This window comes from Gossypium raimondii, chromosome 13, assembly GCF_025698545.1.
Source record: "Gossypium raimondii isolate GPD5lz chromosome 13, ASM2569854v1, whole genome shotgun sequence".
NCBI classification, from domain to species: Eukaryota; Viridiplantae; Streptophyta; class Magnoliopsida; order Malvales; family Malvaceae; genus Gossypium; species Gossypium raimondii.
The window spans coordinates 42,641,470-42,705,685 of NC_068577.1; the positions used below are offsets into that span (position 1 = coordinate 42,641,470).

The following is a 64,216-nucleotide window of genomic DNA, read 5'->3' on the forward strand; positions in this document are numbered from 1 at the left end:
ACGGAGCTTAAGGCTCAGATTCAGTAGTTATTGGATCGTGGGTTCATCCGCCCTAGTGTGTCCTCGTGAGGAGCACCAGTACTATTTGTTAAGAAAAAGGATGGATCCATGATGATGTGTATCGACTACCGACAACTAAATAAGTTGACTATTAAGAAAAAGTATCCACTTCCGAGGATTGATGATTTGTTTAACCGGTTCCTAGGGGCGTCTGTGTTCATCGATGACATATTAGTTTATTCGAGGACTAAGGCTGAGCTTGACGAGCACCTTAGGATTATTCTTCAGATTTTGAGGGAAAAGTAGCTCTGTGCTGAGTTCAGCAAATGCGAGTTCTAGTTACGTGAAGTAACATTTCTGGGTCATGTGGTGCTGCTGAGGGGATTCGAGTCGATTCTCAAAAAATTGAGGTTGTATTTGACTGAAAGCAGCCTAAGAATGTGTCTGAGATCCGTAACTTTTTGGGGCTTATAGGTTATTACCGACGGTTTGTGGAAGGATTTTCACTGATCGCAGCACCCTTGACTAAGCTGTTACGTAAAGGTGTACCGTTTGACTGGATTAATATGTAGCAAGAGAGCTTTGAGAAGCTTAAGACTGTATTGACTGAGACCCCTATTTTGCTATAGCTTGAACCTGGAAGTGAGTTCACGATTTATAGTGATGCATCACATGTCGGTTTGGGATGTGTGTTGGTACAGGATGGTAAGGTCGTTGCATATGCGTCTCGTCAGCTTAAGACACACAAGGCAAACTATCCTATGCACGATTTGGAGTTGGCCGCCGTATTCTTTGCATTGAAAATCTGGAGGCATTATCTGTACGGTGAGAAGTGTATTATCTACACTGATCATAAGAGCCTCAAGTATCTCTTCACTCAGAAGGAGTTAAATCTTAGGCAGCGTAGATGGGTTGAGCTGCTTAAGGATTATGATTGTACCATTGAGTACTACCACGGCAAGGCAATATGGTGGCCGATGCGTTGAGCCGTAGGTCTATGACCGATCTGAGAGCAATGTTCGCTCGACTTAGCCTATTCGATGACAGAAGTCTTTTGGCAGAACTTCAGGTTAAACCAACATGGATTGAATAGATTCGAGGTAAACAGTTTGTGGATAAGTCTCTCAGGTTACGTTTTCGTCAGGTTAAGAACAGTGGCACTACAGATTTTGGGATAAATAGTGATGGGGTACTTTGTTTCTGCGGTCGGATTTGTGTACCGAATGATGAGGATTTAAGGCAGTCGATTCTGAGAGAGGCGCATGGTAGTCCCTATACTATGCATCCTGGCAGGAAGAAGGTGTACCGAGATCTTCGAGAATTATACTGGTGGCAAGGGTTGAAGCGTGAGGTTACCGACTTCGTTGCTCGTTGTTTAACTTGTCAGTAGGTTAAGGCTGAGTATCATTTACCTTAGGGTTTGCTTCAGTTGGTTAAGATACCATTATGAAAATGGGAGCGAGTAATGATGGACTTCGTTAGTGGGTTGCATCTAACGCCTACTAAGAAGGATTCTATCTGGGTCGTCGTGGATCGATTGACCAAGTCTGCTCACTTCATCCCGGTAAGGATAGACTTTTCTCTTCATAAATTAGCTAAGCTCGACATATTGAAAATAGTGAGACTACATGGGGTACCTATCTCGATCATTTTTTATTGAGATCCTCATTTCACGTCTCGATTCTGAAAGAAGCTTCATGAGGCTTTGGGTTCAAGATTAGACTTCAGTACTGCTTTCCATCCTCATACAGATGGTCAGTCTGAAAGAGTGATTCAGATATTGGAGGACATGTTGAGGAGCTGTGTTATTAATTTCCGAGGCAATTGGGAGGAGTACTTACCATTAGCGGAGTTTGCCTACAATAATAGCTTCTATTCTAGCATCTAGATGGACCATACGAGGCACTGTACGGTCGTAACTGTCGCACTCTTTTATATTAGATTGAGTTGGGCGAGCGACGTGTTCTGGGTCCTGAGTTGGTCTCTGAGGCAGAGGATAAGGTTAGATTGATTCGGAATCATTTGAAAGCGACTTCTGATATGGAGAAATCATATACGGATTTGAAGAGGTGTAAGATCGAGTATTTTGTGGGGGACATAGTTTTTCTTAGGGTCTAGCCATGGAAAAAGGTTCTGAGGTTAAGTTGCAAGGGCAAGCTAAGCCCTCAGTTTATTGGACCTTACCACATTCTGAAATGTGTGGGACCTGTCGCTTATCAGTTGGGGTTACCTTTGGAGTTAGACCGCATTCAGGATATTTTTCACGTCTCGATGTTGAAGTGATACCAGTCTGATCCCACGCATGTTGTTTCTGTTGAGGAGATTGATGTTAGGCTAGACATGACCTTCAAGGAGGAGCAGGTTCAGATTTTGGAGCGTGATGTAAAGGTCCTTCGAAAAAAGTCTATTCCCTTAGTGAATGTTTTGTAGCATAATCATAGCATTGAGGAGGCCACGTGGGAGCCTGAAGATGCGATGCGTCAGCAATATCCTCATCTGTTCTAGTCAGGTAAAATTTCGAGGATGAAATTTTCTTTCAGGGGGTAAAGTTGTAACGCCCCAAAATTTCTAATTTCGTTATTGTGAAAATATGACAGAAATATCTATAAGCTTTAGTGGTTATGTGTTCTGGGAGTGTTTCGGAAGTTTTAAGTTTAAGCCTTCGCTTTGAAAAATTTTGGTATTTTGAATGAATTAGGCCTTACTCTTGTTTAGTAGACTTTTATTTGATTGTTGGGTAAATTACATCATTATGGGCCTGCTGGTCTGGTGGTTAAATGGTGTGTTATTATTGTGGAGGTCTTGTGTTCGAATCCCTATGTAGGAAAGGGTATTTTTTGCTCAAATTTCAGGATAAAATTGTGTAATAGGACAAAATTTTGACTCTCTTTTCCAAAAACAATTCTGTCGTCTATTCTTCTCGCTCTCTTCTTGCCGAATTTTCTGAGTTTTTCTATCTTTCTCTTCTTTTTCTTCTTCTTGATTTTTCCTAATCCATTTATTTTTCTTCGTTTTCGCACGCAGTTACTGCTCGCTTAGTTTTGGTAAGTGCTTCTCTTTGTTTCTATCATGAATCTCTTAATTACTGAAGTGGTAATGTTTTTTCTCTGCAATTTGGGTGTAGGGGAGTCTCAGACTAGTGAATTCAGTGTTCTCATCTTAACAATAGTTAAACGAAGGTCATCGTTGGTCGTAAGTTGGATTTCTATTCGTTCTTGGTTGTCAATTCACTTCTAATCCGTTAAATTGACGTTGAGTATCTTGATTATAGGCTTTGGAGTACTCGGGGATTGTTTTAGTTTCAAACAAAACCAGCTGTGTACCCGAAACACAAAACAAGGGATTCGGCGAGAAGCAGAAATTGCTTGTTGGTCGAACAGCAGCAGTAGGGTAACTTTAAAAAATCGCCATAAATTGTAAAAATCGAATTAGTGGATTAAAAAAATATTGAATTAAATCTTATTAAGTCTAGTTTCTCATAGAAGAAACGGTGTAAGTAATGGAATTTTAAATCATGAGGTATGATAAACTTTGTGAGACAATGTTAGATTGAATTTGGGTTCCCCTGTTCTGAATTTGGAAAATTATCAAAAATTTTAGAAAAATAATTAGAGGTTAAAATTTACATGTCTAAATTATTAATGAGTCTATTTTCAATAGAAACAAATGGAAACATCATCTAAATTTTTTACTAAGTGATAATTAATTTTTAGAAAAAAAAGGGACGAAGCTGTCAGACAGTAGAACGGGGGTAAGTTGAAGATTTTACTGTACTTATTTCCTAAACTACAAATTCTGAAAATTTTATGATAGAAAGGTATTTGAGTTTAGTTTCAAATACATCAAGCGGATTTTAATTCGAAATTCTGTAGCTCAAGATATAAATAATTTAGTAACAATGACTCATGTAGACAGATTTGAAGGAACATATAAGTATATAGTGAAAACATATGTGAATAATTAAGTAGCACGGGTTACATTAAAAATAGATCACGTGGCCAAGGCCAATTTGGGCCAAGTGGGCCACATGGGCATGTGAGCACAATTTTTTGAAAAGTTCTGTAAGGTTGCACAGGTCGCCCAAGTCGACTGTGGACCTACTATAGGGTTGGTAAGCTGTACTTCGACCCTTATATGTGTGATCTGTCTGTCCGATTTCTATACCGAGCATGAGTTATGATATCTGAATGTATGTGCTATTAATTGCTTAATGGCATGACATATTTTGTACGTTGCATTGCATCAGGGTGGGTTTGATGATATTTGGAGGAAGTGTTTGAAAGGCTATTAAGCCTATTATATGGCAGCTCAGCTATAACCTTCTGATTATGTACCGCATTTTGGTACAGCATGGTGTGTAGGGATAGGTGAGTTGATTTAATCCCCACATGGTGTGTAGGGTTGGACGAAGATGGTGTGTAGAGGCTGGTGGGTAGGATTCTGATTTATTGTATCTGTATTCTATATTTGATATGGGCTAAGGCCCTAATGTATTTCTAAGACTGTTTATGAATGGGCCAAGGCCAAAACTGATTCTGTGATGGGCACGGGCCCTAGACTGTATCTAACTAAATTCTATTGATTATATGTATGCATGTTTTCTGTGGGGATTACACACTGAGTTTACGAAAACTCACCCTTTCTCTGTTTAATCTGTACAGGTAATCCCCAGACTTGACGGGTCGGTGCAGGGGAGGACTCGACGGTGGCCACACGTAAATTTTAGACTGTTTTCCGTTAATGCCTAGAATTTATTACTTATTTGGGGTTTTTGATGTATCTTCTGGACTATGGACTGGTTGGCTTTAAATTTGGGACTTTATACTGTTTTTTTATGATTTTTTTTAAACTGCAACTCCACAAAACGCTATTTTTTTCTAAAAACTAAGGTTTTTCATAAATAGAAACGATTTTCCCTAAATTAATTGGTTACAAAAACTTCCGCTAAAAGACAAGTTTTAAAGCAAATCAACTATTTTTTTCGAATTAAATAAAAGCTAACTTACTGTAACAGTTTTTAAACTCGACAATCTTGTCTTCAAATCCCTTTCCATGTGACATCGCCAAATTCGGCCATAATGTCTAGGCCGGGTTTGGGGTGTTACAATGGGCATGAGATAGATGTTTTAATTAGTTTAAGTAAAGGTTAATTAAGTAATTTGATAAATAAATAAAGTAAAATATGTAAAAAAACAAGGTATCATCTTCTTGAAGTGACTTTTCCACCGAAAATTAAAGGAGAGAAAGGCCATAGCTAGGGTTCTTGGTTCAGCAACTTCTAATGCTTGCATGTAAGCTAGCCCAGGGATTAATTTGCAAAAATATTAAAATTTTAGAGTTTTACCTTGAACATTTGCATGTTTCTTGAAGTTTAATGAATGATTTTGAGTCCTTATTTTTAAATAAACAAGTTTTGTAAAGGGATATTTGATGAAAATGTCATTTAGGGACTTTTTTTGTAAAAGTAATGAAATACCATTGTGAATTTTTGAAATACTGATTTGTATGGATTGCTAAAATCCTTAGTGAATTTGGCTAGTATGAAATATGAATAAAATGCTTAAATCTTATTTTATGAGCTTTAGGACTAAATTGTGAAAAGTTAAAATATTAGGGTAAAATTATAATTATGCATAAATGTGGATTATGGACTGAATTGAATGTTTTATATTGATTGAAACACTTAATTGAATATAATTATTTATTTATATCAAGATAAATCTCAACTGGATCTAAACCGAGGAAATGTAAGTTCATAGTATTTAAATGTGTAATTGAATTTCTACTTGTATTTTTGTATTATAGTTATGTAACTAAATGCTTATAGTTAATTATTCTCCGAATTGCACATACGTGCCCTCTTCATTATGAATAAAGTCATGCAACTTAAACGTTTGAATTAGAAATATTATCCCATATCACGGTTCTTAATAAAATAAAACGAAATAGTAATAATAATAGTGGTACTAATAATATTTTGTTTTAATAGTTATTATTATTATTTATTTATTTAAGAGTTTAATTAGGATTAAATTTTTATTAAATAAATATTTAAGATTTATATTTAAAGCATTCAATTAAGAGTGAAACCCTTTTTGGCATATGACAATTAAGGGAATAGGGCATTTTATTTTTACATTTTGGTTTCTTAGGTTGGAAATTCTCTACCCTTGTTTTTTTTTTAATTTTCAATAAAATTTCTTTTCTTATTTTTATTGCTATTTTTATTATGCATAGCTAAATTTCAATTCTAATTTTAGGCCAAAAATTATTTCAATGTTAGAACTATTAAATTTGAAACCATAATTACACTATTTACTTTGGTTTTCATAAACTCTCCTGTTTATGTGGTAGATTCGACCATCTCATCACGTCATTTTAGCATCAAATTAAGAAGGGTGCCCCTTGATTCAATGTTGGACATCATACTGTTAGTGAATCAATATGATCTATAATTTTTGTATTAATCTCACTCAATAAAAATTGGCGTGACAAATCAAGTGAGTTATTGGATCCGTCAAGGGAATTAATAATCAAGTTTAAACAATCGGCGCAGTTGAGACCATTAATTTGAGTTGGGTTCTTCTAACTCATCAAATTGGTGTGACAAATTGAATAAGTAGATGGGTTTAAGTATGAAGAGTCTTTGTCTATGTCCGGAGTCGTCAAAGGGGTCCGTTGGACTAAAAACACGAATCTTTGAAACAAAAAGTCCATGGCCATGGCGATGGAATTAAAAAGACCGTATTGTATAAAACCGTAATTGGTGGGTTATGACATCAATAGGAAAAACTTAAGGAAGATTATTACCTAATGTGGTTCCTTACGTGTCCCAAGACGATGAGGGGAAAATCTCACTAAGTGTGAGTCTAGGCAAATCCCTATCTCCTAAAAGGGTTGAGACTTGGATCCTTGCCTTTTTAAGTGTGTTATTTATTTTTGCATTTTCTTTTTAGTTTGCCTAATGTATGGTTTGCCTTTTTCTTTTTTACTTACTTTCTTGTAACTTATTTGGGATCCTTGATTTCTACTAGTATTGAATATATGAACATTCAGTCTTCGGAAAATTAAAAAAAATTAACGTAAAAATGGATTCACAGATATAGAGTTTGTATCGGATAGTTGATGTTGTGCTTAATTGATTTTTTTATGATTAATTTTAATTAATTTTGGATATAGATGTTATTAATTTTGGTATTTTTCTATTAATTTGACATAACATTGAACTTCACAACCTCATGTGTTAAGTATTCTCCAAAAAATGTTTTTCGAGAAATAAATTTTGGAAACACTTAATGAATTAAATAATATTAAAATATGTTATACTTAAGTCAAAATATGATCTCTCATGAATAATTATTAAAAAGGCTAAATTCTTGTACTAGTCCCTATACTTTATAAAAGTTTTGAATTTAGTCTCTGTACTTTAATTTAATCATTTTAATCCATGTACATTTCAAATTTTAAAATTTCCATCCTCAAGAAACGATTCAATTCATTAAGTTATGTTATTTCCAAAATTTGATAAGGAAAACATATGATCATATGTGTAATGCTATGTTAGCTTGTTATTTCTACACATTACTCACTAAAAATCCAGTTAATGGATAAATGATCATCAATTGCGTCAAGACTGAAAATTCAAAATTCTAAAAGTATAGAGACTTAAACTAATCCAATTGGAGAATATTGACTAAATAAAAATTGTATGTATAGCATAAATTATTCGGAACACAAATTCTATTGCGATAATGTAACATACCATTATCATCAATGCCATACTCTTAACTCAATATATCTTAAACCATTTATTGTTTCAACACCAATTGCAGATCATCAACTTGCAATTCCTAAATTCATTGAAGAAACAAAGGTTTCGTTCTCAACTCTGTTAATACGAAACTATCTTCATTAAGAGATAAATGAGTGTTCAACATTCGTAGTGTAAATAATGATGACATTCGACTAAGTGCATCCGCAACCACATTAGCCTTTCCCGGATGGTAGTCAATGACTAGATCATAATCTTTTAGTAACACTAGCCACCATCTCTATCTCAAATTCAATTCTTTCTGAGTCATCAAATACTTCAAACATTTGTGATCTGTAAACACGTAACATTTCTTGCCGTATAAATAATGTCTCCAAATCTTCAAAGAAAATACGATTGTAGCCAACTCAAGATCATTTGTAGGATAATTCTTTTTGTGCGGCTTTAATTTTTTAGAAGCATAGGTCACTACCTTTCCTGACTGTATCAGTACACAACCCAAACTATTTAGATATGCATCACTATAAACAACATACGATACACTAGATTTTGGCGGAGTCAAAACTAGAGCTTCCGTTAACATCTTCTTTATCTGATAAAAACTCTACTGACACTCATTTAACCAAACAAAATTAGCATTTTTCTGTAATAATCGAGTCAACAGTGAAGCAATCATCAAAAAGGTTTTGACAAAACGTCAGTAGTAACCTGCTAGACCTAGAAAACTTCGCACTTCTGAAACATTTTTTGGAATTTTACAATTTATCACAGTGGATACTTTGCTCGAGTCAACTCGAATCCTATCAGCTGATACGATATGATCAAAAAATCCAACGTCGTGATGCTAGAATTCACATTTGCTAAACTTTGCGTCTAACTGTTTTTCTCTCAAAGTCTATAGCACAATCCTCAAATGTTGTGCATCCTTAGATTCTGTATTGAAATAATTAGTATATCATCAATAAACACAACCACAAATTTATCCAAATTAGGATGAAAAATCTGATTCATTAGATCCATGAAAGCAGCAGGAGAATTTGTCAAACCAAATGGCACATCACTCTATAACCTTCAACTGATAATACTCGGATCTAAGGTCTATCTTCAAAAATACTACAGCACCTTTCAATTGATCAAATAGATCGTCGATACATGGCAAAGGATATTTATTTTTAATTTTCATCTTGTTCAACTATATGTAGTAGAGGTGCTCATGGTGGTAGGGCGAGTTCGGTAAGCCCATAAAAATTTCAGCCGGGTCCTAGGTCTCGGCCCACCAAATATGGGCCTAAGATTTTGCCCAGGCTGACCCATGAAAAAAATCATAAGCGGGCAGGCCATTTAAATTTACCCATTTTATTTTAAAAATTTTAAAAATTAAAAAGTATTTTAAAAATATTTTAAAATTAAAAAAATTAAAAAAAAGTATTTTAAAAATATTTTAAAATTTTAAAAAAAATTAAAAAAGTATGTAAAAAATATTTTAAAATTAAAAAAAATAAATATATTTATTATATCGGGCCGGGCCCGGGCCGAAAAATTGGTGCCCGAGGCTCGGCCCGTTTTCTAAACGGAATAATATAAATGGAGCTTTCCAAGGTTTTGAGGCGTTTACCTTTCCAAATAGTGTAATCTCACCTTGTAACACCCCATACCCAGCCTGGTCGCCAAGCCCAAATATCAACGTGCCACACCACCGTCTCATGTCAAATACAACAAGTAAAAGCTCATTCTCAACCAAACGTCTTCCATTTTAGCATTTGTACAGGTTTAGAGTCTATCTTATGCTTTAGTTATCGTCGTTACATGCTAACATACATCAAATACCCTTAAAATAATAATTAAGCATGCATATTGTCTGTTTTAGTAAAATCTCAAAACATCAACGTAGGTATCGATACTAAAGATGTGGTATTGATATTTTGCTCAAGAGGTATCAATACTGCATGGAAAATAGGTACCAAAATTGCTTACTGTTTTTCACTTAAAAACCCAAACTTCGAAAATTATCGGTAGCCCTACCAAAGTATCGATACTCGAGATAAGGTATTAGTGCCGAATCTCTATTCTATTTTCCTGCATGTTTGAAAATAAAAAGGTATCATTTTTAAAACACGAATATCGATACCTCTACTCCATACTCAAAAAATACAACATTTTTAAGCATATAAGTCATTCCAACTCGTATCAGATCAACATGCTATCATATCGTCATCAAATAAACACCGAAATGGTCATAATAATAGTTTCCAACATCAAAATAAAATCCAAGTAATAGTCAACATATTACAAAACAAATCCCAAAATCCTAAGAGCAATTAAATTATGGAGACAACTCAAAATATCATATCCAATATTAGCACAAAGACTACCACATTGCCTTATTCCCAAAATATAACCAAATAATAAACACCTACGAATAACAAAAATGGACTTGCTTGGATCACCCCTCAGAAAGCCACATCGCTCACACCGACACACAACTAATCTGCAAAGTTTAATAAGGGAGTAGGTGAGCTTAACAAGCTCAGTGAATGCTCAGAGTAACCACAATGTACACACAATATCAAAGGTCAATCAAGAGCATACTACAGCATATTCACAACAATATTCCATTCGAGTCAGAATTACATGTTTAGGCTTCATTACTTTATTTAACAATAATTCGTCAAGACTAAAACAACATATACATGCTTCAATAACTCACAAGTTTAACTCATATATTCACAGGCATTCACAAGTTATATGAAAACAACCCAATCCACAATTACATACGCAATTTACTATGAGAACATACTAACGTTTTCATGTAACTTAAATAAACTCATTTAGCATATTATTCACAATTAAAATCATCTATCTCTTATTGTATTATCACAGGATATAAGATTATATTTAAACGATAAATTGGCACTTAAGGCTACGAAGCATAAAATGAGCTCTATCATCACTCATCGGATACACGGATCTCCAACACACCAAACATGTCCCGTTGAAAAAAGCTTAGCTCACATTCCCTTATCTCTCCAACTTGTCCCAGGGCCTCAACGCCTAAATCACATAACATATATAGGTGAGTACTCACAATCCTATGGCATGCCAACCATATCCAACAGTCTCATAAGGTCATAAGGCCAAAATATCCACATCATAACTACATATTTTTAATTACTAATTTAATGCACATCATCTCTGTTCATCTTCGTCAATTCACATCACAAACTTGTACACAGTTCATACTTATCAAATTCACATTTAATTGCACTTAAAGTGCCGAAATAATGCTCATTGAGCCATCATATATCCGTCAACATATGAGTGTATTAAAATCAGTTTATCACACACAAAAACCTATTACATTAGCATCATATTTCACAATGCAACACATACATACTTACCAGCTTTTGCACACTTTCACTGCACATCTTTATATCGCTAACACAACATCATTATTGTCATTCGACATATTTAATACACTCACAATACAATACAATTCACAATATTGTATGATAACAATCAATTCATAGTTATTCACATATTCGCATAATTTGCCAAAAATAAAATAAGAAAAATAGAAAGCTTACACTCGGAACTTATGATAAAGGTTTGGGCTATACTTAATTCTTTTACCTAAAACAAATTGCATTCACATAATTATTCACCTACGATAATTCTCAACCTTTAAACTACTCAAAACTATTCAATTCATTGTATCAAAATTTTTACATGTTTATGGCAATTTTCTCGAAAATTCATTAAATCCTTAGAAATCTTTAAGGAAACTTTAAAGTAAGTTTAGAAACCTTCTAATCATGTTAAAACTAATTTAAAAGTTCTTTGAAACTACATTTTATCCACAAACCGAAATTCACAATTAAAGACACGATTTTGACTTTTATTTAAAACATGCATTTCAATGGCTAAGAATTGAGTTTATGAGACTAGATATCATTTAAAACTCACAGAAAGTCAAATGGTTGCCTTTGATGAAGAGAGGTTATTTAACTTGGATTTTAAAATCGGCTAAATAACTTCTTAAAACTCTCAATTTTACTCTTTTACAAATTAGTCCTATTTTCAAAATTAAAGGTATTTAAAACTCATTTTAAGAAATTGAGCGAGTAGATGAGTCTAAGTATGAAGAGTCCGTGTCTACCTCCGGAGTTGTCAAAGGGGTCCGTCGGACTAAAAACATGAATCTTTGAAAGGACAAGTCCATGGTCATGGCGTTGAAAGAAGACCATATTGTATAAAAGCTGTAATTGGTGGGATATGACATCATGAGGAAAAACTTAAGGAAGATTATTACCTAATGTGGTTCCTTACGTGTCCTAAGAAGGTGAGGGCAAACCTTACTAAGTGTGAGTCTAGACAAATCCCTATCGCTTCAAAGGGTTGAGATTTGGATCCTTGCTTTTTAAGTGTGTTATTTATTTTGCATTTTCTTTTTAGTTTGCCTAATGTATGGTTTGCCTTTTCTTTTTACTTACTTTCATGTAACTTATTTGGGATCACTGATTTCTACTAGTATTGAATATATGAATATTCAGGTCTTGAAAAAATTTTAAAAATATTTAACATAAAAATGGAATCACAGATGTAGAGTTTGTCTTGGATAGTTGATAATGTGCTTAATTGATATTTTTATGATTAATTTTAATTACTTTTGGATATAGATGCTATTAATTTTGGTTTTTTTCTATTAAATTGACATAACATTGAACTTCACAACCTCATATGTTAAGTATTCTCCAAAAAATGTTTTTCGAGAAATAAATTTTGGAAACACTTAATTAATTAAATAAGATGAAAATATGTTATACTTAAGTCAAAATATGATCTCCATGAATAATTATTAAAAAGGTTAAATTCTTGTACTAGTCCCTATGCTTCATAAAAGTTGTGAATTTAGTCTCTGTACTTTAATTTAATCATTTTTAATCCATGTACTTTCCAAATTTTAAAATTTCCACCCTCAAGAAACGATTAAATTCATTAAGTTGTTATTTCCAAAATTTGATAAGGAAAACATATGATCATATGTGTAATGCTATGTCACTTGTTATTTCTACACATTACTCACTAAAAATCCAGTTAATGGATAAATGATGTCATTTGCGTCAAGACTGAAAATTCAAAATTCTAAAAGTATAGAGACTTAAACTAATCCAATTGGAGAATATTGACTAAATAAAATTGTATGTATAGTATAGGACTAGTAATTGAATTTAACCAAATGGGTTTAACTGCTATTGTTTGGGTCGGGACTAAAATTTCAAATTTTAAAAAGTATTGGGACTAAAATTGACCAATTCGAATAGTAAAATGACTAAAATTAATTGAAGAAAAATATAGGGACTAAATCCACAAATTTTGATAAATACGTGCACTAATAGCAGAATTTAACAAGAAAAACCTAGGTTGTTTTCTTCGGAACCTAAGATTGCATGTGAAAGGCTTCTTTTTTTTCCTTCCTGAACTTCCATCACTATTTCCATCAAGTTTCTTTGTAAAACTGCATTTTCCTTTCCCTGTTTACTCGTTTCAAGAATTTTATTATTTTATTCAATTCTTATAACATTCCCTGTCATTTCCTTGATTTTCCTTCCTTTATCATTATATTTAAATTTCAAAGTAAATCATGAAAATGTTCAATGGGTTTAGTAGGAAATCAAATCTGAAGGAAATATAACTTACATTTATGTTGCGAGTTAATTAATAGTTATCAAGAAGTAAGAAATGAACTGTAGTTAAATAAATTATTATATCACTTAATTATTTTATTTGTTGTTGAATCCTCAATAAGTTTATTTTGTGTATAAAATAGTCATTAATTTTTTTCTAACAATGTAATCATCAATTAATAATAAAAAGAACAAAAAGTTTGTAATTTCCTGTTATATTTCCTTCTTGAGAGAAAATTGCATGGATAATTCGGTTAACTTTCCTTTCAATTGTGTAGAAATTGTGTTCTTTACCATGTTGGTCTATAAATACCATGAATCAGACATCTAACCAAAACTAACCACATTATTCTGAATAGCAATAAGCACATAGAAGATGGGAGAAAAAGGCAAAGACAAGTTAAAGAAAATTTTCAAAGTTAGTCCCTTCCCTTCTTTAAGAACTTAGGCATAGCATATTACGTTTTTCTTTAACTTGTCTTTGCCCTTTTTCTCTGCTATTCTTCTTAACTTATTTTCTCAACATCGTATGGATGTACGTCGGAGGTTCAGTATTGGGAGAGAGAATGACTAAGGCAAGTTAAAGAAAAAAATTATCAAATGACCGAAACATTTTCATTTAAAAAAACTAATCTTTTTCTTTAACTTGCCTTTGTCATTCTCTCAATCTACTATTTCTTTCATAAAAAAGTGTTTAGGTTTAAATATTAATTCGCTTTTCTTGCATGAAATGGTAAGCCACACACATATGTTACCTCAAATCAATCATTTTCAGACCTTATGTTTATATCCCACTACTTTTAATTGCATGTGGAAGGGTTGTGTTTGGTGGTTTGGCAGGTGCAGATTGAGGAAGGAGAAATGAAGGAGTGAAGGCTTGCTGGGGCAAAAGGTTGGACACTTTGTATTGAAAGAAAAAATATTTTTAGTGAGTGAGAAGAAAGTTGTTCTGTTTTATTGAATATGACGAAATTTTAAAAAATAACATAATTATCTACTTAATTTCCCTTTAAATTATGAATAATGTCATGCAACCTAAACGTTTGAATTAGAAATCTTATCCCATACCACGATTCATAATAAAATAAAATGGAAACAACAACAATAATAATGGTACTAATAATATTTTGTTTTAATAGTTATTTTTATTATTTATTTATTTTAATTGGGATTAATTTTTTTATTAAATAAATATTTAGGATTTATATTTGAAGCATTCAGTTAAAAGTGAAAGCCTTTTATGGGAGAGGGGATTTTTATTTTTTACATTTGGGTTGCTTAGGTTGGGAATTCTCCACCCTTGGTTTTTTTATTTATTTAATTTCAATAAAAGTTTTTTTTCTTATTTTTATTGTTTTTTTATTATGCATAACTAAATTTCAATTCTAATTTTAGGCCAAAAATTATTTCAATGTTAGGAATATTAAATTTGAAATCATAATTACACTCTTTACTTTGGTTTTAGTTAACTCTCCAGTTTAGGAGGTAAATTCGGCCATCTCATAACGTCATTTTAGCATCAAATCAAGAAGGCGCTCATTGATTCAATGTTGGACGTCATCTTGTTAGTGAATCAATATGATCTATAATTTTCTTATTCATCTCACTAAATAACAAATTGGCATGACAAATTGAGTGAGTAGTTGGATTCATCAAGAGAATTAATAAACAAGTTTAAACAATAAGTCTTTCAATTTCAATTACATAAGTCACTTACCAAATCTTACCAAATCGAAGAGCGACTTATGGATAAGAGTACATCGTTTTCAAAAGCCCGAAGGCTGAACAGAAACACATAAGTGCTAAATAGAAACCCATGAGGGTTGAGCGAAGCTCATAAGAGTGAACGAAACCCAAAAGGGTTAAACAAAAGCTCAAAAGAGCTGAACGAAACCGATATGAGTTGAGCGAAGCTCGTGAGAGCTAAATGGAAAGTAAACACAAAGCTCCCAACAAATGCTGAACCTCGGTTTACTTGGGTAATTTTTCGTCAATTCCTCCTTTGTTCTCTTGCACCACACTACGATTGTACTCAAATCTCGTGTTCCATTTAACTCAAATATTCACTTCAAATTTATAACTTAACAATAATTCCATTTTCAAGAATATACTAAATACATAGTACCATTCATCAATTTAATAAAGATATTAAATTTTAACCATACGAACTTACCTGGGTTAAATTGTAATATTTGTAGAAGTTCAGGGACTATTCTAAAAATAGTCATTAAATTTTTTTCTAACAATGTAATCATCAATTAATAATAAAAAAGAACAAAAAAGTTTGTAATTTCCTGTTATATTTCCTTCTTGAGAGAAAATGGGAGAAAAAGGCAAAGACAAGTTAAAGAAAAATTTCAAAATTAGTCCCTTCCCTTCTTTAAGAACTTAGGCATAGCATATTATGTTGCTCTTTTAATTATGAATAATATCATGTATCTTAAATGTTTGAATTAGAAATCTTAATTCGCCTTTCTTGCTGACAATGGTAAGCCACACACATTCCACATGCATATGTTAGCTCAGCTAAACTATTTTCAAACCTTATATTTTTATTCCACTACTTATATTAATTTGTTCAAATATACCTTTCTTTTATTTTGTTCAATTGTAGGTAATATTAACATATAAATGGACAAGCTCTTATGTCAAAAATTATTTTATTATATAGGCGATAACAAAATGTACCAATATAGGTTCACCATATGTTGTCAAATGTAGTAACCCGTCGATATAGATGCACTTAAACTAACAAAATTTGAAAGGTGAATTACTTAGACAATTTGACATGGAAGCAAAATTGGCAGAAAAATTTTCATAAAAAAACGACATTCTAAATTTATTAGATTTGGGATTATTTTGTTTTAATAGTTATTTTATTATTTATTTGTAAAGATATTTATTTAAGAGTTTAATTAGGATTAAATTTTTATTAGATAAATATTTAGGATTTATATTTGAAGCATTCAATTAAGAGTGAAACCTTTTCTGTAATATGCAATTAAGGGATAGGGAATTTTATTTTTTACATTTTCATTGCCTTGTTGGAATTCTCCACCATTGTTTTTTATCTTTTTTATTTTCAATAAAATTTTTTTATTTTATTGTTATTTTTATTATGCATAGCTAAATTAGGCTAAAAATTAATTCAACGTTAGAACTATTAAATTTGAAATTGTAATTACACTCTCTACATTGGTATTCGTTAACTCTCCACTTTAGGAGGTAGATTCGGCCATCTCATAATGTCATTTTAGCATTAAATCAAAAAGGGCACCCCTTGATTCAATGTTGGTCGTCATACTGTTAGCGAATCAATATGATCTGTAATTTTTGTATTCATCTCATCGAATAACAAATTGACATGAAAAATTGAGTGAGTAGTTGGATCCGTCAAGGGAATTAACAATCAAGTTTACACAACCAGCGCAACTGAGGTCGTTGATTTGAGTCGGGTTCTTCTAACTCGTCAGGCTGTTGAAGAATTAAATTGTGGCTCAGTTCGGGAAGATCACATTAGCCATCAAGGTGGCTCAGTCTTTATCAAAAATCATTTTCATTTGAACACCTATTTTATGCAAGTGAATATCTCCTTTTTTAAAAAAATTTAATCTATCATCATTATAGCAGCGGAGTTTAAACAATAATTTGTAAATCTCTTTTTAAAAAAAATTAAAAACCTATTTTTATCACATAATAATAAGTACATTCTTACATCCTTAACTATATCGAATAAATATATACTTAAATGCCCTTTTCATTATAAATAAGGTCATGCATCCTAAATGTTTGAATTAGCAATCTTATCCCATACCACGATTCTTAATAAAATAAAACGGGAACAACAACAACAACAACAACAACAACAACAATAATAATGGTACTAATAATATTAAATGTGAGAATAAGATGAGACCCTTCGCATGTCAAATCCTTGTCCTAGTCTGTAGAGTTATCTGAAAAGGTAGAAAACAAGAGGGAATGAGTTATGAAAGCTCAATGTGAGTCCCTTTACAACAAACCAATCCAAACATTCAATTATGACCATCAATAATAACAATCAATTCCACATATCAATCAATTCAATATGGTAGTTTGGGTTTGCTACTTAGACAAGCAATCATTAACACTAACATTAACACTATCAATCATTCACAATCAAACGAATTCAATTATAGAATTAATATATTGTTCATAACAATTATATGCACATTAAATCGTTCAATCATTTTATCATGTACTTTTTATTAGGCATACACAATATGCCTTGCAACATTTGTTTTAAAAATTTGTTTAACATTCGGTAATCCTATCCCACCGATACACTCCAGGATAGGGGTTCCCCAAAACTCCCTTCCACCATCACACCAATTTGTGGACTTAATACCACTTTCGGATTCGGGTAATTGCAGCTATAAGTTGTCGATAACTGCGGAATCACAACCATCTCGCAGATAAGAGATGTTAGAAGGACTGTGGGAGCACAGTAAAATGGACATGTTGGAATCTGCTTTTGATGTGGATACACAACACACAATTAAATGCAGTTAAATTGTCATATACTCCCTTTTATCATAACGGCCCATCCTATGCAAAGCAATACAATCAATTTAGAAGCATCCGAACATTATGATGAAAGAGTAAAACTTAAAAGTTAAAATATGTTGTTAGTCTTTGTATTTTTATATAACTTGACACTTAGTCTTTGTGCTTTAAAAATTAAAATTTCAATCCTTCTACTTTTCAATTCAAATATTTTAGCCCAATCATTATCATTGTTGGTAGTTTCGATTACAATTTACCAACTTAACATGTTTATTTTTGCCAATCATATGACATATAAGAATAGCCTAATTAACATATGAAGTTGAATTTTTTTACAGGAAATACTAACAAGATAATGATTGGATTTAGATTTTAAATAAAAAAAGACTTAATTTTAAATTTTATCAAAGTATAAAGACTAACAACTTAGTTTAACCAAACTTAATATACCATTGAAGTTATATTTCAATATTGTTTTCATCTCCTTCTAAAAAGATCAATGTTTATTACAAACTGTCTAGTAATAAATTATGAAAAATGAAAAGAAAAATTAAAAAATATAGATTAATAATATAAATGGAGCCTTCCATGGTTTCGAGGTGTTTACCTTTCCAAACCATGTAATCTCACCTATGTGTGAAAGACTTTTACGTGGAGTTTTTTATGTTTTCCTTTCTTTAAAATAATATATATATATATATATATATATATTATCTTATATATGGAGAATTATCGCCTATATATATAGTATGTAGAGTAAGGGTGTGACATATGTCCAACAAGATATAGTCCATTTAAAAAATTTTAATATATATACAAACGAGACACTAGTTATATTTTAAAGCATACTTGTGAAACCTAAAACATTTACAATGTGTGTATCAAATAATTACTTATCATATGCCATGCATGTAAATTTTTAATTGATCTGATATCTATATTATATCGATCTAAAGTATTTTTATATTAATATTTATTGAGCGATAGAAATATTTTTACATAAAATAAATAGTTAAAAATTTTAATTTACATTAAATTTGACATACATGATATATATAAATGGAATATAATATATGACCATCAAATTGTTAAAATGTTAATAATACATAAATATCAATTTTACAGCAAAAGAAGGCGTATAATTATGAGGTTATCTATTTGGCGTATTATAGTAGTGTAGTCCGCCAATTAACAGATTTTTGGTGAACTAATGTTTGGCGCATAGAGTATCTGCCCATAGAAGTATTTAAGGATTTATTCTCGTAGTATTCCTCAATAGAAGAAAGAGTACGACAAGCTAAGAGTACGCCTCGGAAGTTCTAGTTGAGCATAACATGTCATATATGAGTTGTCGCCATAGTTATGGTATGCTCGATTTGTTTGAACAATGTGTATATGAGGTTTTGTAATGTGATTGGTTGAGGGTCAACTGAATGGTTTAACCAGTCAAATAGCACCGACATCGGATTTTCTTTTATATTTTCTCTGATTTTTTTAGGACATTAAGTGGACCGCTTCTGTATGCATTTGACACTTGTCAAGATCCATTAAGAGTTACTAGGTGTACATATATGTGAGAAGGGATCGTCTGGATGGTTTTTCTTCCTTCAACATTACTCTCTAGCTATTCTTCTTAAACATAAATGTCCTTTTCTTCTTTATTAAGCTAGAAGCTAAGGTTTTGAGTTAATTAGTGAATATTCCATCTCTTGGTAAGTCTGATAGCTCTGCATGTGAAGTTTTTGAAAGAGTAAGGATGTTAAGAAGCATATAAATAATAAGTTATGAATAAGAGGCCCTGTATAGGGATCGTCTGTAGTTGAGATGATAGCAAATTGTCTGTTAATGGGTTTTTAATAATGGTTCCATGTTCTTTAAGCAGTTGTTGTTGTTGGTTCATGAAGGTTGCTCAAGTTTGGGACTTCAAGCTACAGTATAAGTGAGTATCAGGTAAGTCTTTACACTAACTCATACATGTAAACTGTTTAAGTAGAGATATATGATGATAACATCTTAGATAACTAGTAAGTGTGTGAAGTATAGTAATGGTGTTGCATGTTCGTATTCGAAGTAAATGAGTTGTTGTATGACTAAAATGATGTGTGATGTATACGCATGTGAAATCAGGTATGGAAAGGTGAATTTTGTTAAAAGAATATGAACAAGTTGGGTATGAAAATGAATTTGGGTAAGTGTATACTATGTTAGATAAGTCAACAACCATTTGTGATGCCTCCGATAGGGTAGAGACATTGCAAATCAGACTAGCAAATCATGATGATAACAAGAATATTCATAGTGATGCCTCTAGTGAGATGAAGACTGTACTGGCAGATCACGACATGAGGATGTGTAAGTCCATGTGGCTGAGAACCACAGCATAATATGATAATGAGAATATTCATGGTGATGCCTTCAGTGAAATGTAAATCGGACTGAGAGATCACGACGTAAAGATATGTATAAGTCCATGAGAGAGAAACTCATGGCACCTTCTATGAAAGTTTGTTGGGACAGTAAACATGTGATTCTGTGTGATGCATGTGCGGTGTGATCTACTAAACCTTAGTGGCGAATTCTGTGTTTCCCTTGTAGAGAATTCTGAAACACCTTTGTAGCAAGATCTGGGCAAGTCCTGAGATTTCTTCGATAGCTAACTCTATGATAAGGATCTAATAAGTCTGAAGATAACATGGTTTGTTTAGTCTTGTGAGGAAATTAAATGAGCTTTAAGGGGCATTTCCTAAAAGAAAGTATGCATCTGTATTTCTAAAGAGGGAATTTGCCATGGTAGTCTGTTAGCATAGTATAGTGGCGTATTCGTAGTTATGAAAGGTTTAAGTATTTGCTGGACTAAGTTTGTCTACGTTATGTAGTGATGAAATTTGAGTTATCTAGTATCCGCCATATCTGAATAGTTTCATGTCTCGTTCTGAGGTTATCTGGAATCTAAGTTGATTGTCAAATTGGGTGTTTTCGCATTTTGTAACATAGTCATCTGAAGTTCCTCTAGATGATTTGGGGTTAATTCAAGATATGATCTGATAGGTAATCTGTTAGTTACCAGATTCAGCATGAGATTCTAAAAAAATTAATGTCAATATGGAGTTCAACTTAAGATATCCATTAGTTTTACTATTCGCCAAGAGAAGTGTTTGTAAGTCACCCTGGGGGAAGAGGTATTCTATGTCTATCTGAAGGGGATTTCGTCAATGGTAAGTTTTGTATGGAAATTCTTTTGGAGAGGTATATGTGTTGAGAAGGAAATGAGATCTGTATTGGTTAATAAAATTTGGAATCAGTCCACAGAATGATTTGTGAATTGATTAGTCAAGTAAGGAAGATGATGAAAATGTATGCGCTGATTAGGAAGGTATAGATGATGAAATGTATACGTTGATTAGAAAGGTATCTGCCAATGTTAAAAATGAAATCCAAAATTTGCAAGATAAGGAATTCAACTAGAAAGGCTTCAAGGTATTTTGTATTAAAACTCACTAAGTTTGCCTGAACTTACAAATGTTTATTTTTGTCACAGGTTTGCGATAAGATTATATTCACTAAGAGGGACCAAGCCAAGAATGCGCCAGGGAAACGGTGAGTTGGGTTATTATGCATAGAGGACATCTTAGGAGTAGGGCGTATAGTATACCACGCCTCAAAGAGTATGCTTTTAATTAAATTTTATGTTATAAAATTGTACGTTGTTTAACACATTAATGTAATTATTTGATATTCTCTTTTATATTAGATAACAATAAAAAAAGTAATATGAAGTATGTTTAGAAATAGATTACACATGTTGTACAAATTTTCTATCAAGTGTTTTGTGTTGTAACATTTGAAATTTGTATTCAATTATTCAGGTTGGGTAGAGGGTGTTATAGAACCCTTGGGCAGAAAGGCGATAAAGCTAATATAAAGGTACATGATAGTAAACAAGTGTATCGCCAAGTCATTTAAAGGTCAACGAACACCTTAAATGAGCAGAAAGTGTAATGAGGGAAATATGATAAGAAAGGATAAGATTCGCTGATATGGCGAGGTGTTTGGATTACGGCCAAGTGGAGAGTCTGACCAGAGGAAGGTCCGATAGTGAGCCAAGTAGCTCAAAGGATCGAGTGGAGTCCGCCACCCTGATAAAAAAAACTCACCTCGGACAAGCAGGCAGTTAATTTATGTTTATTATATTTTAAATTTGCTACCCTCATATGATAGGGTTTAATTATGGTGTAGTGAAGGAACTCACTATGTTCAATCAAACTTACAAGTGGATGGCTTATGTTCGCAGGATTTGTGAGGGTGATTGAGAACTCAGAGGAGGGACCAAGTCAGATGAAGCGAAGATCGGGGATCATTGTGGTTCAAGTCATGCACATAGGAATGGGGTACTATTGGAGGCTTCACCTCAAAATCATTAACAACGAAGGCAGATAGCACACCTAGAATCTGGATTTTCAGGATAGATAGTCCTTAGCTAAATTTTAAGAATTTCCTTATAAACAAACATATTGATTAACAACAGAAATTTGAAAACCAATTATTCAGTGGCTAGGGCCTTGGTTGTAAGTATTATTATTGTTTTATTATTAGGTTATTTTACATAGTTTGTTTAATAGCAGTTGTGTTAGCATAGATTCATTAAGTATAAGTGAACCTGATCCATTACGACACTTCATACCCGGATCTAGCAATCATGTCAGGTATGGGGTGTTACACTTATTATCACATACTCTAAGGAAAATTTTGAACCAAAAGTTATCTCCTCGATTCTATGGATCTTATCTGATGGAGGCCAAAATTGGCAAGGTAGCTTATAGGCTGAAGTTGTCAGCTGAAGCACGAATTCACCACACGTTCCACGTCTCATTACTCAAGAAACATATAGGTAAGTCTTCTAGTCAACTGGACCTACCTCATATGGGACTTGATGGGACTCTACCAAAGGAACCAGTTCGTGTTTTGGACCGAAGGATGGTTAAGAATGGCTCACAAGATGTGACTCAGGTGTTGATCCAATGTACAAATACATTTACTAAGGATTCAACTTAGGAAGACCTACCAGATCTGGGACAGTGTGTTTCAACCTTCAATCATTAAGGACAAGGATCTTATTTGGGCAAGGGGTAGTTGATATGGATCGATTTATGCAACGAATATTTTGGGTTTTAAGTCCTATTATTTTTTTATTTTATTTCTATTATTTATTTTTGTCTAAACGATATGTTTGACCAAGTGTTTTAATGAAACACTGCGTAGAGGAGCTGGCCTAACGGTCCACTAAATACGGGTTGTACAACTGTTTTGGTTTTCTCTCCTTTCTTATACGCAGCATGCTTTGGATGCTACAATTATGAAATTACATATGAATTGATTTATCCCATCTCTCAATTCTTCCTATTCCTTCTCTAATTTTCTTCTCCCTCTTCTGTTGTCTATTTCGGAAAATCTACCACATCACGCTTCCTCGCTCCCTTTCTTAAGTCATATTCCATGAAAAGCTACTCAAGATCTTCGAATCTAGGAACCCATTTTCAAACCTTAACCCCTCTAATATATAATTCCAACTGTTAGGTAGGTTATTGTCCGCGTCGAAATTCCTTTCTTTACCCTCGAGATCGTCCTAAAACATCTTGGAAGCCACCAAATATGTAGCAGAGTGGTCTTCTTCTTTTTTTTTTCTTGGTTTTTTTTGTTGTTGCTTGATGATAAATGATTGTTGGTTTTAGGGGTTATGTGAGTTTGAGAGATGGTGATGGGTGAAGCAATGGAGGGTAAGGGTGGATAGGTTGTAGGTGTCGGTGAGGTCAAGAGTGGGTTGAGGGGAGAGCAACGATGACCATGGGTTGGAGGCGAGAATGTAAGTTTGAGAGTTGAAAGAGACGGTGGTCAAAGGATCGGTGGAGTTATGATGGTGGTGATAGTAGTGGTGAGGGTGAATGGAAAAAGATGGCGGTGCTACCAGAGGGCTTGGCTGGGATGAGACTCTAAGTGATTGTTGGCATTTGGGTTATTTTGTAGTTTACCAAAAATAAAATAAAGTAAGAAAAGAAGAAAGGGTTAAAATTCGTTTAAATTATATGGCGATGAAATGGAAACAACATCAGCATTTAACGATACAATTTGTGCTATGTCTAACTTCTATTACACCTTTAACGGTGGTTAATGGCGCAATGATAAACTGTTATAAATCGACAATGGTAATGACCAAATCATAACAATTAAAATATTAGTGATCAAAGCGTAAACTTAAACAAGCATAAATGACTTTTTTTTTGTAATTTACCCTATTCTAAAAAATGCTTTCATGTAAAATAAGAAACAATCATAGACGGAGAAGTTCATAGTGTGGCAAGTAGCAAGCCACATTAATATATAGACATATCAGCATTTTAACATGACTAGTATTTTATATCGCGTGCATTCATATTTATATTTTTATTATTTAATAAAATTTATTTCGTAATTCTTATTAAAAATATTTAATATAAAAATATAAAAATAGAAGACTTTCAAATCATAATTTAAGTAATTATACAATATTAAAATATATATATGTATAATGTTTAAAAGACAGACATACTGTGTGGATTTATACTTTTTATTCTTCAGTCTTAGCTTGTTTTAATCTCTGCAAAATTGATTTAAATAAGATTAAATAATAATGTTACTTTCAGTTATAAAATAAATGTTTTATATTTATTTGTCTTGTAGTAACACCTAGAGGTGCTCATGGGCCGGGTCGAGCCGGGTTCGGGCCGGGTCCATAAAAAATTTTGGCCGGGTCCTAGGCCGGCCCGCCCAAATATGGGCCTAAGATTTTGCCAGGCCCGCCTGAGAAAAATCATAAGCCTGCCCGCCCGCCTGGCCCATTTTATTTTAAAATTTTAAAAATTAAAAAAGTATTTTAAAAATATTTTTAAATTAAAAAAAATTAAAAAAAGTATTTTAAAAATATTTTAAAATTTAAAAAAATTAAAAAGTATGTAAAAAATATTTTAAAATTAAAAAAAATAAATATATTTATTATATCGGGTCGGGCCCGGGCCGAAAAAGTGGTGCCCGAGGCCCGGCCCATTTTCTAAACGGGCCTCATTTTTTTGCCCAAGCCCATATTTCGGGCCTATATTTTTACCCAAACCCTCCCATATTTTAGGCGGGCCGGGCCCATGAGCACCTCTAGTAACACCTATTTGTATACTGCATTTTTGTGTATATCTATTTTTGTGTTTTTGTAGAATTTAAATTTAAAATAATTTAAAATAATAAGATATTACTTATAGTTTAAATTATAGTGAAAGTGTAATTGAAGCTGAACTATGAGGGTTAAGATACCATTTGGTTTTTAAGTTTGGCTTTAATGTTTAATTTGGTTTTTTTGTCTCAATTTGGTATCCGGACCAAACGACATCATGTGACCCAATGAATATTTGACATGTATATTGTAGAAAAAAACCTAGGTACTTTATTGGAAAAATAAAACTAAAGTATCAAATTAAATGTTGAAGCTAAACTTAGGTACCGAATTCTCAAGTTTCAAATTGAGAAATTCAAGTACCTAATTGAACATTCAAGTTAAACTCAAGTATTGAATTGAGACAAGAAAAATTTATGTACCAAATTAAACATTGAAGCCAAACTTAGGTATGAAATAGTATTTTAATCCTTTGAATAAAGATAAAACAACTCTATCTTGAAATATTAGGTAAATATCTTAAAATTTAAATTTCAAAAATAAAAATATATATTTTTGAGATTTGAAATTAAAGTTTAATTCAATTTGGACATGTAAACTAATAATAGATAAATTTAATTATAATTTTAATGTATTAATATTAACGAATTAACTATTAGTTTTAAATTTAATGTTAGAAAAATCAGTTTTTTTGTTTTAATGTTTAAAATTATTTTTAACATTTTATATTTATTTTTTCTAATTTAAAACCAATATCTATGTTATTAAAGCTTTTTTTTTGAAAATGCTTTTAAGTGGGGAATATTATTTATAATGGTATCTTAATTTTAATTGATATATAATTGTATCGCTAATTAAAATATAACTAATTTAAAATAATATATATTATTAATAATTAATATACTCAATTATGTAATTTAAGCCAATAATTTTTTAAATAAAATTATTATTTATATGATTTTATATATTATTACCAATAAATTATAGTACTTATTCTTAGGAATTGATTTCAATTTCAAATCAATTATATCATTCAGATCAATAAAAATTTTATTATTTTAAAAATAAAAATTTAATTTTAATGTCAACTTAGTAATATAATGAACAATAAAGGGTATTCTTATCAATTAAAATTTTCTTTAAACTCATACTTATATAATATATATATATATGTATATATATATATATTATAGATAAATAAATAATATCTACATTTTCTTTTCCCTGTTTACTTGTTTTAAGAATTTAGTTGATCAATAAAGGTTGTTTTAGACATATACTATAGAAAACAGAAATTTAGTTAAATTATATGATATTTAAATAATTTAATATAATGATACATGAAAAATAAATCTTAAATGTATTTTAAGTAATTAATATAAATTACCTGTAAAATTTATTATATATAAAATATTTTAAAAATTAAATATAATAAATAATATTTAAATAATTTAATATAATGATAAATGATGTTTAAATAATTTAATATAATGATACATGAAACATAAATCTTAAATGCATTTTAAATAATTAATATAAATTACCAGTAAAATTTATTATATATAAAATATTTTAAAAATTAAATATAATAAAAAGATTTATATAATTAAATATAATGATATTTCAAAATTTTAATATAATCATGATGAAATATTTAAATAATTTAATATAATGATATATAAAATATGAATTAATCTAATCTTTATATACTTTTTCAAATAGGTAATATAAATAAAATATTTTATTATTTTCATGACCAAATGCAAAAGCCAAAAATCAAAAGTAACTAAATCCTAACTTTTACATTTTGATCTTACTTTTAACTCTAAAAGACGAGTGTTCTTCATTACTCCCATGTCTCGAAAGAACTTTTAGCTAGAATTTCATCCACCCAATGGAGACCCTAACTAGCGAACTACCCAACTATGGCTAACCAAGAGAACCCGCACATGTTATATAAGTTGGCTTCGATTTCAAGGAGCATCAAAAACTCGGAACAAGAAATCTAACCCTATATTTAGTTAATTAAAATAAAGGAAAAGAATAGAAGGAAGAAAATGTTAAGAGAAAAATAAATATTTATTTTTATTTGGATAACTAAAACTAATAAAAGAAAGAAAATAAAAGTAATTTCAACATTAAATTAATAAAAGAAAGGAAATAAAAGTAATTTTAACTGTTTTTAAGACGTGGAAAAGAAAGTAAATTATTTGCTTAAATAAAATTTCCGATTATAATCTTACTTAAATAATATATAATAATTAAATTAAATTAAAAATTATAAAAAATAATAATGTTCTTCATACAATAATAATTATAAGTGTTAACAAAAAAGTTTAAAATAATTTGGTAAAATTGTTAATTTCATACAACTTTTTTTAAATAAAGACTCCTAATGATTAAAAATTTTAAAAATAAATAGATTTGATTGTTTGTTAACTGATAAAAATTAAAAAGTACAAATATTTATAATGTAACGGCTCAAAAGTTAGTGATGTCGGAAAATGCGGTTTTAGGACCTTGACTTTGTGAATCAAAGTTATAAATATTTTAGTAAGTATTTACTGAAGTTATATTATAAGCTTATTGAGTTTTGGATATGTAATTTTATCGACTTAGTGACTAATTAAGGTTTAAGGATTAAATTGTAATAGTCGTAAAAGTATAATTTATAGAGAATTGTTGATTAGGAGCAAGAAGCAAGGGTAAAAATAATAATTAAGCCATTTCAATATGTATAGTGGAGTTGATTTCATTAAAATTTTAGTAAAAAGAAAATAAAAATAAAAAAAAATGAAAGTTTATGGAATTATTTTAACTTAGTGGAGAGAAAGAGAAACATTATTCTCTCTTCATCTTCTCAAAGTCGAACCTCCATACCTTGGAGAATAAAATCATTCGGCACTTGGGGGTTTGACATTGAAGATTAAATTGGTGAGTTCAATCTAGTCATATTCTTGTAAATTTTATGTTTTTGGAATATGGAAGCTTGATCTAGTTTACTCGTGTAGTATTTTTTAGAACTGTTAAAGTTTTAGAATGATGTCATTGATGAATCTTTGAAGTTATATGTATTAAATGGATATATTTTAAGCTTAGGAGTGAAAAAATGCTAAATTGTGAAGTTAATTTGTAGTTTTGTGCAACAGGGACTAAAATGCATAAATTATGTAATTTGTGGTAGAAATGAGAAATATGAGGTCTTAAAAGGACTATAGTGAATATTTTGTTAGTCTTGATTTTTAAGGGCTAAATTGAATAAATTTTAAAATGTGTATAACTTTACAATTGATTGTAAGTTGAGTTGGAAAGTAAAGTTATGCATGGTTGCATGAATATTTGTAGCTAAAGATGCCGTGAGAGCTTCAAAAGGAATGAAGAGAAAATCGACTACGAGTAATTCGAGTTTCAATAAGTGTTTCTATGGATTAACACTTACTTAATTTTTGTATTTTCTACAATATCAAACATTGTTTACTGCTAGAATAAACTGTGAATGGTTAGTAAAGTGAATTGGAACAATTGAAATTGAATGTTACGATAAATACCAGATGTATCATTATGGATTCAATTATATTTTTTATTGGGTACGATTTGGATAGAAATGTTTCGAGGATAAAAATCAAAATATGAAAATGCATTGATTTGAGTCATTCGATAAGATATGGAGATGATCGACGTGCTAGTGGACTAGGCTTGATAATGTCATTGTCACCAGGCAACCCGAGATGGCAGGTCATCGTTGTTAAGCAATCCAAAGTGGTAAGACATCATCGTTAGGCAACCTGTGGTGGCAAGTCGTCGTTGTCGGGCAATCCGGGATGACATAAATGAAATAAAAAACCATCATTATCGAACAATACAAGGTGGTAAGTCATCGTCGCCTGGCAACCCAGGGTGACAAGTCACTCTTGTCGAGCAATCCGAGATAGTATAAAAGAATTAAAGAGCCATCGTTGACGGGCAATTCGAGATTGTAAGCCATCGTTGTCGAGCAACCCGAGGTGGCAAGTCATCGTTGTCGTGCAATCTGAGATGACAGATTGAAAGGAGTTAAATCGAATTCACAAGTTTGGAATTTCAGTAGCGGTATAATACAGTGTAATTTTCTAAATAAGAAAGGAAACGATAGGCGACCAACGATTCACGTTGAAGACTTAGTAGTATGAATTTTAAATCTTGATCCAAGTTAATATTCCCCATGCTATTTAGATTTTAAAAGAAGTACTTTGAATTACTTGCTCATCGCGTAATTCACTTTCTGTATCTAGGATAGGTATTACCTACGTTCGAGTTTTACTTCAGCATCTAGCCGAGACCGCAGACTCCTTAAAGTTTGTGTAACCTCCTCAACCCGGCCTAAAAGTTATGACCAAATTTTGAATTTCACATCGACCACCGAAATAGCCCAGAAATAACAAGCGAATTCTCAAAAACTTGTTTTCAAAGCATTCGCTTATTTTTTGGAAAACTGTAGTGGGTATTTTTTTATTTTAAAAAAAATTAATTTTTCCAAGTTTATTTAAAATTTAAATTAAAAAGATTCTCATTAAATTTAAACCATTAATTGTTATTCAGAGTTTCCAAAAATCAAATTTTGCAGTGGAAAAATCAATGTTCACAATTTGTTACTAAAACCATAATTACTAATTGTAATGACCAATTATTAATTCAGTCTGTTATTTAACTTATCTAATTCTTAACGTTCATGCATGCAATAACTAAATATATCCCGAAAATCAGTTCCATGCCACAATTCGTAAAATAAATTTTTACAAACCAATTAAATAAAAATATAAAATTAAATACTTTATTTAATAAAATCAAGATGAAACCTCCAATTTGCCAAATCCAAGCCCTAACCTTGCAGACTACCTGAAAAAAATGTTAAACTAATGGGATGAGCTTAAAAAGCCCAATGTGAGTCTTAATCAAAGGTAAACAAAGTATGTAGAACTTACAAATCATGTAAGAAACCTATTTAACAATTAAGCACAAAAGCAAACAGATTATTGATAATTACAATAGTACAAAAAATTCACAGAATCAAGGTGCTTCCAATAGTTATGCATATGCATGCTCAACAATGGCAATGCAGAAAGGTCCTACCCATCCATCCACTACACACCACGAGTTCCCCAAAACCCATTTACCAAATCACCAAAAAAATTAGGAGTCGTACCTCGATATGGATAAACCACCAATAACAGTTTGCAGACAAGCTACCGGTAATGTGGACGAGCCACCAGAAATGCAGATAAACTACCAGTAAATTGCGATAAACCGCCAAAAGAGCAAACAAGCTGCCAAAAAGATACAGACAATGCTGCCAATGTTGTGGTTAAGCCACCAGTATCCAATACCTCCTACAATACTCCGGTGCAGTGCACTGACAATAATATTGCGAACTTAAATACTGCCAAAACTCCACGGAACTCCTCTGTCACCAATCAATCAAAATTCCCATGCAATTCAATATGATATGCCATGAATGAAACACAATCATGCATGACAGAAATAGTTACAGTGTAGAACAATGGCATGTTTATCATGCTTTCGGTAACAACTTCATTGTATGACTTGCACACTTTCAGTCAATAGATCAATGGCATCAATGGTATGTAGCAAACAAACAACGTATAATATAGTCAGGGCATACTTCATATGCAATTCAAGCAATGTCACAGAGAGTCGCATGTTATACATGCAACCAATGAACAATAACAATTTTCATAATATACAATACAGTGCACATCACAATCATCCATGTAATCAACCCTAATAAAGGCAAACCATCCAACAATCACATATGACAATTCCACATTCAGGTGATCCCAAACAGGACCTTTAACATTCAACCAAATTACTTGATACGTACCTTTCTCGACATTTCCCTAATTTAACTTTAGGCCATTCAACCATGCCCAAACCAACAAGCTTAATTTATTAATTATTAATACATAATATCAAATACAAATAGTGCACACAAAGGTAAGATTCACACTTCGCATTCAGCATGTATTAAAATAAAATATACATGTATTTGGGTTTCCCGCTTAAAGGTACACACACAATTTGGCCAAACACCAAACAAAAGCATCAATCGGATAACTCTCAAAGACATATCAACATTCAACCAAATCAAACAAGAAGTACTCGCATACACAATTCACATTTAACTAAGTCTCACACTTGAATCACGCAAGTTCGTAGCCCAACCGCTAATTCGCAATTTTCTCTGACTTAAAACCGAACGAACTTAATCATACAACATGGATAAAAAAAGTTAGAATCAGCCAAAAACACCTTTATGGGGTTCATCCAATCAGTACTACATAAGAGACACTTCAGACCCAACTTCGGTAAATAAACTTACAATATTTCACTACTAAACAGAAATGCAAATTAGGTTCGTCGACACAATTGATCCGAGGTGTAACAGCCCGATTTTAGGCCTAGTCGGAACAGTGGTTTCGGGATCACAAATCCGACGAGGGAAAATATAATTATAGTTGATTTGTTTAAAATTAGCTTGGTTTATGGATATACCAACTGCAAGTAATGGTTGAAGTGATTTAAATCGAATTATTAAATTGGTTATGGAGTTGAGTGGAAAGATTGATATTATAATGTGCTATGGAGAAATTGTAAATTATTGGAAAGTAAGAATCTTTGTGGAACTGTCGAAATGGTAAAGATTTGAATAAGGTATCGATGAACACGTGTGTAGTACTGTGTGAAGGCTACTACGTGAATCGATAAATGATGGTCACATGTGTAGTATTAAGTGAAGGCTATAATGTGTACCGAGAAGCTTTGGTCACGTGTGTAGTACTGTGTGAAGGCTACTATGTGAATCAATAAATGATGGTCACATGTGTAATACTAAGTGAAGGCTACTATGTGTACCGAAAAGCTTTGGTCACGTGTGTAGTACTATGTGAAGGCTACTACATGAACCGTAAAACTTGATCACGTGTGTAGTACTATGTGAAGGCTACTACGTGAACCGTAAAACTTGATCACGTGTGTAGTACTATGTGAAGGCTACTACGTGTATCGAATGATAAAAGTGACATGGGTAGTACTGTGTGAAAAAACCCCAAATATTTGTTGTTATACTGACATGTTCAATGAGATCTGAGTATGTGATTGGAACGTGATAAGTTGCGAAAGAGTGACTGAAGTGATGAAGTCTTGTATTGTGTTATAAAATAAATGGTTATAGTACTATGTGAATGAGGGATGTGTGGAATTGAATATTGACTTGAAAATGGCCCTGTTCTGATTTTGGAAAATCATTAAAAATTTTAAAAAAATATTTATGAGTTATAATTTATATACTTAGAATCCTTAATGAGTCTTTCAAGAGAAACAAATGAGAACACCATTTGAATTCTGTACAATTAGATAATTCATTTTAGTGAAGAGTGGTCGAATCTGTCGATGCGTAATGAGGTAAACTTTAAACAATAAACTGTACTATTTGGCTAAACCAAAAATTCTAAAAATTTTATGGTAAGAATATATGTGAGTCTAGTTTCAGGGAAAATTAACGGTTCTTAATTTGGAGTTCTTTAGCTCCAGATGAAAATAATTTAGTGATATTGACTCGAATAGACAGCTTTGAATATACATAAGGGTGAATAAAGAAACTATAGAAAATTTTATTTCTAAGAATGTTAAGTACACTAAGGATGTGGAATGGAGAGAAGGAGGAGAAAATTAAATATATATATATGAATGATTTATGTATAATTGGTTATATGATTGATTATAATCGATAAACGTGGAAATAGAAATGATGCTTACATTTGTATGTTATTGATCATGGTTTAAGCTCATATTGGAAAATAAAGTTTCATAGTATGTATGGTATATTTGGTATAAGATTTGGTATGAAGTCAGGCCATGAATGGTATATGGATTAAATGCACTAGCTTGCGACTATGGTTGAATGATATGTTATTGTTTTGTGTAATATTCGTAGGAAATGGGTGTGGAAAGGAAATGAAATACTAAGTTCATACTTGAAAAATAAAATGACGAAAAAGAGGATGGTGAGTTGATTTGATGTTGTTATTTAATCTTAAGTGATGTTTGCATTGCAATACTAAGAATTTTATAAATGTATTAATGAAGGGTAAAATCGATAAACATTGAGTTAAATGGTGAATACGTATTAGTATTGAACTTAATGATATTGAATTGTACGTGAATTAAATGGAAGTTTCTAGTGATATGTTTTGAATTAAAAGAATTATGGTGGTACTTGAAATGTATATTGGATTGAGAAATTGATTTGAATTGTGAACATGAGAAATTGTGAATTGAATGAAATAAAATGAAGCATTGAATTACATGAGTAAGTATCTGGTCTCGTAGGCCCTATTTGTTATAATTATAGTATTTTGAAGTTATAATGTAAATATTTATAAAATCATGTTAATAATTTGGAAAACCTTAATTTGAATGAAATTTTGTAACTCGGTTGAATACGTATGCAAATGTATGTGTTCTAGTAATGCCTCGTACCCTATTCCGGCATCGAATACGGGTAAAGGGTGTTACACGAGGAGTTTAGATTCAATCCTTCAACATAAAAAAATAAAAATCGACAAGTAAAAAATAATTGGTTAAGGCATTAGAGGCATTCTTCTATAACAAAAAAGTAACAAGAAAGAAAGCGATGTTAGATCACTACTGAAACAGCAGTTGCGCTTCATGGTTTCTAAATCCAAGATGATGATTCAAACAAAATTGGATGCACACTTAAATGGCAACATTATGGGCTATTTTAACTAGGGAAAAATGAAGAAAATGGCAGCAAGGATGTGCAGCATATGGAAAGAAAAATAGCAGTCTCCTTTGGTGTTTCTAATGGGTGGCAACACTATAAAAGTTGGCAGCAAAGGGGATTGTTTTGTACGACATTAAGGAGGTTAAATGGACAACAAAAGAGGAAGTTTCGATGATCAAAACAGCACCCAAAGAGTCTAATAAAATGTTGGAAAACGAAAGCAAATTGAAAAAGGAAATAGAAGTAAAATGAAGAGTTTTGGGGCAGCAACGCAAGAGAAAAATCAACAACAAAAGGGGTTACAATAGTATTGTTGTAAAATAATTATTGAGTGATGAATGATAATTGTATCTCTTGGTTTAATATTGCATTTTTTTCATACAGTTGTATCTTTTGAAAAAATGTATCTCTTGGTTTAATATTGAATTTTTTCATTCATTGTCTCTATTCACTCATGTCTATTAATTTTTCAACAAATCTCTTCATTCATTTCCTCTCCTCTATATAAAGCCAAGTTAGGAGATTTCAAAAACATATCATCAAAACTATCAATATCAAAAATTCCTTCTAAATTTATTTCTCCTGGAAATAGAGAAAGGCAAGATTGTGTTCGATTGATCACTGTTATTGTGCTACTAATGTGACCGTTTGTTGTTTTACCCTGGGAGGCAGACGTCCAACGTTACTCAAAGCACCAAAGAGAAGACGAATCTATCTTAAGGAAACTATTTATACAGGCCTTGACCAAATTCTTCTTCTAATTTTTAACCTTGTCTGATTATAGGTATTCTGTTGTGTTACTGCTACTGCATTATATTGCATTATCATTGTTACTGACATATTAATACTACATACGATATCATATTTTCTTACAGCTGTAACGGTAGATTAATTGTTATAGTGTTAATCTAAGGCGTACAGATTACCATCATAACTTATTTAAGATTGGTTTATACTTCCGTTTCAGATTTTAATTTATTTACAGATTCTGGTTCGTTATTCCGATAACAGAAAAAAATGTCTCATACGTCAAACAACTCATCCAACTCAAAAGCTTAGGCTTAGGCTACAAGCCAAACATTGCCTGTGAGTATGAGTCACAATGAAAAGCCTGCAAAATTCATTGGAGAGAATTTTAAAACTTGGCAACAGAAAATGTTGCTCTATTTGACCATGTTGAATATGGCAAAATTTCTGAAGGATGATCATCCTATTTTTAGAAAGGATAGGAAGATGCTATTACCGCCTTCAACATTGCCGAAGCATGGAACAACTCTCATTTCTTATGTCGTAACTACATTTTGAACACTTTATCTGATAAACTTTATGAAGTATACAGTATCAAGAAAATGGCCATAAATACAAAACTGAATATGTTGATGCTAAGAAATTCTTAGTTGCCAAGTTCTTAAACTATGTAATGGTTGATTTTAAAGCTATTGCAAATCAGGTGCAAGAATTCCAACTGATCATTCATGGTATTCTCATAGAAGGGATGGAGATAAGTGAATCATTTCAGGTGGCAACCATTATTGAAAAACTTCCCCCTGCTTGGAATGATTTTAAAAACTATCTTAAGCATAAGAGAAAGGAAATGATGGTGGAAGATCTGATTGTCAGACTTCGAATTGAAGAAGACAATCAAGGTGCAGCTAAAAGGCTAAACAAAGAAACCAATCCTAACTTTGCCAAGGCAAACGTTGTAACAGCCCGATTTTGGGCCTAGTCGGAATAGTAGTTTCGGGACCCCAAATTTGACGTAAGAAAAATTATTTTATTATATTTTTATAGTCTACAATTTCATGGAATGATTTCGTGAAAATCTCGTTTGAAAATTTTGACGTTTGGGCACTCAATTTAGTCAAAAGGACTAAATCACGTAAAGTGCTAAAGTTGTGTTCTATTAGCTAAATGTGTTAATTAGCTATAGAACTTAAAAGTTGAGGTCCTTATTGAGTAATTAGACCATTAAAAGAGAAACATGGAGTGTAATTATGATGTTGGATGGGTTAGGTTGGTATTAGGTGATTATATGATAAAATAAACAAAAAGGAATAAAAATATCATTTTTATTTGTTTGCTCATCTTCTTCCACAGTTTTTCACTAAAAGAATAGCCATTAGAGAATTCAAATTTTCAGCAAACTTAAACCCTTGCATGTAAGTGAAATTTATGTTGGTTTTGTTGATTTATATGTTTTTGGAACCCTTGAAGCTTAAGCTAGCTAAATAGGGAACTAATTTGCAAGATGATTGAAAGGCTAGGGTTTTGGGCCATGAAAGCATGATAGTTGATTGTGAAGTTTAATGGAGGAAAATGAAACCTTATTGTGTGTTGAACATTTCTTGTTAAGTGATTTTTGTTGTAAAATGCTATTAGGGGTTAATTTGTAAAGTATGAAGATTTTGAGTTATATGAGTGAAATTGGGGATTATATGGGCTGCTATGAGCACCTAAATAATTCGGTTAGTCTTTGATGTGGATGAAATTCTATAAATTTTGTTTTACGAGCCTAGGGACTAATTTGTAATTATAGTTTAAGGGCAAAACTATAATTTTGCCAAAGTACGAATTGTAGACTGATTTGAATAATGTGACTAATAATCAGGCAAAACTTGATATTATAGATCAAAGAAAATGAGGTTCGGACTTAGAACGGGGGTAAAAATGAGAATTAACGGTTATGTCCCTTTTTGCCCTTTTGTTGTCGAGGTAAGTTTGTATGTAAATAATATATCATTTTTACTTATGTTATAATATTTTGTTATATTACACGAGATGTGGTTGTATATTGAATGATTATTTGATGTAAATTATGAATTGAGATTGACTATGGTGAAATTGACAAAGTGAGAATAAGTGAGAAATTTCCCGGTTGAACTTTCGGAATAGAAAAGGATACGAAGGACGTCATGAGAACTCATGTGTAGTACTATGTGTAGGCTAGTATGAGTATAAGATAGTTATGTTCACATGTGTAGTACTAAGTGCAGGCTATTATGTGTACCGGATAGCTTTGGTCACGTGTGTAATACTATGTGTAGGCTTCTACGTGTGCAGGATGGTATTGGTCACATGTGTAGTACTAAGTGTAGGCTACTATGTGTACCGGATAGCATTGATCATAAGGGTGGTTCTATGTGTGAAACCACCAGTTATCTGTTATCATTCTGGAGTGTTCATTGGGAAAATCGACTAAGTGAAATTATGTGTGACTATGTGGTGATAAGTGCAGGTATATGTATGTGTATACTCATGAGCGATTTGTTCGGCATGTGAACGATATATGGTAAAGTTGCAAAGGAGTAAGTGAAGTGATAAAGTCTTGTATCATGCATGCAAGTTGAGTTATGTTATTGAATGTTGAGCATAGTGTTATGATGTTTCATGAAAGAGTGAAATTTGAAATAAAACAGTTTTAGACAACAGCAGTTGTGTGAATTTGAAAATTCATTAAAAATGGTGTAAATTGAATTATAGGTTTAATAAAATATGAAATAAAATCTTATTGAGTCTATCTTTATATAAAAGAAATAGTGTAAGAAAAAGAATTTTATATTATGAGATATTTGAATTTTAGTGAGACAGGTCGAATGATTTTGGAATCCCTGTCCTAACTTTGGAAAATTATTCAAAATTGCACAAAAATAATTATGGTTAGGATTTATATGTTTAAAATCCTGAATTAGTCTATTTTAAGATAAATAAACAGAATACCATCTGAATTTTGTATGAGAAGATAATTAATTTTAGTACGTAAAGGTTGAAAATATCAAACAAAGAGAACAGGGACAATTTTAAAGAATAAATCTGTACTTATTGGCTAAACCAAAATTATTAAAATTTTATGGTAAGAAGATATGTGAGTCTAATTTCAGGAAAATTTTAAAACTTAATTTTGATTTCCTTAACTCAAGATATAAATGATTTAGTGACTATGACTTGAGTAAATATTGGAACTAAGTGCTTTTATGATTGTATTATTTTGAGAACATATTGTGAAGATTGATAAAAGCATATTGATAAATTGTTTATTATTTATATATTAACTTACTAAGCTTTATAGCTTTCTCCTTTTCCTTTCTCTCATCTTATAGGTTTATACAGCTAGCTCGGGTTGGAGATTGCTGGAGATGTTATCACACTATCAAATTATCATTTGGATATAAGTGAATGCAAGTATTTTAAGTTTATGGCATGTATAGGTTTTTCTTTTGAATTTTTGTGCCATTGTTAATGAGGCCAAATCTGTTGGCCTAATATAGTTTATGGTTCAATTGGTATACAACTATGAATGATGGCTTATGTTGATTATAAGCTTATGCATGTGTTAATGCCTTGTGTGAATGTGAAGCTAATATTTTTTTTAATGATCTAAATAGAATGATTAAGTAAGACAAATGATGATATGAGGATGATATGTTATTAACTTATTTATGGTCATTTGCTTGCCTAAGTATGCTATGTATGACCACACGGCCTACCCGTATGGGCTTGTCCCAAACCACACGGGCGTGTGGCCCTGTTTCATGATGAAATTTTCTAAGTTTCCCAAAAGACCCTAAAGTTCTCAGTTTAGTCTCGAACTACTCCCAATGTATGTTTTGGGTCTCGTGGGCCCCTGTAAGGGACGATATGATTATTTTTGAATGGTTTTAATGTAGATTAATTCTCATGACTCGGAATAGTATGATTTCTTGTGTTTAAGTCTGGTAACGCCTCGAACCCTGTTCCGGCGTTGAATACGGATAAGGGGTGTTACAAACGTAGTGGAAGTCAAGAAGGACTCCAAGAAAAGAAAACATTCTCAAACTGGGTCTAAAATAGGATCAAAATGCGGTGTTTTTAAGAAGCCAAAATTCTAAGGAAAATGCTTTAATTGCAATAAGATGGGACACAAGTCATCCGATTGTAGGCTTCCAAAGAGGGTCAGAACAAACAAGGCCAACGCTGTGGAAAATATTTCTAAGAAAGTATCTGATCTTGACCTCTACGTTGTGATTTCTGAAGTCAACTTGGTTGATTAAAATCTAAGAGAATGGTAGCTTGATATTGGTGCCAAACATCATATTTGTTGAGACAATGACTCATTTGTTGAGTTGGTTCCTTGTGAGAAAGGGGAGAAACTCTATATGGGCAACGCTGCAACTTCTAAGATTAAGGGGAAAGGCACTATGATTTTAAAGTTGACTTCTAGCAAATAGTTGAAACTTCAAAATATGTTGTATGTGCTTGACATATGCAATAATCTTGTCTCTGGGACCCTCTTAAGTATGCATGGATTTAGGATGGTATTTGAATCCCAGAAGTTAATTTTGTCAAAAGGGGGAACATTTATGGGAAGGGAATATGTATTAAATGATATGTGGAAACTCAATGATATATCTGTAAAATATATGAATAAAAATAATATTTCTTCTTCTGTTTATATGCTTGAGTCATTTGATTTATGGCATAGTCGGCTCGGACATGTTAATTCTAATACTTTACGTAGATTAATTAACTTAGAGCACATTCCTTCATTTCACATTAATTATAATCATAAATGTGAAACGTGTGTTAAGGCAAAACTAACAAGGTATTCATTTCAATCTGTTGAAAGAAATAATGAATCACTTGATCTAATACATAGTGATATTTGTGACTTAAAGTTTATTCAAACTAGAGCAGAGAATAAATATTTTATTACCTTCATTGATGATAGCACAAAATATTGCTATGTATATTTGCTTAAAAGCAAAGATGAAGCTATAGAGAAATTTATTCTCTATAAGCAAGAAGTTGAAACCCAACTTAATAAAAGAATTAAGAGGGTGAGAAGTAACCATGGTGGTGAATATATTTAACCATTTGGCAAATTTTGTGCACAACATGGTATTATTCATGAAGTGACACCACCATATTCTCCTCGATCCAATGGAGTAGTAGAGCGTAAAAATCAAACCCTAAAGGAAATGATGAACGCCATGCTAGGAAGTTCTGGGTTGTGACAAAACATGTAGGGGGAAGCTGTTTTATCAGCGAATTACCTTTTAAATAAGGTGCCTCATAAGAAAAAGAACAAAACACCATATGAGTTATGGAAGGCAGGAAACATTCCTACAACTACTTGAAATGTGGGGGTGTCTTACAAAGGTAATGGTTCTTTTGCCAAAGCAAATGAAAATAGGCCCTAAAGCGGTAAATTTTATTTTCATTGGTTATGCACACTACAACAATGTATACCAGTTTCTTGTACATGAATCAAAGAATCTTGAAATTCACAAGAATACGATATTAGAATCTAAAAAGGTCTCATTCTTTGAAAATATATTCCCTCGTAAGACTAGGAAAGATGGGTCAACTTCAACAAAACAAACTTCAAAAACTATTGATAGTGAAAACTTTCAACAAGAAGTTGAAGTCAAGGCAGAACTAAGAAGAAGTAGAAGGGCAAGGGTGGAAAAGTCCTTTGGATCAAATTTTCTAACGTATATGCTAGAAACTGAACCTCAAACTTATAGTGAAGCTATATGCTCATCTGAAAGCATTTTTTGCAAGGATGCTATCAAAAGTGAAATTGATTCCATCATGAAAAATCATACGTGGGAATTAGTGGATCTATCTCAGGGAATTAAACCACTAAATTCTAAATGGATTTTCAAAAGAAAAATGAAAGTAGATGGAATAATTGATAAGTATAAGGCCAGATTGGTTATAAAAGGTTATAGACAAAAGGAAGGCATTGATTACTTTGATACATTTTCCCATGTATCAAGAATAACTTCTATAAGGATGATACTTGCTATTGTTGCTTTGCGGGATCTAGAAGTTCATTAAATGGATGTTAAGACAGCTTTTCTCAATCGAGATCTTGATGAGGAGATTTACATGGAACAACCTGAGGGTCATGTAGCTCTAGGGCAAAGAAAGAAAAGTCTGTAGATTGGTAAAATCTTTGTATGGACTTAAGCAAGCACCAAAGCAGTGGCATGAAAAGTTTGACAGTGTCATGATATCAAATGGATTTAAAATTAATAAGTGTGAAAAGTGTGTGTATGTCAAAACCACTGTTTATGGATATGTAATTCTACGTTTATATGTTGATGACATACTCATTGTTGGAAGTAACAATGAAATGGTAAAACATACCAAAAACTTATTAAATTCAAGATTTGATATGAAATATATGGGACTTGCTGACGTGATATTGGGCATCCAAATCAAAAGGTCATCTGAAGGTCTCTTATTGACTCAATCACACTACACAGATAAGATTCTTGATAAATTTGGCAAGGATGATTTTGGTGTAGCCAGAACTCCGATAGATATAAATCAACATCTGTCCAAAAACAAAGGTGAAAGTATTGACCAAGTGGAATATGCAAGAGTCATAGGCAATCTAATATACCTTATGAGTTGCACTAGACGTGATATTGCTTTCACTGTAAGCAGTTTAAGCAGATTCACAAGCAATCTAGGGGAGAACCACTGGAAAGCAATTGTGAGGGTACTGAGATATCTCAGATATACTCAAAACTACAGATTACATTATTCCAGAGATCCTGCTGTGTTAGAAGGATTCTCCGATGTTAGTTGGATATCTGATATTCAAGATAGCAAAGGCACAAGTGGTTATATTTTCACATTGGGAAGAGGAGTTGTGTCATGGAAATCCTCAAGGCAAACGATTATAACCAAATCCATAATGGAATCTGAGTTTGTAGCTCTAGACAAATCTAGAGAAGAGGCAGAATGGCTACTAAACTTTTTAGAGGATATTTTTGAATGGCCAAAGCATGTGCCCACAATATGCATATATTGTGATAACCAAACAACAATTGGTAGAGCATAGAACGTAATTTATAATGGTAAGTCGAGACACATATGTCGTCGACACAATACTGTTAGACAATTGATCTCAACTGGAGTTATGTCTATTGATTTTGTAAAATCAAAAGATAACACTGTGGATCCGCTAACCAAAAGGTTAAACCGAGATCAAGTTGATAAAACATAGAAAGGAATGGGACTAAAGCCCATGAATATTTAAGGCTCTATGTGAAGGAAAACTCAACCTAGTTGACTGGAGATCTCAAGATCTAGGTTCAATGGGACAACCTACTTGCATAGACCTTGTGAGGTCATTGTGGGGGTACTTATCTCGAGTCCATTCCTATGATGAAAACAGTGATTAAAATGTAGAAAAGGTTAAGCAATGCTTTTAATGACCATTGTCTGTTTTGGTGAAACGGACAACATAAGTCACCTATGTGAGAGTGAAGTGGGGCCGCTTTAAAGAGACTATTGAGGTATAATTCTCTAAGCTCTTGTAGAACCAGAGGATGTTCACGTCCATATGAACATACCCATGAGAACCAAAAATATAGTCAGTGAGGTATTTGCATGAGGAATATCATCGTTTACACAAACGGCAAAACATTTCAAGGATATCGCGTCTACTGGTCAGCTAGTAAAGTAAATATATTTTTACAATGGTTGATGCCTACCTATCCTATGCAAATATCGAACGTAGAATCTATCACCTCTTTGAGTTTTTAAGTCTCGTTGATCTATCAATTTCATTCATGTGGGGGATTGTTGGAAAATAATTATTGAGTGATGAATGATAATTGTATCTCTTAGTTTAATATTGCAGTTTTCCATACAGTTGTATCTTTTGAAAAAATGTATCTCTTGGTTTAATATTGAATTTTTTTCATTCATTGTCTCTATTCACTCATGTCTATTAATTTTTCAACAAATCTCTTCATTTATTTCCTCTCCTCTATATAAAGCCAAGTTAGGAGATTTCAAAAACATATCATCAAAACTATCAATATCAAAAATTCCTTCTAAATTCATTTCTTCTGGTAATAAAGAAAGGTAAGATTGTGTTCAATTGATCACTGTTATTGTGCTACTAATGTGACCGTTTGTTGTTTTATCCTGGGAGACAGACGTCCAGCGTTACTCAAAGCACCAAAGAGAGGACGAATCTATCTTAAGGAAACTATTTATACAGGCCTCGACCAAATTCTTCTTCGAATTTTTAACCTTGTCTGATTATTGGTATTCTGTTGTGTTACAGCTACTGCATTGTATTGCATTATCATTGTTACTGACATATTAATACTACATATGATATCAAATTTTCTTACAACTGTAACGATAGTAAAAGATTCGGCCAAGAAAGGTGTAAAAAACTTCCAATTCACTAATTCAATTTCTTCTAACCCGAGTTTTGGGATGTGATAGTTTATGCTCCTTTTTTTATATAATTTGGCATGTACTTAGGGATGTTATTGTGGAGTTTGTGTTGTCTATGTATTCTGAAATTGTCAATATGAGTTCTATTGAATGGTAACACTCAGCTTAAGAAAAGTTGTGTCAATTTGAAATAAGTAAATGACATAGGGGAGGTTTTATGTTCATTATATGTGTTTATGAAATTGTATGTATGTATATTGAGAAAGTGTTTTGATTATGTTTTGTTTGTGAAATGGTGCCATTATTTGGCATATTGGTTAGAAGATTAGCGATATTTTAAATGGCATGTTGTTAACAGGTTTTTGACAAGTTTTTAAGAAACTCAATGGCCAAAAATGCATTTAGAGTCATTTTTAAGGGTAGGATTGTATCATGCATAAATGACATATTTTTGCTCCACATGACTGTATGTCGTACACGAACAAGTGACATGGTCGTGTGAGCTCTCTAAATGATGAATCATATGTGTTCACGGTCTCCAATTGTCACATGGGTTGGCTACATGCCCCTATGATTACTATAGCTTTGGTCATTTAGGTTTCCACATGGTTTCAGTTTGTTACATGGCGCATCCATACAGTCGTGTGAATTTATTTGAAGGTTTGTAAATTTGACCCACACGGCCACAATGAGTTACACGGTCTAGTCACACGGCAGTGTGTCTCCAATTTTACACAGTTACAATTTTCTACACAGACTGGTCACATGGCCATACAATATTCGTTGAATTTTTGTATCTTGATGCACACAGCTTTAGAGAGTTACATAGCTCAGATACACGACCGCGTAACCCCTGTTTTACATGTTTGTCTTTACCTTTTTGGAAATATTGAAATTTAATCCTTGTTTGTTTTCGGGTCAACTTTAAAGTTTTCGTAAGCTCGGTTAAGACTCGGATTAGTTGTGAATTATATTGTGCATGGGTTATGCAATGCTTTTATTGTTTAATTAAATTTATTTTAAGCTTAAAATGTATGTATACTACTCTGTTAATTGTTATAGCACCTTATAGCTCGGAGCCGATAACCAGACCGAGTAAGGGGTATTATATATAATTTAAAAAATTATAGAACCATTAACAACAAAGTAGTAAGTATTAAAAAAAAAGGAAATTTTCAATGTATTAATTGAAAAAATTTAAAATAAAAAATCATTGAAATAAACAGAGGGTAAAAATGATGTTTTAAAAATAAAATATTATTAAATTTCCTTTACCTCTCACCTTCTGCCAAATTGAGTACTAAAAATATTTGAAAGAACACATGAGAAAATGAGAGATTTTCTCCTTCACTTTCGCTCCCACATATAAAACAAACACAATACATCCAATCATTGATAGCGTTTGGTATAATAGAAAGTGTTTACTTTTTTGGAATTTAATCAGTTGGAAAGTTTCTAACATTTTAATATGTAAAATTTTATTTATTTTTCTTGTAATCTAACTTGTTTTAGGGAGTTACTTACTCATGAATATAATAAACATGACAATTCCATAATAAAAGGTGGAAAAGTTAATTTCCCATGTAGATTGAAAAGTTTAACAAATATATATTAAGATAAATGTAACCCTAATTTATATTAGTATAGGGTATCAGCCTATTAATAAAAAAGTCATTCCCTCATTCCTCCTTAGTAATCCGACGAATTCTTCAAAAGTAAGTATTTTTATATTTTACTTTTATATGCATATTTAATAATCTATATATTATATTATTGACATATTATATTTATTTTCTATTGCTTCTTCCTCTTTTCTTTTCGGTATATTAATTGAAAATTTATTTTATTATAGTATTTATAAATATTTACTAACAAAAGGGAAAAAAATAAGGTCTAGATTTAGCTCTAAAATTCATTTGATAAAAATACCTTTGAATTATAGTTTGTTGTATGTGACACAAAATTTGACTGGAATGATTTTGGAGAATGAATAAATTATTAACCGCCCATTTAAAAGTAGAATAGAATAAGACAATTTAAAAGTAGAATAGAATAAGATAAGTGTGACTAATTTCAAAGCCCATTTAGAAATAGAATAGATAAAATAAATGTGTCAAATTTTAAAATAGCTATGTATTATATTTAAGTAAATTATGTTTTTTTTTTTTGCAATATTCAAAGTAAATTATGTTACACTCAGGTTCAAAAAATGTAAAAAAATTTATCAATTAAATTTTAATTTTAAATATTTAATCTAAATATTTATTAAGATTAAAGTTTAATATATATTTTATTTTATTTAATAATAGTAAATTTATAATTATAATAACCAAAAATGACTTCCTAGGATTTTAATTAATATACTCCACGTATATCAGCCATTCTAAAGTAATTGTTTTTTGACGATCACGTTACATTGAAATTATAGTATGAGAAAATAGAAAAGGAGGGATAATTTAATACGAAAACAATAACTACCTTACAAGCAAAAGTTAAGGACATGTGGTAATCCAGAAAGACAAATAGCTCTGTGTGGTTTCGTCAAGAAACAATACAATCCTTTTCTGCCATCCAACCCCAAATAGATTTCTTGTTGAGAAGCTTCCCATTCTAATCAAATACCGCCACTAGCAACCACCCTCCCCTCCATTTCTAACACACTTTTAAGATTAGTACCATTTGTTTTGCCTTGTTAACATCTTCATATACCTTGTGAATCTGAATCCTTTGTGGACCAGAGATACCCTGCAATGGACCCCCCTGCATGTGAAGCAATGTTGGGATTCCAATACACATTTAAATTACAATGCATCGACATCCTCTTCATCACTGTCACTCATCTCAAACACTAAAAATTTTGCCCGACATAAATTCTTGCAGCATAACAGTTTCCCATCTCTGATATTGCTAAGAGGAGTTATAGGCCTTTTTTTATCAGAAATTCTAATGTTATTCGATGCTAGGATAATTCGCTTCCCAACTCCACTACTTCCGAACCTATTTCTTCGAATTCTGGTGGTTCGGTCCACTGGTGTCAAAAACAATGATTGCTTTGGGGGTGTTCGCACTGTAAACGGCGACAAGGCACTCGAGCAGTAACCATTGTCCGCTTTGGTTCTCAGTTGCTCTTCTGGTAGACCCTGCATGGCTCTACCACTGCCTGTAGAACTTGGATGTTGGCTCACTCCACTGCAGTTCAATAGGCATCCATCGATGACACCGTCAGCAGTTATAGCTCTCGGTGAAATATTAGTTTGATTCTTCGTCATTGAACCCGAATTCCACTCTGCCGCATCTGCAGATTCAACCTCACATAGTCAGAAGTGAAGATTAAGGGATTAAAACTTGAGATTCTACCACTTGCCTCATTTTCATCATCCAGATACACTGAGATGTTACTCTTTTTTCTTACCTCTACATATTGTGGTCCCTTCTCTGGTATCTCGAACAAGAGAACCGGTTAGATGGTTGCCATCGCATTTATGATCTCCAACTTTGATAGCTGCAAAGTTTGATAAGCATGGACTGCCTGAATCTTTTAAAGTCCTTGCTTCAATATGGAGGAACCATGTTCCAACTTGATGGTGGAAAGCATACTTTATAGGCATAGATGAAGGCAGATGATAAAAACATGATTTTCGCCTTACCTACTTAGAGACAAAAGGCAGAACATACAAACAAGTCATAAGTAAAATAGCAGAGGAAAACTATGCTGCTCTGATTCTTCATTATTCTTGAAGTACTGGTGTCTGACTCCGGTGCATTAGACAAGTACTTGTGTTTGAGAAAACAACCCGTCGATAGACATAAAATTAAGAAAGAAAGGATTGAATATGAACTTTACCATTAATGCATGAACTTCAATCTTTCCCAATTCAGGAAAACAAGCATGGTGTGTTCTCTCAAGTTCCCCTACACATTAAGATTTTGGCACATATTAAATAACAAAGCATTTCTAATGTTAAATCATCAGAATGTCTCACCATGTTTTTAACACTTTGAAGAAGCTATCATAATAACAAATCATTGCATTGATAGTAATAGTGTTAATGTGTTGATCAAGTTTTTAAGTTGTACAATTTCTAATCTACCTATGATCCATAAGCAGCAATGAAACAACACGAATGCAAAAAAAAAAAAAAAAATGCAATTATCTCACAATTCTGATAAACTATTTGGAGAGGGGAAATGGGAAAATGAAATTTTTCATATGGAGTCATGAAAGGGAGGATTTTTCGGGTATCAATTTTGTTTAAAATGACTATGATCAAAAATTCCCAGTTCGTATAATAATAAAAATGCCTTCTTTCTTTTTTCTTTTTTTTTGGCAACTGATATCTGTAATCCATAAAGCAGCAACTTTGCAACTGGGAAACTGTAAAGAAAACCAAGAAAAAAAAAAAGACAGTAATATTCAATGGGAATCAAGAAAAGGTGATGGGGTTTTCAGGTTTTTTTTGTTCTGTAAGCTTACTGTGAAAATCTCCGACAGTGGTATTGGGAGAGACAGCGATGGCCAAGTGAGTGCCTAAGTTGGTGTGCGTGAAAACTGCTACCTCATCGTCAGATGCCATTCCAGGGTCGAAGCTGGACAGTGACAGACAACCAAGGACTTCATCAACAACAAAACAAATAAGGGTAAGTTGCTTTGAGTTGAGTTACTGTAGCTTAGACTAAAAACACCTTTTCTTCTTCCTTATTCCTTTTTTTATGGAATTTTTGGAAAGATTGAACACATTTTAAGTGACAGTTTTATGGGTTACTCAAGATTTTAAATGGGTTAATATTAGAGGCCAGTAGGGGGATTTAATTAGCCCAGTGGGCCTGAAACCAGGAACCTTGCAGCCTAGCCTGCTCCGTACTTTGGAGCTTTGGACAAGTTGTTGATTGAGGCTACTGGGGTTGGCTCCAAAAACATTGGTGTGGGTTTTATCATCGTCAAATGAATCTCCAGCTACTTGAATTCCAACATTGTAATACTTTAAAAAATAAGTAGCTGGCAAGATTAATTAATAATTTTGTAATTAGTATGGAAAGTTTTCTATTAGAGTTCATCTCAAGCTAAAACAAGATATTCAAATTTAAATATTCGTTTAATATGTTTACCATTAAGTCTAATACTTTTAGTAAATGTTTATTTTTATTTTTTTTGGTTGTTGTTAGCAGCCAATTAAGTAGATATTTGAAGTGAAAACATGGAATTGGATTGAATTCCTTCAAATCAAAACCTTTTATGACTTGAATTGCACCCTATATTTAATAATTTCACGTCTTTTTAATCCCAACTCCCTCATTCACGTTATAACTCAAAGCTCAGTGTAACTGGAATTTCATGGCAATTTTTAACCACTCCTCTCTACATTATTCCATAGAGAATTTCTTTTCGAAATAAAACTTATATTCTACACAAACCTTGCTCAACATATATAAACTTACCAGAAAGGGTACTAATGAAAGCAAAAGAAGTAAACTTTTAGCAAATTACGACATAAACAGTCTAAAAACAACAGAAAAGCACAAATAGTTTTTTTTTTTTTTTTAAGACTATCAAATGAAACCAACAATATTAATAACTACATGAGCAAATACATGATAACCAGCATTCCCCCCAGAGCCGTCATGAAATACGATGCAACCGCCTGCTTGATGGTGGAATTGCGCGGTGGGGGTCCCCAAATCGAATCCCAACCATCCCCATCGTCGTTGGATCCGCCATCTTCCATGGGCGACTGCGCCGGCTGAGGAGAGCTCATCGCAGGGTGCACCATTACTCGAATGATCAGTTTCTGACCAGCTTTACAGTGACCTCGCTCCCCGCTGATGAAGTAGAAAAACCCGTACCTATCGAACTCGAAAACCGTATCCCCATCTTTGAACTTAAGGATTGGGTTCGAAACACTGCAGTTAGTGTAGCTTGTATGGTTCACCACCAACACTGAGTCATTGCTGTACCTGAAATCTAATAACATACAAGCAAACATAAGCAAAATTATATATCTATAAATGTATGTATGTAAACTTACAAAGAGAATCTCCAACGTGAAACCGGTTCCTGGACGCCCATTCGTTGTAAGTTTCAGGTTCATTTCCAGTTGGTTTAGTCCATCCTCCCTCCCCACCAACTCTGAACTGAAAAGAAGCAATTGCGAGGGTGGCCATGGAGATGAAAACCACAGAAAACAATGCGAATTTGAAGAGATTTTGAAGTGAAAAAGAAGACATTTTTTTTTATCAAGAAGCTTGAAATGTTGTAGAATTTGAGGGAGTAGATGGAGAAAGGGTGAGAAATCAAAGACTTGTTTCAAGTTTATAAGGGAAGCGAAAGTGGGAGATGGCAGTTATGTTAGTTTGCGTGGGGTTTGATTAGTGGGGTTCGACAGTTAATGACCAGATACAGTCCCACGTTGTTTTGAACTTTTTGACTTGGTCCATTGTTATCTCCTGGATCCAACTTCAGTGTATGATCGATTGATTCAACGGTTGTGATCAACGAATAACGTTGATCACACTGATCAGAGATCATATACATGCATTCCGTAGCAATTCTTGATCAGTTCATCTAATTAAACCTCTCCCTTAACTAGCATTCGTCTTAAAACAATTCTAATCCTTAATCAACTTAAAACACCTTTTTTCTAATAAAAAAAAAGTTATATATTCAAATTTAAATTCATCCTATCATAAAAGGGTTACATACTAACATACAAGCACGATATAGCAAACACCCTTAACCAATATTAGCGCCCATAACGTGGTTCCATGCCCTTCTCCTTTTTATCATTGCATGGAAAAACCATGTATTACGGTCATGTGTATGTTTTTCGTTGGATCCTAGATTTCTACATCCAATGCAATTAGACATATTCCTCTTCCAAGTTAAGTTGATCACGCAACTCTTTTTCTTTTTCTTTTTTTTTTCTATCATCTTTCATCTCCAAGCTACTTCAAACCAAAATAGGTTTATTCTTTAAGCGTCTTCCCTCCTTTATATTACCAAAAAATTTCTAATTCCAAATCCTCAAGGAAGAACCAGTTATTTTGATTTTACATGTTAATAATAAGCTAGTTAACCTACCAATGATTATTCCCACACTTTACTAATTGTCGAAACCACCTTTTTTAAAACAAAAATTAGCGTCGACTTAAAAAATAAAAATTGGGAGTCGCCACCGATTTTTTTTTTTAAGTGTGACCGGATCACCTTTGAAAATGACTTTGGTCTACGAGTTTTAGAAAGAAAACGGATTCGGGAGTCAGTTACGTACGAGGAAGGGTTAGCACCCTCGAAACGCCCAAAATTGGTACCTAATTGATCAATCGATGTCTAATAATCGAATGATGAAAATCCAATATTAATTAAAATGATTCCCCTTTTATTAATACTATATATTTTTTAAGGAAAAAAAACAACGTTTGGATAAATTTGAACGTGTGTAAAAGGCTTTCTCGCCTCGAGGCAACAAAATGTCGTACCCCGTAAGTTAGGATGCAACATTTGAATTCTCAAGAATAAGCTAACCTTCAAAAACTTTATTGAAATTTAGCGATTTTGAAAAATAAGAAATGTTTAGCCGTTTTAGTTCGACGAGAAAATCGAAACCCCGTAAGTTAGAGTACGATACCTCGAAGTTCCAAAGACGACATGTAGCTTGCTTTTAATTTTATTAAAAACATATGTTTTTGAAAATAAAAAGGTCATTTCGATTTAACAAGAAAACCGAGACCCCGTAAGTTAGGGTACGATTTCTCGAAACTTCGAAACACATTATAAAGCCGACTCAAAACGTATTTAGTTGATTAGCTTGACATAAAGAAAAAAAATTTAATAATGATCACATACATTGCAATTTGGCTCACGATACAATGACGAGAAATAAAAGTGTAATTGTATGCATGGCATAATAATACATAGCAGGAATATAAATAACAATGTAAATGCAAAAGAGCAAATTAAGGTATACATATATATAGCAATAGTCTCACATCATATATTATGCTAACATTCAAAGGTTAATGAATTAAAAGTCAATCAAGGCACCAAGCAAATTAACACACATGAAATTGTGCAAGTTTTAAAATAACTAAAAACAAATTGCATGAAAGAAGGAAAATTACAATCGATAAACCATATGTTAAAATAAATTTAAAACAAATAATATATATGTTGACACCATTTTTTGGATGAAAACTGGGTCGACTTGGGTTTTGAAAAATAAAACGGGAGTCGCCACCAATCTTTTTTATGAGGTGTGATTGGATCACCTCGAAAAGTGGTCGTTTTTAATAAATGGTTTGATTTTATTAAAACAACAAGTTTGGTCTACGAAATTCAGAAAAACGAGCTCGGGAGTCGGTTACGTAAGAGGAAGGATTAGCACCCTCGATACGCCCAAAATTGGTACCTAGTTGATTACTTAATGTCTTCGTGTCGAAAAACTGAAAACTTTAAAGAGATTTAAAAATACGATCCTTGTATTAAAATGTTGAAAATTTTGGGAATAGGGGCACGTTCCACGTTAATTGAGAAAGAAAACATCATATCCAGTAAGTTAGGACACAATGTCTCGAATTCCCGATACGTAAAAAAAACCAAAATTTTACTCATTTAAAAGACATTTTAGTCATCTCAGGTTTAAGAATGAGATCACAACCAGTAAGTTAGGATACGATATTTTATAAATCCCGAGATCATTGAAAATTTGAGTTTGAAAAGATTCTCGTATTTAGATTTATTGTGAAAATCGAAACCCAGTAAGTTAGGGTACGACCTTCTCGAATCTAAACACGAGGCTTTATTCAAAAGTCATATTTCATTTATTGAACGAAATAATTTAACACGAAATAGTAGAAATAAGATACGATATTAATATGCGTAACTAAATAAATATGAATACGATGATGTGAATCGTAAATAATAGGAACAACCACAACAAAATGGTAAATAAATAAAAGATGATAAAACGATTATACATGAAATAATAAATAACTAGGGCTAAAACATTTCATAGAAATAATGATGGGAATAAATCAAATAAGACAATAATAACTCCAATGAAAATAAATAAAATTGTAAAATGAGAATAAAAATAAAGACAAAGACAAAACAAATGAAAACATCTATGCACATATGTATAATAAAGTTCAGAAATATAAAATGTAAATAAGCAAGTAATAATATAAATATATAACAAGACAAGTGAGTATATATATATATATATATATATATATATATATCCTAAAAGACATGCATGTAACCATACAAAAATCAAAAGGTATATGGTGATGCGTATACATATGGAAAATCAAATATGAAACTATGCAACTACTCATATAGATTAAAGTAGATAAAAGTATTTATATATTAAATAAATTATAAAGAAAAAGGTATACGTGTATGTATACTTAAGCTATTATATAATAATATGATAAGTAGCAATAATATAAGTAATAATAATAATAATAATAATAATAATAATAATAATAATAATAATAATAAATAATGAAAGATGACAATACATGAAGAAAATAATAAAAATGCTAAAAAGGGGCTAAATCGAGATAAAAGCAAACAATACAGGGCAAAATCAAAATAATAAAAAAAGGAGGGATTGATTTGAATGTGCAAATAACATAGAGGGGCTGGAAGGGAAAATTTCCCTTCTCCTCTAAAACGCACAGCTTCTCTGAGGACCAAATCGAGAGAAAACTGAAATTTTGTGGCAGAATTGAAAAATAAAAACAAAATAGGACCCAATCGTAAACAGCCTCAAAATCGGAAGGACCCGGAGCGAAAATAACCCCTTTTATCCAGAAACACGCGGATCCTTAGCGGTTCGGGGCGGGTCGGCCCATCCAAGACAAAACGGCGTCGTTTTGGGCGTTTGGGAGATGGGCCAAAACGGCGCCGTTTCACACTCCTATATATTTCAAAAATTTTCCAAAAAATTTTATTTCCCCCTCTTTTCAGAAAAAAATCTGAAAATTTTCTCTCTCCCCCCTTTCTTCTCCCCAAAATCTGGCCAAGCTTAGGCCACCAACGCCAGAAGCATGCCATGTTACCACCGCATACAGTGGTAGGAAAATTCAGAAAAGGTGTTATTTTTTGCTCTTTCTCTTTATATTTTTTCTTTTTTGTAAATGTAAACTGTTTTTTCGAAAAAAATAAAAATAAAATAGACAACAGTAAAAGAGGAGATAAAAAAGAAAAGAAATGCAAAACGAAAATCACCTTCGATTTTTATATTTCTTGGTTTTGTGAAATGTTACAAAAGAAAGAAAAAAACGAGAATCCCCCTTTTACAGTGTTCGGGTTTTGCCGAAAGAGAAGAAAAAACTCAGAAAAATCCCCTAAACCCCGTAATCAAGTTCAGCCCCCCTTTTACATTTTGTTTGATTCGGCTCTTATAGCCGTTTACATATTTACTTTTTGCTGCTGTTTGTTTCTGCTATCTTCGCCTTTTTCTTGCTTCTGTTTTTGTCTTTTGTTTGCAAGTTCGGGCGAAGTCAACTTGCTGTATTGGTGCAAGGCTGACAAACGGTGGCAGACCTCGGGCGACAAACACGCTATGGAGGCACGTGGGTGACGGCAGAGGGCGCGGCGCCAGGCGGTAGCTAGGGTTTTTTTATTTTTTTGCTGAAATTTGTTTAGGTTTTGGGCCGGTAACTGTTATTGGGCCTAAGGTTATTGGGTTAGGATTTGGGCTTTGGTTTAGGTCTGCTGTATGGGCCCGGGCTGAAATTGGGCTGTACAATATACATATGAGAATTTTTTTTTAAAACTCCAAAAATAGAGTTAAAAAAATAAATGCTATATGAAATAGGAGTATAAAAATAAATTTTAAAGTAAATACTGTACAAGTATGAAATCAAAATATGTAATATACAAAACAATATATATGTTAACCTAAATAAGTATTACATATTAATTGAAAAACATAATAATAATAATATAAATGGTAATATATATACAATAATATATACAAAAAGTTGAAATAAACAAATTATAATAAAATAGAGTTTTTTAAGGAAATAAACCATATATATATATATATATATATATATATATATATAAAGATAGCTAAAAGATATATAGTAATACAAAATCAACAATATATTATGTATGTACGTATGTATAATGAAAATAACTTAATATAAATTATGTATATAAAATAGTTTTTAAAATATATATATATAATTTAAAAGAAAACTTATAGTTTATAATAATTATAATATGAAATCAATAATATATATATAAAGTAAACATAATTTAATATAAATTATATGCATATATATATAATAGTATTATATTATATAAAATATTTTCATATAAAAATATAGTAGTTTATCAAAAGTGAATTAAAAATATATTATAAAATAAAAAACATATAACAAAAAGGATTAAATTAAGCCTAAAGCAAACGTTTGGGGCAAATCTAAAAATAAATAAAATAAAAAGGACCGAATTGAGTGCGCGAATAACAAGGAGGGACTAAAGAGGAAAATATCCCTATCCTCCAAAACGCAGCACTTTACGCGAGGCTAAAATGAAATCAAAATAAAATTTAAGGGCCAAAATTAGAAATAAAATAAGCTTAATTGCCAAACCATAAAAAACGTAGGGACTAGGGTTGTAAATAACTCATTAATCAAAACGCGTGGATCCTTGCTTCGAGTCAGGTCACCGTGCGGATCATGCCTTATACGGCGCCATTTTAGGGCCACTGAATTAGGCTCTAAACGGCGTCGTTTCAGACTTATTATAAAAACAACATTTTATTTTTAAAAAAATCATTTTCTACCATTTGACCCAAAAAACTTATCCCCTTTTATTCTCCTCTACTAGGGTTTTGAAACCCAACCCCAGCCGCCGCGCATCCGCCGCGATTCCACCATGAACAATGGTTGGAACCTCACCCCAAAAGGCTTTTTGGCTCTTTCTCGCACGGATTTGAAGGCAAAGGTAATTTCCTTTTTTTTCCTTTACTTTCTGTACAAAAATAAATAAATAAATTGAATCGAAGAAAAGAAGAAACAAAGAAAATAAATTGCTACCTTTAATCTCTATTTTATTTTTCTTTTCTTTGACTGATGTTGTGAAATACTTGTTTTTTTATTGATTTTCGAATTTTTTTCCTTACAAATTTTCAATGGCTTTTTATAGCCGAAATGAAACAAGAAAATAGAAATATATTCTGTTATCTGCTGACATTGATTTGCGATTTTTTATTTTCTTACTTTTTTCCTTGCCTGTGTTGTTTGTTGCCATTTTTGCTGTGCAGGTACAAGCTCGGAGGGGGCACGCTTACACAGTAGGCGCTGCGAGGGAGGGCTTAGGCTGCTGCTTGGCTAGGATCTGGATACTGCTAGGGTTTTTGGTTCTGTTTTTAGTTTAGGTTGGGCTTATTGGGCTAGGGGTAGCTCGGAGGGGGGCACGCGCGCAGAGGCGCAGCACGCGCGGGGGAGGGCTTGGCTGCTGCGGCGCTAGGATCTGGATACTGCTAGGGTTTTTGGTTCTGTTTTTAGTTTAGGTTGGGCTTATTGGGCTAGGGGTATTTAGGCTAGTGGGCTAAATTAAATTTAGGTTTTGGGTTAGGGTTTGGGCTAGTGTAATGGGTTTATTTATTTTGGGCTTTAATTTATTGTTTTTTTATTTTGTAATATGAACTTTGGACTTTTAATATTAATATTTGATTTTTTATATTTATCGGGCCTGGGCAAAAATTGGGTATTACACTAATGATCTCCTTGCATCGTGGATTGGAAATCTATGACTTCAAATTGGTTGGGTCTTCTTTAAATAGTAGTTTTAAATGAAAATTCAACTCTTGTGATGCCCCAAAATCGGTTAAGATGGTCCGACCCGAATCTGACACAACACATTAGTCACCGAAGTGACCTAAAATACAACACAACATTTTTCATATAGAATTAATTGTTCATTTGCCTGTTTAACCATCAGCGAAAGTCTCATGCATGCATAATAGCTCATACATAATCATAGGCAAATGTTTAGAACCTAGTTGCATGCTTTCCTAACGTATTTTACTGGAATTAAAAGATAGGGGCACAATCGATATTTCACATCCAAAACATACGAACATACATGTAACAGCAAGTAAAAAAGTGATTTTCAATTCTGAAATCTTTTTAAGAAAATTAAAGAAAGAATCATTTTAATCTGATTGGTAAATCTTAGCTAATTTTGTAGCATTAAGCTAAACACTCTCCAACATATCAAACATGTCTCGTTGAATGGAGCATAACTCAACATTCTCTTATTTCTCCATCTTGTCCCAGGGCCTCAATCGCTCGATCACAAAACACAAAGGTGAGTACTCACAATCCTATCGCACGTCAACTATATCCAATGGTTTCAAGATATGACAAGGCCAAAATATTCACAATTACACATATTTATTTATTGATTATGCGTATTTAGTTTGTTCACAACCAACATAATCACATTCATAAGACATTCACATAGCATGCTTACCATATTCACAATTAAGGCACTTACAAGTAATAGTACAATGCTCAAAGAGCCACAAACACATTAGATCTCATGTATGTGCATTTAACCAGTAAATTATATATCATATCTTGAATTTAACCTGTATCACATATTGTTTTGACACATCAACATCACACTTAATCTCATTCGACATTTTTTTCGCAAAAGCATAGCAAAGGAAGTAAGGAAGCTTACTCTCGTAACTTAGGGTAGGTGTTTAGGATAACCTAAGCTCTCGATTAACATAATGAATCGTGCATACCAGCAACGACTCTAAAACACTCACCGGTCTTGCTTTCGCTTGCTAGCCGAAAGTTTAAACAAGCTTCACCTTGCTCGTAGAGGGCTCCAATGAATCCAAGACATCTCATACATAAAACGCACAATACATACAAGTCATTAACAGCCACAAACACAACAAAAAAAAAATAGTTCCAATCTAGCTCATCTTAAATCGAAAATTTCGACTAGTTAAGTCGAAACTTAAATTTCTTGATTTGATCTTGTTTTCATTGCTTGAAAATTATTCTAAATATCTAATTAATCAATTTAGGACAGATCTAAACCACTTAGAACCTAGGAAGTCAAAATTAATTTCTTTCCATATGGCCCAATAGAGGGAATACGTCTTGAATACGACACATTCAAGGTAGTCATCGACTCAAACTTTATCTTGGTGGTGATATTGAAGACAAGATAGAGGAGCTCTGGCTCCAAAATATGAATTAACCGTGCGTGTGAAAGAGAAATTCAAGATTAGACTCCAAATAAGCACTTCTCGGGAGGCAACCCGAGTGTTGTTTTTTTATTTCATTTAATTTTGATTGCATACTTAGTTTCTTATTTACTTACATATTGCATACTTAGTTTCTTATTTACTTACATTTATTTTTTATTTATTTTTCTTAACTTCAAAAATAAACTGCATGGCTTGGGATAGACCACACGGCCTAGAGGCACGGTCGTATGGCCTACACGGCATGGCACACACTCATATGCACACGAAGAATGAAAATTTAGGAGCCACATTACCCAAGAGAGTCACACAACCTGGCAACATAGTCGTGTGACACACACGCCCTTATACACGACCGTGGGAGAAGCGAACAATACGCCCACACAGGTGGAATAAATACACACGGCCTAGACACACGAGCGTGTCATCGATCGTGTGAATACTAAAGCCAATTTTTAAATTTTATTGGACACACAAGGTCTAAGTGAAGTCACGCAGGCTGTCGACACGGCTGTGTGACCCACATGCCCCTATACACGGTCGTGAGAGAAATGAACGACGACACCACATGATCTAGGTCACGACACACGGCCTGATGACATAGTCATGTGGGGTACACGGCCTAGACACACGGATGTGTCATAGACCGTGTGAACACTGGAGAAATTTTTAATTTTTTTAAGACTCACATAGCCTCATAGGTATACACAGTTGCATGACATGGCCATGTGGCCCAACACAAGCCAAACACATTATCATGCATTCTTTTTAAATCTGAAACCCTAACCCTTTCATTCCCCTTTGTATTTTGTTTAAACCTTTTACCACAATTTATCCCATTTCTGTACCATTTCTTCCTCACACACAATACCGTTGCTCTTCTACGCCGACCGAACCACTGCCATTTCCATCACACACTCCTACAGGTAACCATTTCCCCCTCACCTTCCATCTTACTCGTCCCTTTTTCCCCCAACCAAAATTCATTCAAAACCTCATCATTGTTGTAGCTCGTCCTTCTCGTTAGTCGTCCACCCCTTTACCTTTCCCTCGCACCTTCAAAACCGTCGAACAACCCAACTAAACCCAATCCCTCATTCCTTCGTTACTCGTGTCATCATCCTCTTCATCATCGGTTGTCCCTCCATTTTCCTTCGCGTCATCGTCAGACACCACCCACTCATGCCATCATCGATAACAACACACCTAAACATCCATTTCTTTTGTTTATTTTATTTATTATTCTTATTAATTTTTTAATACTATTATTACTCTAGGCTATTATTATTAATTTTAGTTTCCTTTTTATTTTTTATTTTTGATTTTTTATTTTTTTCATCCTTTGACTGTTTTGTTGGCATAAATTTTAGATTAGTTTTGCTTAACTCATTGTTTAAATTTAGTTTATTTTAATATTGCTCCTCTATTTTAGTTGATTTTGGTGTTTCACTGATTGATGGTGCTTTCTATTATTGTTGAATATGAATCATTTAGGACATATAGTTAGGACCTTATATTGTCTTGGTTTTCATGGTTTATGATATGTATCGACAATAGCTTTGTAACACCCCTTACCCGAGACTATTTCCGGAGTCGAGCACGAGGCATTACTTAACTTATCTTTACTAATTTGGAGCATAAAAATTTACTTTGCAATTTAATTTCACTATTTACAGCAAAGCTGTCCAATCGCGCAGCAGTTACTAAATTAATTATAACTAGAACTACGGAACTTGAAATTTAACTCCGTAAATTTTACCTGAAACTAGAATCATATATATACTTGCCATAAAATTTTTAGAATTTTTTTCTCAACCAATTAGTACAGTTTATTAGTTAAAGTCTCCCCTATTTCACCACCTGACAGCCCTGACCTCTTGTCACTAAAAATAAGTTTTCTCACTGTAGGATTTTCATATGAAGTTCTTACTTGTTTCTACAGAAAATGGACTCATTAAGAAATCTAGGCATGTAAATTTCAACTCATAACCATTTTTTTAAAATTTTTAATAATTTTCTAAACTCAGAACAGGGGACTCCAAAAACAGTTCTGACCCTATCTTACTAAAATTCACATATCTTAAAATATAAATTTCCTTTTTCTACACGTTATTTTTCTATGAAAATAGACTCAACAAGATTTAATTCCATATATCATTCACCCTCTAATTCATTTTATACCACCCTAGGTGATTTTTCAAAGTCACGTCACAGTGCTGCCTGAATTCTGTTTCTTTGCAAAAATTTATCCTTTCATGATTTCCATACATAATTTATCACCTAGACTTTCATAACAACAAACACCTTCATACTTAACCATTTTAATGACCATTCATCATCAAATACTTACACATCATTCTATAGCAAAATCATAATCACAAACATACAAAATAACTAAATCCCGATACATGCCATAACTCAAACGTGTTTCGACATAAAATACCGAGCAGTTGTGGTTGATAGTGTGGACGATCTCCGACTTCTTTAGGATCCTTGAAGTAGCTTTGCAATACTATAAGAGAAAGAGAAATAAAAGAAGTAAGCATAAAGCTTAGTAAGTTTACTAGCAAATAAATAACATTATTTAACTCAAATAATTAAACTCAAATGTCTATATCTCTAGTTTACTCTTTAGTTAATCTCATACTAGCTCTCTTGCCTATTTACTTAGAATACTTGTGTGCATAACTTACTCATCTCTTGCTGCATCGTTGAACATCAATTGATAGTATAATAAGTTTTTAACTCTTATAACTTACCTGAGCTTGCCATTTATGCTTTAAACTGAACTTTCATAAACATGATTCGTTTATTAGCCCGTTGAGCTACATTGGAATAATAAGGATACTCGGGTCTCTTTTGATAATAACATGCCAAAGCCATGTCCCAGACATGGTCTTACATGGGATGTTCTCATGTTGGTGCCCATGCCATGTCCCAGACATGGTCTTATAGGGGACCTCTCATCTCGGTGCCAACGCCATGTCCCAGACATGGTCTTACATGGGACCTCTCGTCTTGTTGCCCATGCCATGTCCCAGACATGGTCTTACAAGGGACCTCTCATGATCTTAAGGATGCCAATGCCATGTCCCAGACATGGTCTTACATGGGATCTCTTTACCCAAATGTCATGACATTTGTATCCAGTACTTTCCTTATGTATCAACGGGACTTTGTAATATTAATTCTTTATCATTTTATACTTGAATCAACATCAAATAAATTCATAGTTGCTGGAAAATAGCAGCATTAATAAAAAAATATTTAAATATTGCATTTATTTACCGTAAACTTACATCGGTATCAAATATAGTCCAATTCACCAACTTAGTCTTCAACTTTATTCTTCCCTTTGTCTAACCTCGAGTTTCGTTCTTCTTGATCTAAAATAGTAAATTTAACTTATTTAATACTCACATTCATCAAAACAGCCCTCGACTCTAACTTTTTCAAAATTACAATTTTGCCCCTAAACTTTTACATAATTACATTTTTGCCCCAAGGCTCGGAAATTAAACTTCATCCCTTATTCTTATGTTTTATGACATGCTGAACATTTTTACCTTCTATGGAAACATCAAATTCCCACTCTAACATGTACTTATGAACATTAGGTATTTTTACCGATTATGTCGTTTTACTTGTTTTCACTTAAAATCGGCTAGCAAAAGTTGTTTAACATAATTTTTAGCTTCATATTATATCATAAAACATCAAAATAAACACTTTTCACCTATGGGTATTTTTCCAAATATAAACCCTAGGTTAAATTATTGCTAGAATAAGCTAAATTAAGCTATCGGGATCTCAAAAACGTAAAGAACATTAAAAACGGGGCTTGGGATCACTTACTATGGAGCTTGGAAGCTTGAAAACCCTAACTATGGCTTCCCCCCTTGCTGATTTTGTCCAAATGAAGAAGAGGAGCATAATTTGCCATCTTTTTCCCTTTTAATTATTTTTATTACTAGATTACCAAATTGCCCCTAACTTAAAAATTTTCTATTTCACTTATCTCATGTCCATTTTTGTCTACCAAGTTACCAATGGTCTAATTACCATATAAGGACCTCCAATTTAAAGTTTCATAACAATTGGACACCTCTAACATGTAGAACTCAACTTTTGCACTTTTTACAATTTAGTCCTTTTGACTAAATTGAGTGCCCAAACGTCAAAATTTTCGAATGAAATTTTCATGAAATCATTTTGTCAAATCATAGACCATAAAAATATAAGAAAAATAAAATTTTTCTCATCAGATTTGTGGTCCCGAAACCACTGTTCCGATAACCTTAAATTTGGGTCATTACAAGCTTGATACATCTTATTGCCAATTCTTCTTTTAGGTACATAATGACAAATACACAAGGAAAAACCAAGGCCATTTTCCCTGTCTCTAAAAAACGGAAGACACCAAGTGTATTTTCATCTTCGATCCCGACCACGGTCACAAGACACCCTTATCTCCAATTTAGTCTAAGTTTACATGAGGACCAATATCAGCACCTTAAAGTGACCCTTGGGAATAGGTTGATGCATTGATTGGAAGGCTCTACAAGCAGTTTGTTTAGCTGCCAGGGTTCGGGTACTGATTGACACGGCACCGTGGGATCAGTTATTTACTATCGTGGAGCCTACATATGTCAAACTCACGCTGGAGTTCTGCTCTACTTTCTTTCTATAGACGACTATTTCACAGTGGGATAAGCGTCGTACTATTTCTTTTCAACTTGGAGGTATGACACATTACCTTAGCATCCCTAGCTTCGAAGCTACCCTTGGACTATATTTTGAGGAGTTTATAGATACCCCTGATTTCCCACCACTTTATATGCACATCCATCGATCAGCCCCACTCTGTTGGTCCAACCTTGTCGAGTCACGGTATAACCCGAGTCATTCGAAGGTAACATGCTTACCTCTGGCTTTGTGCTATGTTCATGTCATTTTGGCTCACATATTGATTGGTCGGAAGGAGATCATAGAGGTCGTCAATACTTCAACCCCTATTTCTTATAGAGTATGGAGACACGCACCTGATTGATGTCGCTTACTTTGTGGCTCACTATTGTCGCCACCAGTTCGATCGCCACAAGAAGGGCCATATCTTTATGGGTCCCTACATGACTCGTCTAGCAAGGGACTTCGAGCTTCTCGACACTCTGAAGTAGACAACATCCTTCATTCTGGTCGGATAGATGGCCTCTCAAGGGCTATCTATCATGACCCACATGCAGATGATTCACTGTCAACACGGAGCGGGTCCAAACCGGTATATAATATTTCATCCAGTTCCTCAAGATGAGTATGAGGAGTTTCCAGACGATGATTCACTTAGACATGCGGACCTTGCTCGATCCACTCTTCCTATGAGTCACTCCACTGCTGCACATTTGGTCACGCTTGAGTATATCTTTTGCATACAATAACAGTAGTTAGAGCGGATTGACCGCCTAAAGCAGCAACAGTCTGAGCGGATTGACCAACTTAAGTAGTGGCAGTCAGATCAGATTTATTGCCTTGAGCAGCGACATTAAGAGCACTTCAGCCAGCTTCAACACAAACAAGATCGTATCGAGGCCTATCTACATCAAATGTGCCAGCATTTTCATATTTCTTCACCCGATCCCTCTGTTTTATTTGCGCCTCTCGATCTAGACATCTCACATGACACCTATCAGTGACTTTATTTAGTTTTATTTATTTTTATTTTTATTTTTATTTTATTTTATTTTTATGGTTACTTTTTTATTTTTTTTTTCAGATTTATATGTTTTATTTTATTTTAGTATGCACTTTAATGTTATGGTTTTTTTCAACTATTGTTCTATTTGTTTTACCACCTTTGTCTTTTTTTTTTGTTATTTTATTAGTAGTGTGCTTGGAACCATGTACTTAATTTAGAATCTTCTACATTTCTAGATTTCTCTATTCCGACACAATCATCCAAATTTAGGGCAGTTTCAGTTCTCTCCATCCCTTTCTTATGATATTTTGCTTATTGTGATTATATTTGTTTGTACATTGAAGGCAATGTACATCTTAAGTGTGGGGAGGGATTTATATGTTTATACGATATAACCCTTAAATTGTTATTTCTGTTTAAGTAATTTTCTCAAACCAAACATTAAAGTTAATTTTTTTAATTTGGAATTTTTATTGATTCTGTTTGGGATTAATTTATGGATTTTTATGCATTTTGTGATTTATACTTTAAGACACGAGAGAGTCAAGTATGATAAGTCATTTTCAAAAATTATTATTTTAGGTTGTCTTCCTGAACTGAAGCATTATCTTGAAATTTTAAATTTACAAGGTTAACATCAAAACCATAATTCTTTATGAGCTTTTGAGCATATAGAGCATATATTATTTCGTGCTTATTTTATTTTTGGATGTGAGTATGTCAATTTGATTTGTTATTCAAGAACTTGTGTCGGTTATACATGTCGAGACCACATTATTGATTTGATGTACTAAGATGATAGAGACACTTAGGATTTGACCTGTTTAACCTTTAAACAGTTTACCCGTTGAATTAACCCCCAGTAAACTCCATTGATCCTAGAACATTTTTTTTACTTAACAATCATTCATGTTAACCTGAAAACCTATATTAATGTTGTAAATCACCATTTTTATTGACTCCCTTTTTTGTCGAGATTTGATTTGGTTAGTTGTCTGACTATATTTTATCTTTTGTATTGTTAAATTTTAATTTATTCTCAAAACAAAAAAAAAGGGAAAAAAGTGAAAAAAATGAAGTAAAATAATTTTTAA

General features: G+C 32.6%; 2 protein-coding genes across 2 annotated transcripts; both read right to left on the minus strand.

Moving 5' to 3' along the window:
• Positions 1 to 45,533: 45,533 nt before the first annotated feature.
• Positions 45,534 to 47,901, minus strand: LOC105784208 (uncharacterized). Its single transcript, XM_012610010.2, has 4 exons — positions 47,659 to 47,901; positions 47,029 to 47,096; positions 46,597 to 46,831; positions 45,534 to 46,479 (listed from the first exon to the last, which is right to left on the minus strand). Exons 1-4 carry the CDS (start codon positions 47,756 to 47,758, stop codon positions 45,986 to 45,988), a joined length of 897 nt encoding a protein of 298 aa, XP_012465464.1. The 5' UTR covers positions 47,759 to 47,901; the 3' UTR covers positions 45,534 to 45,985.
• Positions 47,902 to 48,595: 694 nt separating this feature from the next.
• LOC105781970 (mavicyanin) lies at positions 48,596 to 49,451 on the minus strand. Its single transcript, XM_012606479.2, has 2 exons — positions 49,208 to 49,451; positions 48,596 to 49,143 (listed from the first exon to the last, which is right to left on the minus strand). The coding sequence occupies exons 1-2, from the start codon at positions 49,404 to 49,406 to the stop codon at positions 48,758 to 48,760; spliced, it is 585 nt and encodes a 194-aa protein (XP_012461933.2). The 5' UTR covers positions 49,407 to 49,451; the 3' UTR covers positions 48,596 to 48,757.
• Positions 49,452 to 64,216: the final 14,765 nt, after the last annotated feature.

Coding starts and splice junctions, on each gene's coding strand:
- LOC105781970 (XM_012606479.2), bottom strand. CDS start 49,406: ATGTCTTCTTTTTCACTTCAAAATCTCTTCAAATTCGCATTGTTTTCT. Junction 49,144..49,207: donor TCACGTTGGAGATTCTCTTT/GTAAGTTTACAT, acceptor GTATGTTATTAG/ATTTCAGGTACAGCAATGAC.
- LOC105784208 (XM_012610010.2), bottom strand. CDS start 47,758: ATGGCATCTGACGATGAGGTAGCAGTTTTCACGCACACCAACTTAGGC. Junction 46,832..47,028: donor TTGAAGTTCATGCATTAATG/GTAAAGTTCATA, acceptor GTCTCTAAGTAG/GTAAGGCGAAAATCATGTTT. Junction 46,480..46,596: donor AGGGACCACAATATGTAGAG/GTAAGAAAAAAG, acceptor TTGAATCTGCAG/ATGCGGCAGAGTGGAATTCG.